Raw genomic sequence first — 52,132 nt, 5'->3', positions numbered from 1 at the left:
GAGAGACAGGTGAATAACAATTTGGGAAATAGACCCCATGCAGTGACTGTTCCAAAAAGGTCCTGAAAGTGGTTGGAAAAATGCAGTTTAAAGGGCAGTTAACACTTGACTTGCATGGTAACATTAAAAAACAAGACGACCGAATACTGACAAGTTTCTCCACAAACTTGATATCCGTCACAGAAAATTCAGTTCGTCAGCTAGAATGACTTTAGGGAGGGTTGAGCTTTCGGAATTAAACTCATTGCAGTAATAATACTTGACGGCAGCCGGTGGGTGACTCCATGCCAGTGGGGTGGCAAATCTATGCCAGGTTTTAGACCAAATGTAAAAGGAGCTATCCTAGGTGCTAAGCGCTATCTCTAAAACAGGTGCAGTCCCTTAGGCCCCATACAGACAGGCCAAAATGAAGCTGCTTGGGGTCACTTTGGAGGCATGCTGTTTAAATGATGCATGCGTCCTAAGAGGCCGGAAGCCACGCCAAAGCCATGCTCCAGTTCTAAGGACTAGATTGTGGCTTTGGTGCGGCTTCCGGCCTCTTAGGACGCATGCATCATTTAAATAGCATGCCTCCAAAGTGACCCCAAGCAGCTTCATTTTGGCCTGTCTGTACAGACCTCTAGATACACCTTTTATGTTTGGGCTAAAAATGGGATTGGATTCACTACCTCACTGGCATGGAAGCTTCCAGCCTGCACTGTTAACACTTAGTTTTTATACAGCTTTTGTCAGTGCCCAAACCACTTCATGTCATCATGGTGGTCCTTACAACGTCCCGTAAGGTAGGGCCAATGTGATCATTCCTTCATTGTGAGAGGGCAGGCAACCAAAGCTGAGAGAATGGTAGACCTGGATGGCATGTGTCTGGTTCACATCTCCTTCTAAACCACTGTGATGCACCGGCCTGCAAAAATTAAGTGGATCTTCTTCTTTTTTTAAAGTTAAATTAGAAATATTACTCCATCAAGCTGATTACTTTCTACTGAGACAGCAGAGGGTTATCTATGACCCCAATGAAAAATATACTATCCCCCCCTTGCCCCTCCCTCACTGCCCTTTACTTCAGTGTTAAAATTAAATATTCTTCAGAGGTAGCAAAGTCGCTTGTTTCTCTGTTTGCTGTCCATTGCATAAAACATGTTTGTTGTTTTAATCCGCGCAAAACAAATCAGCACAACTGTTCCACAGATAAAAACACCCATCATATTTATATTGAGGCAAAATAGGAAACATTAAAAAAAAACACCTGTCTCAATGCCGTTTGTCCACATTATTGTATTTGTCCGCCACCTTTAGGTTCTTCTTCCAAGCTTTTAAACTGGTACTCAGACGTCCGCCTTTCAGATATTCTTCCCGTCTTGTTGCACAAACCACAAGACACCTCAGCTTGCTTTTTTGTTTTTAAAGGAACAACAATACTCCATGCACAGTCAGAAAAAAAATCAGGAAACCAAACCAAACCATGTCTTTCCAGGTTTCTTAAAACTTACTTATTCTTTCCCCCCTCCCTCTCCCGAACAGAGTGGGAACCCCTAAACGCTTCCTCAAGTGGAAATCTTCTCCCTCACATTGCAGCAGGTGGAGACAGATTAGAAAAAGCTAGAGAAAGAAAGAGAGAGGGAGAGAAAGAGAGAGGGAGGGAGGGAGAAAAAACACAGACTGTCAATTAGAAAGCAGGGCAAAGGGGTGCAACATTCATGGGGGGGGGGGGGGAAGCAGACATCAAGCTCCCAGAATGCAACCTTATCAAGAGAGAGGACAGGTGAGTCGATATGGGCTTGTTTGTTCCCACATTAGGAAACAACTGGCCAGCTAGGCTCTCAAAATGCTATAGGACTACAGTTGCTAGCATTATCATCCCTGCCTACTGGCCATGCTGACCGGGACTGATGGACATTGAAATCTGATAACATCTTGAGGGCAAGGGGTTCCCCACTCCTGCATAACATCCAAAATGGAGCAGCACTGATGCACTAGAGGAAATCAGACATGTTAAATATTTCAACACCATGCACACCATGGTACAATTAGAATGCAAAAACATATTGACAAAATATAGGCCTTTCTTCAGATTAGTGCAAATGCTCAGAATGTAGTAAGAAAAAAACACAAGCATGGCTTTGCTGGATTGGTTGTCACCAGCATCTGGAATCTTAAAAGAGGTGTACTGCCCCTAAATTGGGAACGTCCACAATAGTTCTATAGAGGAACTATTGCGCTGGCTTGGGTTGTTCCCTAAACTACTCACAGGATTGTTGTGAGGATGAAGTGTGGGTGGGTGGAAATGGGGAAATCATGATGTCTACATTCTTTATTATTATTATTTTGGAGGGAGGGATACAAACGTTGTAAGAAAAATGGACACCATTTTTATTTCAATGTTGTTTGCAGGGGGAAGCTTCCAAATGATTTGTCAGGAGACAAGATCTCCTGTAAAAGTAGCTGGCTCTCCTTCCCCACCCCTGGAGATCCATTTGGACCAGTTGATACCGCTAAAAGGGACCCTTTTCAGTCTTTTGGCCAGCCAGATGAACCACCAATAAGAAGCATCACACCCCCATCTTGTTTAGGGGCATCTCTTAGAATTAAATCCTTCTTGTGTTGTGTTTAAATCTCATTAACCTTTTGGTGAACCTGGACTATCTTTTCAAGGGATTTTGCATCCATCCCTGGCTTCACCTAAAGAGCCTTATGCAGCTTCAGCGGCTTCAGTTCAAACAGGAACCCCAACAGGTGTTGTTATTTTAAATGGGTATATATTGTAAACATAAAGCATCCTTTGGAAATCCATGGAGAAATGTGCTAGGGTTCTTATTATTCAAAATGGCTGGATTTTTAGGACTCTCACCACTTCAAAACCATAGAGTTTGCACATGAACAACACTCCTATTTCTAGGGCCCTGACTGCACTGGAGCTGGACAGCCCAAGATATCTTGCCTCCAACCTTCCTCCATTGCAAAGCCCTCCATACTGAAGCTAGGTGGCTGATCACAAGCACATGCCACTGAGCCACCCAATGCATCCACCACCACTGTGGATTGCTTTGCGCTAAGGTCAGAACAAAGTGCCCAGCAATGGTCATGTGGTGGGGTGTTTTGTTTTGGCCTCAGAGCAAGTGACTGATGGCAACAGTGGACACGCTGAGCAGATCAATGGGACACATTTCAAACAACTGCCCAGCTTCAGAATGGAGGGCTCTGGAAGTTTCTGAAGAGGGTAAAACCTCTCTTCTGATGCTGAGCAGGCCAGAGGTTGTCTGATCTCCTCACACCAGAACTGGACATTGGACTATGCATCATCTGGTCTCCCTGGCAAAAGAACAGGGAGAAGCCATAGTATTTGGGCAGTGCAGATAGGACCACAGAGTATTGAGGAACACAGTGTACTGAGTTGACCCAGAATGTGCCAAAGTTTCTGTATTTGTATTACAACTCCAAGAATGCACCCAGCAACAATGGCCAGCCTGACTGGGCTATTCTAGGGATTTTAAGTACAAAAAGTAACATTTTCAAGCTCTTCGCTAACCACATGAGGTTCTACTACAAAGTTTCATCAAAGGGGTATGACTAGTATAATACCAAGGGGGAAAGTAGCATATAACTATTAGTCATTACTGTATATTAAAATGGCACCCAGAATACAAGTAATATTTAGTTAATATATCTCGCAGTTCCAGATTTTAACCAAGGTACTGGTGTTGTCTTTTAAAACCAACCAACCTACCAACTCACCAGTTGGTCAACCAAAAAGAAAAGGGAACAAAGAACAGACATTTTATTCATTGGAGGCAGAAGCATTTTTTTAAATGACCCAAATATTAAATTAGAGCAAGTGTAGTCAGCTTGGGGCCCTCCATAAGTTGTTGGACTACAACTCCCATTGTCCCTAGCCAGCATAGCCAAGGAAGCCATTGCCAAACAGAGCCAGTAACGCTGGATTAGTATAAGGCAGCATTTTATATTCTGTGGGAGTTTAGTATACACTACACTGGAAAAGTCTACCCATTTGGAGCAGTATTCCTGTGCATCATTATAGTGCACCCTTTATTTATTTATTTAAAAATTATACTGCCCTTACATTAAAAAAATACTTGCTAAATACACCATTAAGGTGACTTACAATAATAAAAAAGAACAAATACATAAATATTACAATATGTTAAACTGCCAATGCTGTTGTGTTCCTTCTCGTCATTTCCAGCTTGGGGCAAACCTAAGGTGAACCTATCATGAGGTTTTCTAAGGCTGAGAATGTGCGACTTGCCAAAGATCACCCAGTGGTTTTGATGGCTGAGCAGGGATTCAAACTTTAGTCTCCAGTGTTGTAATCCAACACTCAAACCACTCCACCACAGTGATTTCCAATAGTGATTTAAAAAAGAAAGAAAGAAAGAAAGAAAAACTTCCAAGAGTGATAAAAATAAAAATAAAGATTAAAAGTTCCAACATGCCTGGTCAAACAAAAAGCTCTTAACCTGGAACTGAAAAGACGTGACAAGTTCTGCATCAAGCGAACAACCCTGTGGAGTGCATTCCACAAAAATGAGGGAGGTGGAAGATGAGGATAAATGCTACACGCAAAACAGTCCCTTTCACTTACTCTAATGGCGAGTTTGCCTCAGGGCAGGCCTTGGAAGACTATCTTATGCATTGGTCAGGTTCATGCGGACAAATGTATATATAAACTTTAGCATCGCTATGCAACAGAACCTAGGAGAGCCTTGTATTTTAAGTACTCCCCTTAGCAGGCATGCACAAGTAAGTCACCCATTATTCTCTGCACTCTGCACAGAGTCCAAGCACACTGTCAGTAGCGGAAGCCATCTCTGCTCTCCAATGCTTGAAAAAGTTACGTTTTGACTATGACTCTCAGGGAATGGTAATCCAAAAGGAACATTTCCAAACTCTCTTGTTCCCTGAGCTGAAACCAGCTTCGACCAGGCCAGGAGCAGGGTTTGCAGGCCAGCATCTGTTGCTGACCTATTTAACAAAGCTGTCTTAGGACAATGTCCTAAATATTCCATAATGTCAATACCACTGGGGTTTTTTTACATGATATACAAGCACACACACCACGATACAACCATTTGTTTAAAATCAGACACCAATTATGCAGAATATGAATTTAAATTATCGTTGGCAGAAGCATCATGAGAAGACCATGGCTGAACTGAAGGGTATTAAATAAGTGAAGGTCCAATTCCAGCCCAGTATACTCAAGTGAAATTACTCAGTACACAGCCATGGGTTACTGCAAAAGAAGGGCAAAAGAAAGAAAGAAAAACAGAAACAAAACAGAAACTAAGTGTTAACCAGAATTATTGTCTGAAAAAAAGTTTATTTTTTAAAAAAAAAAAGGTTTTCCCATCAAAAATTTAGACTATACAACAAGATAAACAACACAGAGGATATTCTTGTTAATACATTTCTGGGGAACCTTAGCTGATCAAAATTATTTCAGTGCAATAATTTCAGTTCTTAAAAAAGTATCTGTTATCCAAGTTCTAATATTCTGAAACTAAACGTACTTACAGTCGGCCCTTCTTATACATGGATTTTTTTAGGCACGGATTCAAGCAAACACGGTTCGAAAATGTTAAAAAAAAGTATAAATTTCAAATATCAAACCTTGATTTTCCATTTTTTATAAGGGACACCATTTTGCTATGTCATTATATTTAATGGGACTTGAGCATCCACGGATTTTGTTATCCACGGGGGATCTTGGAACCAAACCCCAGCGGATAACAAGAGTCCACTGTATTTGTCTAGCAAGCCTAAGAAAGACAGTAGGGTCCAGAGCTTGGAAATACTCCCCTTTTGGACTACTACTTTCAGAATCCATGCTGGCTGGGAGATTCTGTAAGTTTTAGTTAAGAAAGGGAAATTTTCCCAAGATTTGGTCATATATATGAGTTTGGAGCAGACCAGTGATACACCAAAATGCTAAACAAGTTATCATGGCTTTCAGTGTTTGCTTCTGGAATCACCAACTTCTGCATCACCATGAGAGGTAGGTATTTTCTTTTCTAGAGAGTAGACGAGAGGACAGATGTGCACCTTGGTGCACAGGAACCTCAGCCTATTTCAAGTGTGGACCAGTGTCACCTGTTCAACCTGACACCACTAAGCACAACTGACTTCACATTTGTGGAGATCTGATAAAGATGGGCTGGGAGAGGAGAGCTTGGAAATGTTACTTTTTTGGACTCAACGTCTAGAATCATCCAGCCAGCATGGACAATGGCCATCCTAGCTGAGGAATTCTTGGACTTGTAATCCAAAAAGATACGTCTCCAAACTCTGAATGCCTGTTACCAAATGCCTATCATAACATAGATAAAGTGCATCTATACTACAAAGATTTATCCATTACCTCCAAGTAAACATCCACAGGATTGTACTGCAACTGATCTGCTTGAGAATACTGGAAAATGTAGTTTCACAAAGATGCAGAAAACTCTCAAGTATCCTCCCTGTTAGTCCATATGAGCCAACAACTTCCCAGTGCTGATAGGAGGGAGAAATCAATCCAGGTAACCATGGCCAGGATTATTTCCAAGCTGGTTTTATTTTGCTGTATATACAGGATTTCTAATATTATCATTATTCCTACATTTTTATTTTATACTTCTATATAAAAAGTATTTAACAAATTGATATGGCTAATAAAAAAATGTACAAATTTTTAATTAAAAACAGATATTTTAAAAATTCAGCTATGCCATATGTTTCTACCTTTGGGCAAGAAAATAAAGTTGGCTCTCTATTCATAGATTTTGCATCCATAGTTAAATCCACAGCTTGAAAATATTTTTCAGAAATTCCAAAAAGCAAACCTTGATTTTTGCTATTTTATATAAAGGACAACATTTTACTACAATATTGTATATAATGAGATTTGAGCATCTAGAAATTTTGATATCCATGGGGATCCTGGAACCAAACCCCAGCAGATACCAATGGACAACTGTAAACACTACTTATCAAATAGGTAATACTTTATATTAAAAACTAAACTTTAACATGAGAACATATTTGGAAAATACAGGTTATGTTTAAAAAATACTCCAAGTTTAATCAAATCAGAGGAGCTGAGCCTGAAGTACAGTTGGCCCACTGGATCTGTACGGTTTGGTTTCAGGACCCTCCATGGATGTAAAAAACTATGAATCATCATGCTCCAAATTAAATGGCAGTTATGTAAACATGCACATTTCAGCATGTTCATATTCATGTTGCTGCCATTTAATAATATGGGATGTGACAATCCACAAATGATGAAATTTGCAAATCAGAAATCTGCAAATCTGAAGGTACTAGTTTGGAAGCAAGCTCCACTAAACTGAAAGGGGCATAACTGCCATTATTCAGGTTTAAGAGCTATCCCCCTAACTGTGGGTCTTAAGTACACAGTGACTGAGAACATATTTTACAGACAAAATCAATCCTAAATCAATCAAACAAAAGAAGGTATCACTAATGTTCAAGTAAAGGAATGGTGTGATCTCAAATATGCTGAATGTAAAGTTAAATTCCACTGAACCCAGTCAGGTGTACTTGTTAGTAAATGTGTTTTACTACCCAAGGTGTTGAACCTCTTGGCACTATGAGTAACCCTTTCAAAGTATGGAATGGATTCACCAGCCTCTACTGCATTAGGATTAAACTAATTACTGGCCTAGTTCCCACTGAAGTAAACCTGTGGCTATACCACACTGTAACCTCCATGTTGGCACTCAGATCACCAAATGGTTTTCTGCAGAAAAATCCCCATATGTGCTCCAACATGTACATGGAACTCCTCCTGCACAAGATTCACCTTTCATGTGGAGTAAAAGAGCTCCACACAGACAGGTGCACATATGGAACTGACTGGGGAAGTTCTTGTTAGTTGAGGGACATGCATGTTGAGGTCAGATGTGTGCAAACAATCATTAAATCAGAGCAAGCATTTTATGGGTATGGATGCACTACAATTTGTCCACTGTAGCAAAGGGAACCAAAAAGAGAGACAATGACCCAAAACATGCTGTAGAAATAACTCAGTTTGAGACCACTTTAACTGCCCTGGCTCAGTTCTAGGGAATCCTGGGAACTACAGTTTGTTTTGGTACCAGAGCTATTGGACAGAGAAGGCTAAATGTCTCACAAAACTACAGTTCCCAGAATTCCCTAGAACTGAGCCAGGGCAGTTAAAGCAGTCTCAAACTGGATTATTTCTGCAGTGTGTTTTGGACCAATAATTCAAAAAGTCATGAGTTGAAAGGCTCTTCTGAAGAGACCATAGCTCAGAGATAGAGCACACATTTTGCATGCAAAGGGACTTAGGCTCCATCCTTCATGTAATTCCTATTTTTTAAAGAGAAGCTAATGGAAAAATAATCTTACTGAGACCTGCAGAATGGCTCCTGATCATATAAAACAAGATGAACAATTCATCTGAACTATATCCCAGATTATAAATACAACTGTTTTGGAGTATAGCTCTCAGAAGCCCACCACCCATCATAGCCATTGGCCATGCTGGCTGGGACGTTCTGACAGCTACAGTCCCCCCCCCAAAAAAAAATTTCCCAAGCTCTGGGACTACTATTCCACCAACTGATCCTTTTCTAGTAAAACATCCTGTTTTTGCAATAAGTATTTATAGTGAGTTTCTTTTACCACTAATTGTCAAAATGCAGTGAGAAAACTGAGGCTGCATTTCCACTGCAGAAATAATCCAGTCTGACACTGCAGTGGCTCAGTAGTATGGAATTCTGGGTACTGTAGTTTTGGGAGACATTTAGCCTTCTTACAGAGCTCTGATGCCACAACAAACTACAATTTGCAGAATTCTTGTTAAAGTAAAGTCAAACGGGATTATTTCTGCAGCGTGAATGCACCCTAAAATGGGGAAATGACTTGCAGGGGAGAATCTTATAAACCTTGAAAGCTCTTCTACACAATGTTTTTGCCTTCGCTAGAGAATGCAACCGGCTCAGGTGCTGTGGTGCAGCCTGAAAGCAAACATGCTAATTTTTATGCATACCCCCCCAACAACACATTAATGAGATGCAAACCAAAAACATATTGGGGACATTAGTCCTGCAAGCTTGGGTTAAGGCAAAGAAGTACTCAGAGCTTCTCCCATCAGCTCCATAGAAATGTCTACTGAGTTCTCCAAAAGAATAATGAGTGAGTACACCTTCCTTTTACATTAGGACTTAAACAAACAAAAAAGAGCAAGAAAGTACAATGGGGGGTGAGTTGGACAAACAGCTACTGGAGTGGAGTACATATTAACTCAAAAGGTGGGATGGTCGTTTCTGGAGCAAAAAGATAAGATCTACAGGAAACCTGAACTGAAAATGGAAAAAAAAAGAATTAATGTTTCTCTGGATTAATAGTAAGTTAATAAGAATAAACAATGTGTTTCTGACAGGGGTGGGCAACATGTTCTTAATCAAAGGCTAATGCGGCAGCATATCATGAGGGACAAAGTAATTTGTTGGGATGTTACATACAATTAAAATATATGATTCCCATAAACAGGAAGCCACTGGTATCATTGCATCAACAGTGACAGTCCTTTTGAAAATGTATGGGGATAATTTAAAACCAGATTCTTTACATGTCCACTAATGCCCTTCAGGAGGAAAATAAACCAATTATTTATCTGCCTTCTGGGCTGCTGGGGCATTAAATTCACAAATATTAACACCATGTTGTTAAAGGGACTAGAAACTTCAGGAAACATTTACGCTGCAATTTATGAGCAGCACCAAAAAATTCTAGCATGCCCATGTAAGATGGGGACTATCTGTTGCCCACCCCTGGGTCGAATTTGGAGAAGGGAGGAAACAAACTGGCTTTTAACTTTACTCAAACATGCTTGAACATGGTATGAATGCAGCCTTTCAATTTTCAGCAGATTGCAGTAGGTTTGTATACATGGTTGATATTGTTAGTGCCCTGGCATAAATAGGCAAGCCACACATGGCTTTTCAGACCAAATCAATACTGGGACTGTTTGTGAATTGTTAAACAAGACATTTGGTTACCATGTTTGGCAAGGACAGGGACAGAAGGCCCATTCAGAAAGGCCATGTTTGCAAATTGTCTTAGGAACAACAACAACAAAATGAAAGCCTGTTTGAGCCACAGACCAGCATGCCACTGTGTAGCACAAGGCGGCCTGCCAAGAGTAGTCCAAAGCTCATAAGAAAGCACAATGTTTATTCCAGCTGCACTCCAGCCCCTGGATATGTTCTCAGGCCCAATATAAACACTACCTTTGTTTCAGCCTATGTTTCCCCCACATTTTTAGCCTTCTGAAGAGCAAACTGTTGGCTTTTCTTCTCCTCCCTCTTTTGCTCAACCCAGTTCTTGTCCTGCAAGGGTGCATTTAATGCAAAAGAATTCCCATTTAGGCTAAAGACTAGCTCTGAAAAGGGGAAATCCCAAAGGGAAAAGGGAAAGGGGGGTTGGCTATATTGGCTGGAAAAATCTGAGAGCAGTAGTCTAAAAAAGAAACATTTCCAAACACTGGGGAAACCATAAGTGCCAATGCAGCTTTCAAACAGAATGCCATCCTGAACACCACTGGAATGCACTTTCTTGGGCAGGGAAGGGCTGTGGCCTGGCAGGTGGAAGGTTATGTTATTGTGGGAAACTAGTCTGAAGACTTTTTCCCCAAGAGGATTTAAAATAGCTTGAAGTTGAGCTAAGGTGAAGGGTCATCCAAAGTGCTCTGCCTGACGGCATGGGGGAAGAGCCACTGCCTGGAGTTAAAGCACATACTTTACATTCAGAGGGTGCCCAGTTTAATTCTGACACATCCAAGTGAGGACAGGAAAGAATTCTATTTGAATCTTAGGAGAGTTACTCCCAGTTAATACAGGGAGTCATTAGAAGAGAGACTCCTGTATTCTTATCTTCTCTTTTAACCTTCCTCCTCCTGATTGTGAAAAGAGGGCTTATCAAAATGCTGCTTCCCCTCTCGCACAACACTGATTTTGAGGTGAGCAAGTCCCCAAAAGAGGAATGAGCATCTGAGGTACAGATGAGAGTAAGGGCGGGAAACCTCTATCACCCGCACAAATTCACATCTATTCAGCCTCCCTCTGCAGCCATCGTAATCCATGCCAAGCAGATGGGCAGCCACAAGTGCGATAATGCACATTTTTGTGCATTTCCACAGATACTCTTGTAAAAAAACTGTGAAGCCTTTTTTCCACTGAGTTTAAGGAGTTTGTCAGAGGGTACACAAAAAGCCCAAATTCCTGCAAATCATATGTGACTGGATCACATTCTATTTTACTGGAATGAAGAATACTTTAATCATGTAGACTAGCCCAGAAAAATTCCCAGAGGTCACATTCCAGTGGTGAGGAAGGCCAGAGGTAAAGAGGCTGGACCAAAAGACCAGCTTATTTCAGTTTAAAGCTCTTGGTTTCTCTAACAGTTAAAGGGTGAAAGTACCATATGTGAGAGAAAGCTATAGAGGTGCATAACTGGGGGATGTGTGAGAATACGTATATGTGTACACAGATGGATAGCCTACAGGCCAAACTGCAGATTCAGAGTGGCTATGGTCATGACACTGCAAACTTTTGGATCCCACTGCAATGGCTATTTCATTTAGTCAAAGCTTACCAGCACATTGTGCCTCATGCACCATGCAGCAAACAGCAGGGTTAACTGTAAAAACAGCATACAAATGACAACTAAGGAAGATGAAGACAATTTATTGTATCAAAAGGTAAAGCAAAAAGGGAAAACAAAGGGGGGGGGGGGGAAGCCAAATCCTGGACTTTGGGTTGAATCCCCCCCCCCAATTGAACTAAAAATAGGAAACCACTTCACAACTGAAGAGGATATTAATAGTCAATTAATACTTGGTTAGTTTTTGTGGGGTTGCTTTAATTATATATTTCCAACACTACAGAGGATGACTGCAATAAAATTGGAGGGAGAGGGAAGAAGTGGCTGGTGAATTTCAACCTTGGTTCCCATAATTCAGACCCTCGACTAGAGCTGAAATATTAATCCTAAAGTTCCAGTTGTGAGTTAAAGTCACAACTCTTTAGAAAGTTAGTTGGAGTATTTTCTATCTGTGCATTTCTATGGGTGGCTCTGTAGTGAATTGCTGAAGGTTTGGCCAATTGACAGAAACCAATTTAAAGCACCCTGTTCACAAGAGCTGCCATGTACAGACCAACTTTTTCTCAGGAGACTTCCACACAGCAGGTTTTAACACAGAACTAAGCTCTATGTCAGCGAGAGCCTTCTGGACAAGGCCCTCCTAAGATAAGGATTTGGTGAGGACAGTTCCCATTTTGTCCAGCTTCCACCAGCATATGATCTTTCTGGTGAGGCCAGACAGTGCTGACATGGAGAAATGGTGAGAGGAATCAGGGGATTTCTGAGGTAGAACACAGCAACCTCTTGCTCAGCTGTTCCAAGCAACTGCCTGTACCAAAACCACAGCAGAGAACTACAAAGGGCAAGGCAGGCTCTGTTTTAGCATCTAGAGGGTAATAAAAGTAACAGAGGGATGTGTGTGTGTGGATCAGGATGTAAAATGCCACCCAGAGAAGCCAACTTACTTTTTTCTCTCCTTCTCCCTTTTCAGTGTTTGCGAACCGCCTGCCTGTTGAGCCTGAGACTGGAGCAATTCAGCTGCTGTCTTCCTCTGCTTAAATGCGTTGACTTCATCATCCAGGGATTTCTTCTTGTCCTCCAGCTTCTTCTTTTCATCCTGATGCAGCTTCTTCAGCCTATCAAATTTCTCATGTAACTGAAACAGGAATGCAGAATAAAAGGTATGCACACGTAGTATGAAATGCTGGGAACTTATGCTTCACATAAGGGAGGTTCTTTCAAGCTGGTATTTTAGGGTAGGATGGGGCTCTTCAAAAAACTATCATGAGTGCCTTAAACTATATGGACAACTGTAAGGAACATTGCAGTTGTATCCTGCACTGCCCAACAAACTGCTGACTACATCAGAAGTGAGAAACAGGCCATCAAGATGTTCTTGACTGCTACTCCTATCAGCTCCAAACAGCAATCCCAGTTGTGAAGGATTATGGGAGCTGCAATCCAGCTATATTTGGAAGGTCACACCTGCCTGCCCTGGGGCTAGATGCTCTCCAAGATCTCTTCCAACTCTAATGAAGTGACAGTGGATAAATCTCCCAAGGAAACATTTTACAGACCACTTCCAGCCTTCTTGTGGAATGTACATCCTCTGGAGAGTGTTGCAAGTATTCTAGTGTGTATGATTATGTTTGCAAACAGTGTGCCCCAATGTTCCGGTATCCAGCTTTCTTTGTAAGGGACTACACACCAAAAAATGTGCCCTGAAACCCTTTGCAATATGTGCAAGCATTCTGAGAAGCAAGACTCTGTGAAAAGGGTTTTCTTTAAGTTTGAAAACCACTAGCATAAAGTTAAGAGAAAAAAGATAATCCTGCCTATGATTCTGAGAATGCAAGAACAGACAATTATCCCATTTCTAAATCTGGGTAACATTCTGTATATGGGAGACTGAGTTCCCACAAATTCTTTTGTTTCCTCTAATGCTTATATTTCCGAGTTCTGCTACCAATATAATGTCTATATTCTTCTTCTGCTTAATTTTTTGATGTGTGAAGCACATCAGACATAAGTAAAACACTATCTAAAATGAGGGCAAGTCTTCTAAGGCAATGGTTCTTAATTTCTGGCCTTCCAAGATCCTTCAGACTTCAACATGAAAACAAACAAACAAACAAGCTTCATTTATCAACCGCTTCATACCGCCTAAGCAGTGTCTGAGCAGTTTACAACTGTAAGCTAATTTGCCCCCAACAGTCTGGGTACTCATTTTAGCAACCTCCTTGGAAGCACGCAAGCCTGAGTCGAGCTTGAGCCCTTTGGCTGGTCTTGAACTCACAACCTTATGGTTTTGAGTGAGTGGCTGCAGTTCAAGCATTTAACCACTGCACCACCAGGCTCCTCGATATAAAGGCATCCTGTAACACCTTTGAGACTGAGGAAAACTTTCCAGCATAACCTTTTGCAGACCCAAGTTTACTTCATTAGATCCAGAAATTCACCTGGTGAAGTGGACTGGAATCCACAAAATGTTTTGCAAGAAACATCTTTTTCTCAGTCTCAAAGGTGCTATAAGATTCCTTTATATCATATATATACAAACTTGCACAGCTACATCTTTAAATAGTTAACATATGAGCAAAAATCTGAAAACACAAATAGTCATCATGTTTCACCTCTTTTTCAGCTTCTTTTAGCTCTGCTTCTTTTTCCTTGACTCTCTGAACAAACATTTGCCGCATCTCCTCTTCCTTTTTCTGTAGTTCTCCCAGGAATTCATTCCTTTTGGCTTCGTAGGTTTCTTGTAAACTAAGGAGACAAGGGGTGGTGTGGGGAGAAAGGCAACAAAGCAACATTTCAAACTGGACATGGCTCAAATTTGGCTCACAGGTCAGTTCAGGTAATTAAAAGCCAACTGGTTTAAGAGTAGATAAAATTGCCTTGTCACAGTTATGCTGATTTGTGCAAAACAAGACCTCTAAAGTCTAGCTGCTATGGAACTTGAGGCTTTATTTTAAAAACAGCTATAAATTTCTAGACCTCAAGGTTCAAGAAATCAAGCTAAAGCTTGAGTAAAGTGAGGGAATGCTATTTATATATAATAGAGTTAGGGTTCTTTATTTGCATAAGCTTTATGCCTTTGCAAATAGTATAGGATGCTAAATTATAAATCATAATTGTAAGTTATGAATTATAAAAAAAACTATCAGTACAAACCAGGAAAGAAAATACAAATTCTGCATAATATCGGATAAAACACATCCTGATTTTGCCACACACACACACACACACACACACACACACACACACACAAATACAGAAACATAGAGAAATATATCTATATAAAATATAGATACAGAAAAGTTCTATTGAGCTTCCTTCATTATATGTTTGCTTACACTTCAATGAAGCCAAGGAATTACAAGCTGAGATGCCAGAAGAAAATGCATGTAATGAGACAGAGTATGGCAGTTTTCTCTGGAAGTCCAATTCTGCATAGGACATTTATCCAGACACACCATTTGTGCAAGCTCAAAATTCAGTGAATTGCACTGGACACATTTCATGGCCATTTAACTAAGTGTTGATGGTCCTTTATTATTTTCTAAAGTAGATAAACATTCCTTTACAACACCTTTCTGATCTATACTTGTAGTGCTCTGCTGAATGATACCTGAATGGCTTGCTGTCTGGGTCAGTGTCCTTAAATCCCATTTCCTCCAGTTTACATCGCCGGTATAATTCATAATGACGTGTGTGTGTCTGTTCACGAAGATCCTCCATATTGACACGGATCAACATTTCTCTAAGCTTCACAAAGTCACAGTGTGCTTCATTTTCCACTGCAAGGTGTCATGGCAAAAAGGGGGGAAAACAAAGCATTCAGTTGAATGCAGGTTGCTCTAAACACTGTAATATGTAGTTCCCCTCAATACAGGGCTGTGTATCCATTTGTTAATTTGAAAAACACAGATAAGGAAAAGTCTACATATTGTTAAAAAGCAAATGACCAACAAGAACACAAAGGAAGCTGACACCACTAGAAATATAAGGGGAATGAGGTGGAAATAGTATATAATGACCATAACATTCCAGGATAATGCTGGCCATTTCCATGATTGCTCTTGAAAAGGTTACTCATTTCCCAAGAGTCCCAGAAAAAGACTTTCATGGTTCATCTCCAGCATTTATTTTCAGCAGTATTTGTTAATGTGTTTCTCACTGTTATTTTCTTTAAAAGCTTGTGCATTATAACAGTTATCTTATGAATTCCTACATAAACTTGACCCCAGGACAATATAATTTAAATTCTAGCAGTGGCTCCCAAATATTTTCTATCCTAGCACCATCAACTTCTTATTTTATTTTATTTTTGAATGGTAACGATTATCGAACTCAGGCGACCATTAGGCAGGATGGTTTTAACCTGAACCAGGTCTGAAGCAGATGCCCTTTGGGGCTACAGATTACTGTAGCAAACATGCACAGAGATTCATGGCCACTTGTAGATTTTAATTTTTCTAGGATATTCTGGCTGTGAGTTAGTTGATCCATTTTCTATGTCTGTGCGGAGAAGTCTAGCTATTATGGCAGGGAGCAAAAACTTCCATATTGTCACTCTGCTCTCAGCAGGAGTTCGGTTAACCTCTGGGCAAAAACACTCACTCCATCAATGCCATCACTTACCCTGCACTGTCCCCCAGGGATACTGGCGCGCCTTCATCATTTTATTTCCTATCTTGATTTCTTCTGTGCTCCCAATCACAGCAAAAGGTAAATGGGCCTAGAACACAGCAAGAGAAAGGGATCCATTTAAATAATAATCAAAAGTAGCATTTGTACAGCAAGTTCCTTAATGGCCAAAGCATTTTGCAATAAGCTATAAGACCTCAACTACAGGCACTCCCTCTCTGATCATCCTTCCCAGCACCTACCACTAGCTTTCCTCCCATGAGAGTCTGTGGAGGTAGATAATAAAGTAAATTGCAAATACACATCCAAAAAATGTTTTACAAACTATGTATACAGTGCCATCTACAAGCATAAAGTTACAAGGGAGAAAATAGCACATTGCTGTTCTTACTGGGGTATTCTGGAGTAAAATATGGCACAAAGAAAGCGGAGGAAAGGGAAATAAAAGCAAACGGGAGACGAATTTGTAATGTTTCTGTTATGCATGCTTCAGTTTAGTCACAGCAGTATTTCACATGCAATAGGTTGTTCTATCAAAGGCTTTTTAAAATAAAAGATGGAATTATCATATTTTGCTCCAAGTATACAATGAGTAGCCACTGTGGCATAGTAGTTTGAGTGTTAGGAGTTTATCACACTGAGATTTATGCAGCTTAGATCCAGGGTGACTCCTGGTTCAACAATGCGAATTCATGTCGTAACATGAATGTTTTATCATACCTCGTCACCCTTCCGAATCAAGGGGGAATCAAATCCAAAGCAAGTCACGTGATGTGGATTCAAGCAAAGCGGAGTGAGTGCACATTGTATTACCACACCGGTGCATAACATGCGGATTCGACTCGATTCGAATTGGGACCCTTGCGCATGCTCAGTGGGGCTCTGAAGGCATCCTGAACCTTTGCACTTCCGGGGTGAAGAAGGGAGCCTGGTTCCACTTTCACATGAATGACAGCCTGACGCGAATGACTGATTCACGTTTCTTCCTCCCTTCTATTTTCCCATCCCTGGCAGCCAAATTCAAACAGGGTCCTCCATGTCAGAGCCCCCATCTATTTCAGCTATATCTACATCTAACCTCCTGTCATTCTCCTCATCTATTTCAGCCGCATCTATATCTGTCCTCCGTGTCAGAGCCCCCATCCATTTATTATTATTATTAAGGAGTTGTTATTATTATTATTATTATTATTATTACTATTCACTACAAAATAATCAGGGTGTAGAGGCTGCAGGTTTACTTGGAAGTAAATCCTTTGGATCTGAAGGAGACCCATTTTGGAGGACTGCAGAAATGATCCCGTTTCCCTTATTCTCCATGCTCCCTAAAATACCACCTCCCTAAATCCAATCCACTCTCCTTCCTTTTGTAACAGTTGCCTACTCTTAGGTTGCATCCGCACTGGGGAGATAATTCAGTTTAACTCCACTTTAACTGTCCTGGCTCAGTGCTATGGAATTCTGGGAACTGTAGTGTCCTGAGACATTGAGCCTTTTCTGCCAGAGAGCTCTGGTGCCTCAGCAAACTACTTATTATTATTATTATTATTATTATTATTATTATAAAAATAAATTATTATTATTATTATTATTATTATTATTATTATTATAAAAATAAATTATTATTATTATTATTATTATTATTATTATTATTAAAACAATTTGTTTCTTTTAATTATAATTATTATAATTATTCTCCATGCTCCCTAAAATATCACCTCCTTGAATCCAATCCACTCTCCTTCCCTTTGTAACAGTTGCCTCCGGTTTAACTCCACTTTCACTGTCCTGGCTCAGTGCTATGGAATTCTGGGAGCTGGAGTTTGTTGCTCCCCCCAGCCTCCGATGGCCCCCTCCGTTGCTCCCATCTGTCCCCCCAGCCTCCTGTTTCATTCCCTCCATCCCTCTTCCGAGCAACAGAAGCAATTGGGGCAAAATTGCAGCGCAGCCTCATGGGAGGTTTGGGGGGTGTACCGGGAGGGAAGCAAAGTTTCATTCCACACCAGACCAATTTGGAGTGAAATCGAAGTGAGCTTGAATGCGAATTCTGTGAATTCACTTTTGTACCGAATTCACCAAAATGAGGGGTCACTTTGGAATCACTGCAGATGCGCTACGGAAGGAGCTCCCATAGAAATGAATCTCGTCTGATAACACATTCACGTTATGACATGAATCCGCATCATTGGACCCTCACTCATGTCGGATCTGAGCCGAAAAATCTCCAAAAATCTCCGTGCGATATACTACTTAGACTACAACTCTGGAGACCAGGGTTCAATTCTCAGCTCAGCCATGAATCCCGCTGGCTGACATGCTCTCAGCCTCAGGGGAAGACAAAGGCAATTCTCCTCTGAACAAGCCTTGCCTAGAAAACCCCATGATAGATTCGCCTTAGGGTTGCCATAAGCCGGAAACAACTTGAAGGCACACAACAACAAGAAGTGGCAGGAGTTACAAAATGTCACTGTGGGGGCTGGTTACAGGCCATGTGCCAGTTGGTAATTTACAATTTTGGCAATTGGCAATTTTAAGAGTACTTCACATATGTCATTGTGTTTCAATTCTCACATGAACTCTGCAAGGAAGGGTTAATATACTGAATGTTATTACTATACAGTGGTACCCCGGGATACGAATGCGCCGCCTTACGAAATTTCCGGGTTACGAAAGAAATTCACTTAATTAATTGTTTCCGGGTTACGAAGGTTATTCCGGGTTGCGAAAGAAATTTTGGTGCTTTTCGGCGCGATTTCACACGGAATCGCGGCTTTCGCTATTAAAGCCTATGGGCTTTTTCGGCTAGCGAAAGTTTCCGGGTTACGAAAGCGGCGGCGGAACGAATTACTTTCGTAACCCGGGGTACCACTGTATATGAATAATATTACTATTGTTAATATACTGAAGATGGTGTGGGAGGGATTATGGCAGAGGCAAGATCTGAATTGGCACCTTCCAATTTATAACACACTTCCTTAGCTATTAGGTCATACTGTTTCTTTATAAAGAGGCACAGTGTTGCTTCCTAGGTTGCATCTGCACTGCAGAAATAATGCAGTTTGGGGGCAATGGTTTGTGGCCCTTACTTAACTGAATTTGCAATCTATATATGCTCTTGGTGTCCAGTTGCTGCAATTAGAAGCTCTGGCAGGAACAAGAACAGGGAGACGTTATTTGCACCAGTTCCATTTGATGTGGAGACACTGCTTGAACTGCCATGGTTTAGTGCTATGGAATTACAAGATTCCTAGCTTTGTGAGATATTTAGCCTTCTCTGCCAAAGTGCTCTGGTGCCACAACAAACTACAAATTCCAGGATCCCTTAACATGAAGCCATGACAGTTAAACTGGTGTTTAACTGCTTTATTTCTGCAGTGCAGATGCAGCCTTAGTTGTCCAGGTGCTTTTGTGCCCACAACTTTTGCATTTATGTCCCTAAATAGTACATACAAGAAATCCTTTGATGTCTTCTGGCTGGCTGAAGGTTTTGACCTAACATTGCTAGGGACAATGTCAGCCCAGCCCATTGCAAAGGAACAATGAGTCTTTCCCAATCATGGCAGAAATGTGTTAAATAAACAACTGCGCTGAAAATTTATGTTAACTTTTGTTCTTTCACTTTAAAACGCATGTTTAAAAATGCAAAAAAATAATAATCAAACACAAAAAACAAAACCCAAAGCAACCAAGAGAACTCATTGCTAGGTTTGGGAAAACAAAAGCACCAGGCACAGAAATAGCATGCATCCCCAGCCATGAGAAATGGCACATGAAGACAAGCCTCCACCCAACAGGAAATGAATGGGAAATTTATTTCTTACAGCCCTCGACAGCAAGAGCCAAAGACGGCTGCCAGAAAACAGTGTGGAGAGAAGGGTAGATGTAAAAGAGTAACCTTTGAGGGAGGGGGAAATCTACAAGGCTACACAATTGCCTCAGAAAGCCTTATAACAATAATATTACCGCTATATACCATTGCTGTAATTAAATCATTTCTATGCCATTGCAGTGCGACACAATGTGTGGGCAAGGCGGTACAGCACTTTACCATTCTTTTTTTGTTCTCTGTCTCAGCCTCCCTTTTGAATATCAGTTTTATAAAGTAAAGTAGGAGGTCTGTATACAGAGAGGAGGGTGGCAAATTTAGAGGGGAGGATAAAGGCAGGGGTAAGAAGGGAAGGAACCTCCCCTTACAATTAGAGAAAAATAGCAAGAGGTGAGAACGAATCCTCCTACTTCCTCTCCACAAATCTCTGTGGGTGAGGGTTGTGTTCCCAATCCATAGTAGCCCAGAGTGGCATGCGGTTCTTGCCCACAGGGAATCAGACGGGGAAAAAGGAGAGGGAGGCCAATGCCACCTGAGCCGTATAATTACTCCAGCAACCTAGCAGAGCTGCCACTCTGCCAGCTGAAAGGAGACGCAACTGGACTAATCGCAAGAGCAAAAGGAGGGAAGAAAGGTTTCCGCGTTTAACTGGCATGCTAATCTCAACCCCCACAGGTCCCTTATTATTTCTTCTTCTTCTTCTATTTATTGGGGAAAACCCCTGCTTCTTGTTTATACATCCTAAGAATGAGTTGTGAAATGTGAATTCAGGTCTCAAGCCACATACTGTTCACTAGATTATGCCGATGAAGGCACTCTATAGTATTCTACATAATCTCTACAGATGGGTTGTAGAGACCTTTGGGGGTTTTCTCTTAAGGCAAGCTTCTGAGTCTCACGGCTGAAAGTTGCTGCAATGGTTTTCAATAGGGGCAATGGACAAAGGCAGGTCATGCAATGACCAAGGGGCAGTCCACAGGCAGTAATTTTCAGGTATAACTATAGGGTCAGGTTTAAGTTTTCTGAAAAATATATAAATTACTAAACAATGTGAGACCTAGCTATGTGAAATGCTTCTCCTTTGAATGTGTATGTGTTGCATGCCTTCAAGTCATTTCCGACTTATCATGACCCTTTTCTTGGCAGGTTTCTTCAGAGTGGGGTTGCCATTGCTCTTCTTTGAGGCTGAGAGAGTGAGACTTGCCCAAGGTCAGCCAGTGGGTTTTCATAGCTTAATGGGGATTCAAATCCAGGTCTCCAGAGTCACAGTCCAATGCTCAAACCACTAAACAATGCTGGTTCACTTCTCTCTTCAGAGCAGTGGCACCCACTATGCAGGATACTCTTCCTTCTAACATTTTATATGCTCCAACCATTTTTATTTTTAGAGCTTTATCAAAAGCTTACCTGTTTGCGAAAGCCTTCTAGGTGTAGAACAATTTACTACCTATTTTATGGACAACGTAAATGTTGTATTTTAACAATGTGTATGATAATAGTGCATGTTTTATCATTGCACATATTTAAGTAGTTTAGAAATATGTGTACATAAATAAGGAAATAAATAATGAACTATCATGAGTCTCAACTCTGATTTTTCCTTAGGAATAGATAGTTAAGCTGTTTCAGAAAATGCCTGTGAAAGTAAAGCCAACTGCTGGATCAAGAATAATATCATACCAACCAGGTTAGATTATCTCAGTGCTTCTCAATTATTTTCTGTCATGCCCCCCCTAGGAAGAAGAAAACATTTCGCGCCCCCCGCGCGACCGTAAATAGCATCATTTGTCTATAAAATTGTTATAAGTACACCTCTGCATAACAGAGCCTCGCGCCCCCCCCCCCCCCGGGGGGCCTGCCCCACTATTTGAGAAAGGCTGGATTATCTAGTGAAAGGTTTTTAGTTCACTATGGAGAATCCATTTTTGCTGAACCAATCTGAATGGACTTTTAATAAAAGATACCTCTCGTTCTATGCTTTAAAATAGCAACAATAGCATTTATATCTTGTTTTAACATCCAAAGTGCTTCATCTGTAATATTATCAAGTTAATTCCTATAACAAAGGTAAGCTAATGTAATTATTCTCATTTTGCAAATAAAAGACATTGAAAACCACTGATTTGGAAAAACCATAGCAGCTTTTCATTTTTAGCTTACATTCATAGTTCCATTGATTTCTGCTACGGACTCATCATCTGTAGGAAACTGGTAGATTTGAACCCCGTTGCTGACAAGTTCACTTGTGATCTTTATTTTGAATTTCGTCAGTTCGCTCTTGGAAATGGCATCTGATTTGGCAATAATAGGGATGATATTTACCTGTAGGAAAACCAAGGAAGAAGAAACAGAGGAGGGGCAGGATGTACAAAGTTGAGCTGATTTTTCCACAGCACATGAAACGACCTTATACTGAGTAACAACGGCCCGGAACAGACAGGCCTTTGAGGTGCCCTAGTCATGTGTGAGGGCTGCCTGGTGGGCGGAGCACCCACATGCCCGGCAGCCCTCGCACGTGAGGAGGGCGCCGCAGCTGCAGTGCACCCACCAGACGCGGTGCGTACTGGTGACATCGCAGCTGCACCGCCTCCAAATGGGGTGGCGCAGTTGCGATGTCACCGTGGCATCGCTGGCGCTTTAGGGCGCGGAAGTGCACCGCAAAAAAGGAGCTGCTTCCCGGTGTTCCTTTTTTGCTCCGCAGGAACGCCGTTCAATTTGGTTGCTGCGGCGCTCCTGCAGAGCAAAGAGAGGCACCAGGGACACACCTCTTTCTGGTGGTTTGTGCCCCGCCAACAATGCTCTGTTTAGTCCAATGTTGACTACTTTGACTGGAAGTTACTCTCCAAGGGATAAATAAAAATCTCTATAGGCACCACATGCTGTCTGATCTTGGAAGAGAAGCAGAGTCATCTCTAGTTAGAACTTGGATGGGAGGCTGCCAATGAATACCAGATGCTGTGGGCTATATTTCAGAGCAAGGAACTGGCCAAATCACCTCTGAGTATTCCTTGCCTAAGAAAACTATGAAATTCAGGGAGGCGGCCTAAGTCAATAGGTGACTTGAAGGCATGCACATATACACACATGTGTGTGCACATGTGCACCCACACACATCCCTCTTCAAGGTTTCCAGCACAAAAAGGATTCTGTAGACCCGCTACTCCTGGATTCTTTTCTTTTAAACTGGAGATTCCATTTATACTGTACTGACCTTATACTTTATGCTAACAGTGGGCCTGTACAGACAGGCCAAAATAAAGCTGCTTCGAGTCACTTTGGAAGTATGCTGTTTAAATGACACACGCATCTTAAGAGGCCAGAAGTTGCGCCAAAGTTGCACTCCAGTGCTTAAGGACTGTAGCATAGTTTTGGCGCAGCTTCTGGACTCTTAGGATGCATGCATTGCTAAAACAGCATACCTCCAAAGTGACCCGAAGCAGCTTTATTTTAGCCTGTCTGTATGGGCTCAATGTTGCTCTGTTTAGTCCAGTGTTGACTACTCTGACTGGCAGTAGCCCTGGTACAGAAAGGACTTTCTAGGCCTAGTATTCTTTCATCCTTTTAAAACTAGAGATGCTAGAGACTGAATCCAGAACCTTCCGCTTTTACAGCATGTTTTCTGTCACAAAGCTTTGACCCATCTCCAAGGTAAAGGAGACATCACGGTTGAAGAGAGGGGGTGGGGAACATGCCGTCACTTACGTTTTCACACATGAAATGGCAAAACCCAAGAATAGTAACCAAGCAACACTTCCTCACTGGATGATAACACAACTCCTACCTTACTGTCAAGTTTCTTCATTGTTACCAAATCCAGGGATTTCAAAGAGTGGCCCGTGGGGGCGATGAAATACACGCAGGCGTGGATCCGGGAATCATGGTAGTTATGCAACACCCGCTTGATTTTCAGTTCCTCTTGCAGATAAGCTTCAAACTGGGTATCAATGAACTCCACAATGGGTTTATAGCTTTATAGGAAGTAATGGGGTGGGATAGGGGACACCAAAGAACATGAAACACGTTACAAAACATGGGACATTTTGTAAGCAGAAAAGAAGCAAAGTTTTAAAATCATTTGTTCTACACAAAAACCTTTCATGAAAAGGTAACAGTACTTCCCCTCAAGCCCACGAGGTTTGGTTTTGTTTTTTTCATATTTGCATCAGAGGAACAACAGCTGACAACCAAAGCCATGTAAAGAGCAAATATTTCCAGTCCTAGAAATGGAGAGGTGTTTCTGGCTATGTGTGCATCCAACTTGAGTAAAAATACTCAATGCTCAGCAGGAATGGCACAAGACATTTTATTGCCTGAAGCAAACAAGATGGCATTCCCCTCCTTGCCATTCCATCTACAGAAGATGACTAGATCCACAACTGAATCTTAATTCAACACTGATGATAGGATAGCATCCTCTGCCCCAGGCTACCTCAAGGAGTGCAGGGCAGGCTGCCAGACGCATACAGCTCTGCCCCCTTCTATACCATTTATCACCTGCCACCTGAAGCAACTGCCTCATTCTTACTAATGGTAGACCCACTTCTAGGGCTCGGGTAAGCAACCTGTGAAAGGTTTCTTAAAAAAAAGGGGGGGGGGGCACCATACTTTTTTGGATTACAAATTGCCAAATACTCCAGAAAGTTGTGACCAAAATGGACTCCATTTCACTTTAGCAGTTCTAGTTTAAAAAGGGAAAAAAAGTAACTCTGAAGATGCCAGCCACAGATGCTAGAGAAACATCAGGAATAAACTCTTCTAGGGGGGAAAAGCCCATAAAAACTATAAAAAGGGTAATTGTTCCAACCTCTGGCCCTGTTCAAGTGAGTAATTTATCACCAGAGGACAATTTAGGCAAAATCACAAACTAGAAAGAGCTGGCAAATACGAAGCTCCCAGAGAAGGAGCGCTGTGGTCCTGTTCAGGTTCACCAGCTCCAGTGTTGAATTATTCACAGAAGCAAATCATCTGCATGAGAGCAGTTGAACTTATGAAGCCAATTTATACAGCAACATGTGGTTGGGTTATCTAGTCAGTGTTGTCTTGGGTCTAATCTGCACTGCAGAAATAATGCAGTTTCACACTGTTTTAATTGCCATGGCTCAATGTTATGCAATTCTGGTATTTGTAATTTTGTGAAAAACTTAGATTCTCTGTCAGGGAGGTCTGGTGCCACAACAAAATACAAACCTCAGGATTCCATAAAATGGAATCAAGGCATTTAAAGTAATGTCAAACTGCATTATTTCTGCAGTCCAGATGAGAACTTGGAGAATCTTTTCTGGGTCCCAGGTTTTCCATCCCTTTATCCCAAGATTCCTTTAATTGCATGTGTCAGGGATTAAACAAGAGACCTTCGCTATACCAAGTTGGTGCTCTGACCCCAACGTTTAGCCAAAGTTTGGAAAAACTGGGCTCCTTGGACTGCAACTCCTTTTGAAGTTCTGTTTTAGCCACGCCTCAAAATGATCTTGGGCTAGCCAGATAATATGCAGGGTTGAGACTATTGGGCTGTCCAGTCTGTACTTGCCATCATATAAAGGCAGCTTTTTATGTCTTCCTCGAGTTGACCACTAAGGTATTGTACTGTTACAACCAATTCTGAAAGACTGAAAGCACCTAAAACTAGGGAAATCCTGATTTGCATTTGATGAAGAACACAACCACTTGTTTACCTGTCCTCTTTGTTAATCTGATCCCCGAAGCCCACTGTGCTAACAATGGTCAATTTCAGATGGACATTGCTTTCCTGGAGATCATAAGTGCTGGATTTCAGCTGAACTCCTGGCTGTGAGTGAGAAGCTGGCTCGCCTTCAAATCTGGTGTTGAAAAGGGTATCCATCAGCGTTGATTTTCCAAGCCCGGTCTCTCCTTTTGCACGGAGAAAAATAAGGAAATACAGAAAATATTTTGTGTCTGTTGTTCAGCCTTAAGAACACTAGGAAAGCTGTGCTAGATCAGAGCAAAAAAGTATGTAGGTCAGCATTTGGGATGGGCAGTTTTACAGAGTCCATGGTCTTATTTTGATGTTTATTTATGTTTTTCTAAAGATTTATTTTTCAAAACTGGAATTGACAGCGGGAACTAGAAAAGTTACTCTTAAATAGAGTCCTATGTCTTGGTTTAGAATCGTTACTCCTCAAAGTTTCCACAAATGGTAATTCAGTTTGTTTTGAAGCCATTTAAGATATACCAAATACACAACAGAAGTTGTTTTTCCCTCTTACAGAAAAGGTAAAAGGAACGTAAAAGATATAAGATGAGGACAGGGGACAAACCAAAATACTTAGGAAAGGAATTCCAAACCATGGGTGTCATCTCCAAGCCAGTAATACTTGCCCCAAAGACAATAGAGCATAGACTCTCACTGCTAGAGCATTAGGGAAAAAATGCAGAAAATAGATGTACACAGAGGCAAAATGGCATATGAAAGTGGACTAGTGGTTTCTGAATTTGTCCATAAAAATGGCCTTAACTGTGATGATGAATGGAATAGGAGAGTAAACCAGGTTTCAGGTCAGCTAGATACCTAGAAATCTCTTTCTGAGTCTTAGGAATAAGAATACAAGCATATGTCTAGCCTCACTTCCATGTTCAGAAACTTTTTAAAATAAAACATTTGGATGCAGGAGAGCATTCTGAGCATCCCTTGTAGAAGTACTGTACCCTCATGATCCACTTTAACAGCCCCACTGCTGTGGCCTGCGGCTTCATCAGAAGAGAGCAGCAGTAGCTAAATGCAAGCTGATTTGTTCCTAGCCTGTTGGGTTGTTTTGGAGCACATTAAAGCACTGACACACATTTCCTGCATCACAGATCACAAAGGCAGTTGCCCTCAAGGTATGGGGGAAGGTGGGGAAGCCCAAGCCATTACAACAAGGTCTTCTAGTTTGTGACCACACACAGAAACACACATCAACCTAAGCAATAGCACAAAGCAGCAAATGGAATAAGGAAGACTTTTAAGACTGCTAGAAAAAAAATCTTTTTGCACTAGTAGGAAACTGTTTGCATATTCTGAAAATAAAAAAGCAGTATGTTTTCCAAAAAATTATATTCATTTATATCATCCCCTTACAAGACAATGACATTCAGTTACATTACTGGTCTAAGAGGCAACAGCAACAGCTGCAAAAGATTCTGAAGATCATTTCAAGAGAACTGGGGGGGGGGGGGGATAAAGTGGCACTGAACACATCATCTAACCCAGTAGTTCCATTTGGTCTTCCGTTTGTTTTGGACTTCAAATTCCAAAAGTCCCAGTCAACTTGGTCACTCATCAGGAATTGTGGGAGCTGAAGTCCAAAACGATGGGAATCCCTGATAAATGATAATGATAATGATAATGCCATAGGGGCCAAGCAGACATCAGTGGGAGGATGCCCCAAAGAGAGTCCATGACTAACCTAAGAGATGACAGTCCTGATTTTTAAAGAGGGTTTAGAAGCACAGGTATCCACCTCATCAGAATCACATCTGCCCCAAACCCAAGAGTGAGCTACAGCAGGGGACATTTGGGGGATGTTTGGTCTGACAACCACCACCACTCCCCAAAAAAATATCCACAAGTGGCCAAAACTTCATTTCTGGCTTTAAAAATAAACAGTATAAGGGGACCCTGCACCCCTCAAGGAGAAGCAAATCATTTGTTTTCAGTCAGAAAGAAGGTGAATCTGCGAGGGTTGCACAACCAACCTTATGGGGCTGCATTCTGTATAGCCCTAATCTAGCCTTCTACTGCTGCTGGCACCAGCTCTCCAAGGTTTCATTCCCTCCCACTGTTTGACTAAAAACCCATTAAATGAAAGATCCTAATTACAACCTTCCGCAAGCAAAGCAATAGCATGATCCTGCCACTGTGTTATAGTTTCTCCCCATTTCAGCGTAGGGATTATGAAATCAAATGTGGTGCAGGTGTAGTGAACTGATGAGCACCTGCCTAGACACAAGAGCTATTTTGTACTACTTTCCCCAAAATTCCTTAGAGTTTCTGGTTAAAAAAAAAAGGAACTCTTCCAAGCTCTGCTTTACAACAATGAATGCAAACAGACACAGTATAAAAAGGCTCCCATAGGGCCTGAACAGACAGGCCAAAATAAAGCTGCTTTGGGTCACTTTGGAGGTATGCTGTTTAAATGACAGACACATCTTAAGAGGCTAGAAGCTGAGCCAAAGCTGTGTTCCAGTCCTTAGGACTGGAGCATGGCTTTGACATGACTTCCAGCCTCTTAGGACGCATGCAGCATTTAAATAGCATACTTCCAAAGTGACCCGAAGCAGCTTTATTTTGGCCTGCCTGTTTAGGCTCATAGTTTGTTTTTCACCCGTAACATTGGTCCAACTTTACATTCTTAAAGACATTCCCAACAAAAAATTCAGTGCTGGATTTGTGAGTCGCTTTCAAGTGGAAATGTTGTACCAGACCTCATTGTTGTTACACCAAGCAAGCTGTTCCCACGTTTGCTTATAACAACATTACGCCCAATCTTCACCTTAGAAAATAATTAGTTCAGATGTCTTCAAATTTGCACTACTGCTGCAAGGAAGGGCTACATATGTTGCTGCTGTAATGACCACTAGCCAATAGCTACAACCACCACAGTTCAATCTAGGACTGTGGAGTCGGATAGAAATGTACTGACTCTTTCTCTGACTTTAAAATAAATCCTTACGGCCTGTTACAGACAGCCAAAATAAAGCTGCTTCAAGTCACAGTGGAGGTATGGTGTTTCAATTATGCATGCGTCCTAAAAGTCCAGAAGTTGCACCAAAGCCATGCTCCAGCCCTAAGGACTGGAGTGTGGCTTTGGTGTGGCTTCTGGACTCTTAGGACGCATGCATCATTGAAACACCATACCTCCACTGTGACTCGAAGCAGCTTTATTTTGGCTGTCTGTAACAGGCCTACAATACTAAATGCCTGGCTTGTTACATATTTACTTTTACAGGAATTTAAGAAAGTTTCCTTGTTCAGAAATTTTAATCAAATAAAGGTATTTTATATGCTATCAATCTAAGTAGCCTGATTATTCACTTGGTAGTGATGAAATGCTTTCTGCTACCATTTTACTACAGTAAATTTATTATTACTAATTAATATACAGTACATTTGTCATTATGAAGGAGCTGGAACCAGACAGTAGACTAACAAAGGAGTTGGACTCAAAGGTTTGGGCTACTGACTCCATAGGCCTGATTCTGGACCAGAGCTTTGGGAGTGGCCATGTTAGCTGGGGGATTCTGGGAGTTGTAGCTCAAGAAAAATAAGTTCTTAAAAGATTGATCTGGACAGTTGTGAAAATACATTTTCCCATAACTCACTCCACAAACCCTGCCCTGCAAAAACTCATGCCACCCAAACATCCCCTAAGAGTCCCTGAATCTAAACTTAACACTTAGACAGGTACAATTGTCCTTTGACAGAGAGGCGGGTAAAAATAAATAAATTATTATTATTATTATTATTATTATTATTATTATTATTATTATTACACAGCAAAGAACAAACGTACTGTTTTTATAAGGCCATCGCTATTTTCTCTGGTGATTTTAGCATTCTTTCTGATCATTAGAAAACAATAATCCAACTTTGATAATTGGATTATTATTGGTGCTCCAGACACTGTTGCCAAATACTGCTGCATCCTGAGTGGATTACAAAAGATGAAGAGGCAGCAGCAACATTTGTATGGATGCCAGTGAACAGCCAAGAAGCAGGCACAGATTTACATGTAAGAGTTGTAATGCCGCTTGCCCTTGTGTACAGGGAGGGTGGTGCAAACATACAGAGAGAGACCAACAGAATAATCAGGGTAAAAGGAGCCAAGATCAAGAGACTAAAAACAGGCAGGCATGCTGTGCATCAAAGCTTGCTTGAGAGAAAGCAAAACAAAACACCATCGCATCATGCACACCTGCAGGGAATCTCCTTAATCAAATGCTTCATCACATGAATGCTTGCATGGCGGGCCTAAATAAACCATCATACTTTGGTCATTAGTGCAGGATAGAACGATTCACACAAAGAAAAAAAGGGGGAAAAAGAGTCACCCTGCTGGATTAGAACAAGTGTTGGCTACTAATCCAGCATCCTTCCCTTCCAGCATAAGTAGTCAGTGAGGGATCACCAGCAGACGCACAAAGACAATGGACCTGCTACAGCTTTCCTAGATTCCTATGAAAGGTTCTAGTCTCCAGAATCTAGTATCCACGAGTGCATTGCTTGGCACCGCTTTTTGTCATTAAAGCTATGAGGACCATAGCTTGGAAAAATTACTTTTTAAGAATACAACTACATGGCCACTGGCTCCACAGGCTCAAAGGTTTTAGATGTGGTTCAAAGTAAGTTACTTTTCCCAAGATGTGGAATACAGAATTTAAGGCAGGTCAAATCTTAGGCTGCATCCACACTGGAGAAATAACCCGGTTTGGCAGCACTTTAACTCTTTCTAGCTGAAAGCTATGGAGTTCTGGGAGTTGGAGCTTATTGTGGGACCCTGGCTTGGGCCCAGGATACCTGGAGGACCGCCTCTCCCCATACATTCCGCCCCGCACCCTCAGAACTTCTGGGCAGCAATTACTTAAGGTTCCGGGGGCCAGACTAGCCTCCACAGGGAGGAGGTCATATTCCATTGTCGCCCTGGCCCTTTGGAACACGCTGCCCATAGAGCTCCGCTCGGCCACCTCCCTGGCTCAGTTTAGAAGGGATTTAAAGACCTTATTTCGAGCTGCATTCCCCGAATGAAGCCTTGGTTGGCCTTCCTCCCTCTTTTATCGGCCGCAAGAGGGTTGGCTGTTTAGGTTTTAAATTTGGTTTTAATATGTGTATATGTATATGTGTTTTAGTATGTATTTGTATTATTATGTTATTATGTTGTTCACCGCCCTGATCGTTGGAAGGGCGGTATATAAATAAAATTTTTATTTATTATTATTATTAACTCTTTTCTTGCTCAAGGCTATGGAATTCTGGGAGTTGGGAGTTTGTTATGGGGCCCTGGCTTTAAGTGTCTTGGCTGAAGGCTATGGAATTCTGGGAGTTGGAGTTTGTTATGGGGCCCTGGCTTTAAGTGTCTTGGCTGAAAGCTATGGAATTCCGTGAGTTGGAGTTTGTTATGGGGCCCTGGCTTTAAGTGTCTTGGCTGAAAGCTATGGAATTCTGGGAGTTGGAGTTTGTTATGGGGCCCTGGCTTTAAGTGTCTTGGCTGAAAGCTATGGAATTCTGGGAGTTGGAGTTTGTTATGGGGCCCTGGCTTTAAGTGTCTTGGCTGAAGGCTATGGAATTCTGGGAGTTGGAGTTTGTTATGGGGCCCTGGCTTTAAGTGTCTTGGCTGAAGGCTATGGAATTCCGTGAGTTGGAGTTTGTTATGGGGCCCTGGCTTTAAGTGTCTTGGCTGAAGGCTATGGAATTCTGGGAGTTGGAGTTTGTTGTGGGGCCCAGAGGGGAGCACAAACTCCAACTCTCAGAATTCCATAGCCTTCAGCCAGACAAGAGTTAAAGTGGTGCCAACCGGGTTATTCCTCCAGTGTGGACACAGCCTTAGTTTCTGTCACTAAGTGGCAAGGTGCTTGCTTTCATTCTCAGGCCTCCTATATGCAATATGAGGTTATTCTGCCCTACCTTTTAAGGTTGTAGCAAAGATTTCTGAAGTAACATACACAAATAATTCCCTAACATATACAATTAAGCATATTTAAATATTAGTACAGTAATATTACCTCAGATGTTACAGTGGCAAACCCCCTCTGAAGAGACTTGCTGACAAAATTCTATTATAGGTTTGCCTTAGGGTTGCCATAAGTAAGAAATGACTTAAAGGCATACAACAACAACAAATATTATCATCACCTATTGAGATAAGAGAGGACTATGGATGGTGATGAAGTATTGACTTTTGCTGCATTTACAAATGTAGCTTAATTGTGTAATGACTTGCACATAAGGTGTCATGAATGGTCCAACACAAGTCTAACATCACTTTTATCTGTCCTGCTCACAAGTGCTCCGGTGTTGACTAATCAAGTCCAACTGAGATCAGGCTTTTGATATGGACATTCATTAATCTGTGAAATATCACATCATAGATATTATTTCCCAAAGAAAACTTTTAACCTTGATTTGCATTGCCTCAGACATAATGCAAGTTGTGCATTGCTTTTACAACAGAGTCACTTCACCCCTTCAACTGCAACTCAACTAAATATACATTGAGGGTTGCGCATACACCTGCAAAGTAGCCTTTCCTTGAACTGGAAATATTTGTGCTCTGATATATGAAAATGCCATTCCCATTTTCTCAACAAAACCACTCTACACATCAGACCCATTCTCCCCTTAATGACTGAGATGCTCCAAGGGTTAAACCCAGGCTTAGCATTAACTTATACCAAAAATCTATCTTGGGTCTCTACAGCACTGGGAACCCACCACTTGGCAAGAGAGAATGCCTATCAACTCAAGCCCCAGGGGAGAAGCACTTTTTAAGCAACTTGTTTCAGTATGCTAATCTTAAAGCCTTTCTGCTTTTTATGGAAACATCAGATGGTTTAGAAACATATTCCCACCAATTGCAGTGATTTGCATTTTTCAAAGAAACAGATTTAATTATTTTAGTTTTTTTAATGGGGTTCTTTTTAAACTCTACATTACGTTAATTTATCACTATCAGGTAAAGGTAAGGATTTCCCCTTAACATGAATATCTAGTTGTGTCCGATGGTGGTGATGCTCATGTCCATTACCAAGCCAAGGTAACCAGTGTTGTCTGAAGACAACTCCATTGTCATGTGCCCAGCCTGGTTGCATAGAATGCAGTTCTCTTCCCACCAAAGTGGTATCTATTTATCTACAGTACTTGCATTTGCATGCTTTCGAACTGCTAGGCTGGCAGAAGCTGGGACTAGTGAGGACAGCTCGCTTTGTCACATGGGGCTTGGGTTTTGTATTGCTGACTTTCTGACCTTGCGAGCATCAGAATTGGCATCTTAACCACTAAGCCACCGCATTCCTGTAAAAATGATATTTTGCCTAAATCTGGCCTGAAATATTCAAAGACATAGCCATGTTACTCTGTATCAGCACACAGAGGAATCAACATACAAAAGAATCTTGTAGCACAACGGTTCTCTCTTTGGTCCTCCAGATGTGTTGGACTTCAGCTCCCATCATTCCAAATTGGCTGGGACTTCTGTGATCTGAAGCCAAAAACAAGGGAACCACTACTTTGAGAATAAACAGGAGGGGAAAAAACTTGCAGCATAAGCTTTCATAGGCTTAGTCTATTACACCAGATGCCCGCAACTAGTTTGCAAAAAGAACACCAAACCACAAACTTTTAAAAATGAAAGAACTGTACTGTTCAAACCAAATGCATATCTAGTACAGCTTTATGTTCTCATGGTGGCTGACCATAGATGCTTAGGGAAAGACCATAAGGTGAGTTATGAGTGTAATGCCATCATCTTGGACATGTTCTCCAACAACTGCTGTTTGGAGAGATACTGTGATACTGGAAGTATAAGGCAGCTATTACAACTCGCACCTATTATAACCTTATTCCCCATGCATCTGTCTAAACCTCTTTTAAAGCCATCCAAACTGGTGATGAACTTGAACTTTACAACTTGAATGAATGGTTACCTTCAAGAGCATAAAAATCAGAAGTACCATTCACCATATTTCTTATAACTGCATTAGAAAAGGGTGGAAAATTTGACAGGAAGATTAAGGTATATTCTCTGGCCACCCTAATTTAATGCACTAGGCAAATTCTAAACCCACTATCCCCAACATGGTAACTGCCAGGTGTCTTGGATGACAACCACCATCAGCCCCAGCCAATATGGCCAGTGGTCAGGCAGATGAGAGTTACAGTCTAGTGTTGAATCTGTACTGCAGATAATGCAGCTTGACACCACTTTAACTGATATGGCTCATTGCTATGGAATTCTGGGACTTGTCGTTTTGTGAGATTTAGCTTTCTCTGTTAGAGAGCTCTGGTGCCACAACCAACTAGACATCCTAAGATTTCATAGCACTGAGCCATGGCAGTTAAAATGGTCTCAAACTGCATTATTTCTGCAGTGCTGATGCAGCCTAAAACACAAGTTGTAAACCAATTAGTTTGCAAAGAGTATCGGCAAATGCCATATTGCAGACCTCTGTCACCCCACATCAAGACTGTTCTCTCCCATCCTCTCCCTGACTTTGTCCTTCAAGACTGAACCTGAAGAAAAAATTCTGTAAGACTCAAAAGCTTGTTCAGCACTCTACCATTTTCATGAAACTCTAATAAAGATATCTGGTGTCACTGCTCAATATGATATATTGCCAAGAAACATTAGCAGCTATTTAATGAGCTGTGGATTTCCTCTAAGAAAAACCAGAAGGTGGAACATCATCGGGAGGAGATGCAAACTACATCAGTTGTCTAGGAGGGAAGTATGTTAATGTATGGCTTTCAGTTATAAGAGTGTTTCCTGGAATTGAATATTTCAGACCAGTCCCAGCTCTCAGTGGTGCTCCATCCTGGATCTTTGCCCAGACAGTGCTTCCTGTCAAAGAGGTCACCAAGTTTTGAAAAACGCAATCTTTCACAGTGTGCCAAAACTAGGAACTCCTTGCCTTTCTTTCTTTTCGAATAAGAGCAAGGGGGGAGAAGTGCAAGGACTTTTTGTGTATCAGAATGAACTTCAGTCAGTTAGTAAAATGCACCTAAATATAATAATATTATATTATTATATCCCTCCCTCTTGGCCTCTGCGGAGGCTTCGGCCTCCGCAGAGGATGGGAAGGGGCCCGTGGGGCCGCCGCCAGCGGCCTCCCCCCTCCATCTCGGCCTCTGCGGAGGCCGAAGCCTCCACAGAGGCTGGGAAGGGGTGCGTGGGGCCACCACCGGCGGCCTCCTCCCTCCGTCTCGGCCTCTGCGGAGGCTGAAGCCTCTGCAAAGGCTGAGAAGGAGCGCACGGGGCCACCGCCAGTGGCCTCCTCCCTCCGTCTGGGCCTCTGCGGAGGTTGAAGCCGCTGAGAAGGAGCGCACAGGGCCGCCGGCGATCACGGTGATCGCCGGTGGCCTCCTCCCTCCTTATTTATTTATTCATTTATTGACTTTGGCCCACCAGTTGTCTGAGGGACAGCAACTCGGCCCCCGGCTCAAAAAGGTTGCCTACCCCTGGTATAGAGAGATGGAGAGGGACCGGACTCACCTCGAGACCGGCAGGAATGTCAGGCATGGGTGCCCTTTGTTTCATGACCCAATCCTATGTTTCCCTTAGTAGTCAATTTAGGGCAGTGATGGCGAACCTTTTCATGGTTCACATGCCAGGGGCGGGACTTCTACCCCCAGGATGGGGGCTGGGTGCCAAGGGCGGGGCTACCACCCCCAGGGGTGGAGCTTCTGTCCCCCTTTTCAGAGGGAGGGAGCATCTGGCTCCTCCCCCGGGCATTAGCCGGCCTCTGAGGATCCCTTTGGGACTCTCGGAGACCAGCAAATGAGCCTTGGGTTTGTCGGCCTCTGAGAGTCCCTTTGGGGCCGTCAGAGGCCGGCAAACAGTCCTCGGAGGACAGTGCTCCGTCCTCCAGGGTTTGCCGGAGACCATCCCCCCATCTGCCTTCCTGGCAGAGTCCCAAACCTTGTTAGGCACAGTGCCTGCAGCAGCAATAGCAGAAGCCTCTTGGCAATGCCTGCCCTGAGCGAGGAGGGCATTAGATCTGGCAAAGGTTCCTTGGTGGCTGCAGAGAGAGGGCCCCTGGTCCTGTGTCTTCTGGCTGGCTTGACTCTCTGACCTTGGCCCTGCTTCAGACTGGGCAGAGGTGATGCAGAAAAACTCTTTGCCATGGCTTTTGGCTGGCCTGTCCTCTGAACCCTGGCCCTAAACAGGCTGGGCAGAGATGCTGAGAAGGGAAGTTTCCATAACTTCTGGCCAGTTTCCTCACTGATCCCTGGCCCTAAACGGGCTGGGCAGAGGTGATGTGCAGAAACAGAGACATGGAGGGGACACCCCTCACCATCTCTTCCCACGGCTCCCATGTGCTGCAAAGGTGTTTTCATAAATCTCCTGTGCTTCCACCATGGAAGGGGGAAGCTTTGGAGGAGAGGGAGAGTCATTGGCAAAGCCAAGACCTTTCCCCAATCCTGGGAGCCCTTGCCATATTAAGTCTTTCTTCATGCTTCCAAGGCAGCAAGAGAAACAAAGAGAAGGAAAGGGACTGGAGTGGCTGCAGTGAAGAAGTTGCAGAGCAACAGCAAACACATCCGACTGGAGTGATAGGCAGGACAAGACTGGCCTCCTAGGGTTAGCTCCAACCATGTGGGGTCACCAGACAGTCTCTCTCTTTACTTCTTGCCTACTGGAGTGAGTGGGTGAAGCATAACCCAAACTACAGCATGTGAGGCTCTTATCTACTGGGAAATCAAGGTTTGCCTTTTGGATTAAACATTTTTTTCAAGACACGTCTGGTTGGATCCATAGATCCAGAATCCGTGGATACAGAGGGCTGACTGTATTTTACTTCTTCACATGTTTTCCACCCTGCTGTCTGCCTAATTTAGTATATTTTGAAAGAAAACAAACGCTGAATAGAGTTGACACCTGAGCTTAGATACTGGGGGAAAACACCCTTGGGCTAGCCTGGAGTTTTTCTATAAGGTTAGCAGTTATCACTCCCCTCAGCAGGGGTTAATAAATATGAGGTTGTCCGTTTGGATATTGCTGTATTTGTACCAAGGAGGGAACCTGTCATGGTTCTCAAAACACACACTTGATCATATCCGTCATTTATTAAGGGGAAGGGACTGTACATCTCAGCACTATAATGTGAAGGATTAGCATTTCACAGCGTGCTCAGGTGTGTCACATCTGTGGCTCAGGTAGTTTTCATCTGTGACCAGTATTTATTATACCCATATTCAGACCCTGGAAACCTGACCATAGGAATCAGGAGATTCTGTGAGCTTTAGTTCCCTTCCCCCAAAAAGCAATGTTCGCCATGTTGCAGATGGGAGGCTTGGATTGAAGCAAGGACAGGAGAGGGATTCATGTTCAGATCCCTGCTCAGCCATGAAATTTAATAGGTGATCTTAGGTACAAAACATACTGCAGAAATAATCTATTTTGAGATTGTTTAACTGCCCTAGGAACTGTAGTTTATTGTGGCGCCATTGCTCCCTGACAGAGAAGACTAAATGTCACACAAAACTACAGTTCCCCAATTTCCCTAGCATTGAGCAGGGCAGTTAAAGCGGTCTCAAACTGGATTATTTCTACAGTGTGGTTTGGATTTTAGGCCCAAATCTGGATTATGACAATTGGAGCCTTGGAACAGTTCCCAAAATAGGGGCTTTGTACACCCATGATCTATTCTAGGAGTCATGGCACAACCCTGCAACTTGACAGATGGACAGACAAACCCCAGTGGATACCAAGGACCCCCTGTATGTACTTGAACTAGAAGGCAGCTAACTAGTCGTTGCTAGGACTGCATTCAAGGAACCTGTCTAACTGGCACAAATAGATTGCTAAGCCTTGATTAATAAATAAATAATAATAAATAAAACTTTAATTTATATCCCACTTTTTGTTACCACAATCAAAGCGGCATACAACCTTTTTTTTAAAAATACAATATACACAATTCCCCCACCCCTTAAAAAGGATTAAACAATTCTATGCATTAAAATTACAAATGATAAAATCTAAAAACAGTACGATAATAAAATACCGGTGGGTTGAGTCTTTGCTTACATATGTCTGTGGGGGGAGCGTTACATGGCCGGGTTCTATTCCGGGAAGGCCTGCCGGAAGAGATCTGTCTTGACAGCTTTCTTGAAGCTCTCTAGGTTGGCAATTTGATGGATCTTACCTGGCAGGCCATTCCATAAAGTGGGATTAACATAAACCATGGTTTGTTGCCTTAAAACTAATGAAGATCCCAAACAAACAGTGAAAACATGGTTCAGGTTACAAAACAGAGCCCTGTCCTGCAGGAGCACATGAACAAGACTGAGAATCTGGGTGTACTAAATGCAGAGGGCATATGTAGCATAAACCATGACATGCAAGCTCACCATAAAGCATGCATTCACACCCCAATTTATAGTCAATATTTAAGTGCAGCTACAGGTATAAGAGACAATGCTTAATCTCGGTTTGCTTCTTAACCACAGTCATAGAATCATAGAGTTGGAAGAGACCACAAGAGCCATCCAGTCCAACCCCTTGCCATGCAGGAACTCTCAGTCAGGTTTTATGTCTGTACCAGGCCTCAGAGAACATTTTCACTTCCACCAAGCTAGCCAGCTCCACATTTTTGCTTTCAGTATCAAATGCAGAAACTTTTTTTCCATCATGAAATTTTAAAGGATGCTCTTTCAAACTCTCATGGTATTATTTCCAAGTATTTTTGGCACAGTGCAATTAAAACTCACTCAGAACTGGATTGCACCAATAAGATATTGATGGGTAGGGAGATGCAGAAGGTTTTTTTTTCTTATTTACATCAAAGGTGTTCTGCATCTTTTTTTAAAAAGCTGTTTAAATGCTTTTTGTACTGCAGTCACCAAATAATTTTTGTTTTAATAATGGTCATTAGCAATAAACTAAAACAAATCATTCTAACAATACCTTGAAGTGAACAAAATAATAGATGCTATGTGGGTAAGGCGAGTTCTCAGAAGATGGTGAGAACTGAAAGAAATCAGTTCTGATCAAAAAGGGAACTACAGAGAAGTCAGACAGACCAATAAGGGATGCATCTACACTGTAGAAATAATTTTCTTTGACACCACTTTAAGTGCTATAGCTCCATCCTATGGAATGCTGGGATTTGTAGTTTCATGAAGTCTTTAGTCATCTCTGCCAAAGAGTACTGGTGTCTCATAAAACAGCAAATCCCAGAATTCTGTAAGATGGAGCCATGACAGTTGAAGTGGTGTCAGACCGCATTATTTCTATAGTGTACATGCACCCAAAGAAACTTCAACAACAACTAACCACAGGGATACTGCCAAAGCCCTTTAAAAGCCTCTACAGTCTGCTTGCTTGCTGCCCAGAACAATAAGGGACTTTTTTTTGTTCCAAGGCTCTGTTTTGTCTGCCTCTTTTTGGTAACAGGATGCATGCTTTGCAGGTAGAAGGTCTCATGTTCAATTCATTACATCTTTACATAGAACTCAGAAAGACATCTGCCTGGATCCTTGCTGTGCTGCTGCCAGACAATGTCTATCACTCTTCCCCAGCCTAAGTGTCTCAACAGTATTTCAGTTTCAATCAACTTGCAAGCCAGAGTGGATAGGAGTTATTGTGTTTGGGATTGGTGGTATATAGGTTGGAAGATCTGAATCAGTCACCAGTGTGTTCTTACATTCTCTGTTCTCAGTTTAACAAGCACTGAATCAAACAGTTGTCCAACAAGCAGAGACAAAGTTAACACCTTTGGGGCAATGGCTTGTGGCCCTTACTTAACTGAATTTGCAATCTATATATGCTCTTGGTGTCCAGTTGCTGCAATTAGAAGCTCTGGCAGGAACAAGAACAGGGAGACGTTATTTGCACCACTTCCATTTGATGTGGAGACAGCAGCCTCTGACAGATCAAAGGGTTCCATGCTTGCAAGCACCACCTGGGCCTCTGTAACCTCAAGGAACTGCAATGTGCTCTGTGTGGTTCAGAAGGTAGACTTAGTGCAGAAGTAGCACGCAACCCATTTCCTGTGAAAGGAAAGTTTGCATGCAGCTATGCATGTATTTATTTATTTCAGGGCTGTACCACCTCACTCAGCTGTATGGGAAAGCTCAGTCTGCAATTTCTCTGACCAAAGGACTTTTTTAAAAAAGCAACAACCTTAAAATAAGGCAATGCTTTTAACTGATGCACCAACAGTAGATCTATACATAGGTCTAACCTGCACCTTAGAATTAATGCATACTGACACTGTTTTAAATGCCATGGCTCAATACTATGGAATTTTAGGATTTGTAGTTTTGTGAGATATTTAACCTCCTCTGATGCCACAACAAACTACAAATCCTATAATTCCATATTATTGAGCAATGGTAGTTAAAGTGGTGTCAAACTGCACTGTTTGAGCCCTGCTGGCGCAGTGGTTAAATGCCTGTACTGCAGCCACTCACTCAAAACCATAAGGTTGCGAGTTCAAGACCAGCAAAAGGGCTCAAGCTCGACTCAGGCTTGCATCCTTCTGAGGTCGCTAAAATGAGTACCCAGACTGTTGGGGGCAAATTAGCTTACAGTTGTAAACCCCTTAGACACTGCTTAGGCGTTATGAAGCAGTATATAAATGAAACTTGTTTGTTTGTTTGTTTCTGCAATGCAGATTAGGAGAAAAGGGGAGGGAAAGCAACTAAGCCAAGGCATTTTTGTACATTTTTCTCTTCCTAAACTACAGTTTTCCTTCCAGTATATGATCTGCCATTGCCTGTTACTGTTACTTTGTACCAGCAAAAATTGGAAGTTATTGCATTCAGTATTGCCAATTTTGCTTGGTTCATTGCTTTGAGTTTCCTTTCAGGAAAAGAGGCATAGTGTTTTGAGTGATGGACTATGATTCTGGAGACCAAGGTTTGAGTCTCAGCTCAACCATGAAACCCACTGGTGATCTTAGGCAAGTCATATGCACTCAACCTAAGGGGAAGGCAATAGCAAACCTCTGAACAAATCTTGCCCAGAAAAAAAAACATGATAGGTTTGCCTTAGGGTCACCATAAGTCGGAAATGTCTTGAAGGCATATAGCACATAAATAAATTTCAGAAACAGAAAAAGAGGAGTTAAATCTGTCTTTGGTATGTACCAGCAAATATAAAAAATTGACATATTAGAAGAATGGAGTAGACAAATTGGCCACATGAGCAAACTGAACTTCAAACTCAAAAAATGACAAAGTGAGAGGAAGCAGACTATACAGATTCTTCCATCTAACACAAGTAGGTCTTAAATGAATATATCCAATTCACTGAAATGCAGAGCCTGGGTATATCTTCTGCCCAGCCAATGCAAGTTTAATGCAAACTATCTCACTTATTTTCCATCAAAAAGACTTGGCATGGACATCTCAGCCCAAGCCAGAGAATCCCAGAGGCAGCCAGTCTCAACCTTTTTGTTTCTACTGTTCATTTGACTTAGCGTTACAGTACATAGCTCATCGCATCGCATCCCGTTCCAGCTCATCATCCCTGGACCACCCAAAGAGGCTGCGAATCTTATTTATCTACTGCAAAGTTGGATCAAATAACAGCACAGAATATGTCTCCAAGAAAACTCAAAGGAGTACTTTGTTAGAGAGCCCCCGTTTCTCTAACAGAATTTTCCCAACATGGAAAGGAAAAAAGGAAAAAGAAAGACAGAACTCACCCACACACAGGATGTTGAAACAGAAACCATGGCTAACTGATTTATTAACCAGCTGGTCAGGCAGGCTGTCAAATCCAACGTGGCCAGAAAGAGGAACAGTACGACATCCTTCCCCCTAAAATGGTTTAAAAATAAATACATGTTAACATTACATCTGAAGAAGACAAAATTATATCCAGGGAGCTCTCTGAGAACTCTTTCTAAAGCAAACACGTCATTGATTTATTTTGCTGTTTGAAACTACCAAATAGGTCTTGGGATACATTCCTACATCTCCTTCCTTGACAGACAACTTTTCCAATACCAAACGAATTCAATTGTGTGACATTCATGCCCAACAGGGCTCTTCTGCACTCTCAAAAGTCTGTTTATGTAGCAGTAGCACTTTTGAGACAAAGGTTTTTTTGTCTCGATAATGGGAAAAACGTGGAGCTGAAAATATTTTTAAGTTCCATTAGCAGAAATGGTTGTGTCATGACACAATTTAAAAACCAATTAAGATGGAGCAATATCTGGAAGTGCTGCCCGTTTGGCTGTCCTATCAGTCCATAAAGCAATTGCTCTCCACTTGCACCTCAGTCATGGAAAGCCATTGGGTAAACTTGGGCAGGTTAGAACAGGTCAGCTAAATCAGATCAAGAAGCCATCTACCAGAGCATAGCAAATCACTTTTAAAAGTTATTTGTTCCTGTTACTCATAGAAAATTAATTAATTGCAAATACTTATAGCTGCATTCCTCATTATAGTCTGATCATTTTTGCAGGACAAGGTTCCTTAGATTTTATAAAATAATGGTATAAATCTTAAACGCCATAAAAAGTCACTTTTAAAAGTACCGTAACTAGAAAATGTTACAAATCGCACCAGATGCCAACCACAGATGCTGGCGAAAGGTCAGGAATAAACTTTTCTAGAACATGGCCACATAGCCCAAAACCCCCACAAAAAACTAGGAATAGAATCTCTTCATATGTCAGTCTGCCCACAATTTAAAATCATTACTGGAGACTCCTTTCCACTACAAGCACCTTATGGATCAAGAAGGGAGAAAGGGACTTCCCAGCTGTGGCACCCAACTATAAAATAACCTCCCTGAAAAGGCCATGATCCTAGTGCCAGCTCAAACCCATTTGGTTTGCCAAGGCATTTTAAAATTAGCTAACTTGGTCTATTCTTTGCTGTGTCCCACTGTCTTGATAGCACAGTTCATTGTCTTCATCAATTTATTGACTAGGATATATTTGTGCAACACCCTGGTATCTATATGGATGAAGGACACTTTTTAAATGTTTTTTGCTAAATGAAAATAACTTTGTAAGAACTATAAACCAAATCGGTTTGTTCTCTCATCTGCCATGCTGTATCTGTTTCACTTTCTTCTCTCCTGTCAGCATCTTCATCAAGTATGGTATCTTTACAAATGCCAAATGCCTGTGCCATGCAGCCATTTATCTGGCATAGGAATGTAATTTTACACACCCAAGAAACCCAACTTCCTTCCAAAGCCTTACAAGCTGCAAAACTCCAGCCTGCGGTACATAAAACAAACATCTAAAGAATGGACGAGGGCCACGTAGCTTTCGTTACTGTTTTGTTTTTGACAAACATAAACTGAATCAGGCAATTGAGAGAGAAAACAATGTTTGCCGAATAAGGAAAATCATATAAAAACAACACAAACGGAGCTAGATCAATTACATTTAAAAGTAACAGGTCAAAGCAGCATTTCAGAAATGCTTACACAGTCAAATAGGCAACAATTCTCTTGTTGGTCTCCTTGCAGTCATAAAACACAAGGCAGGTACAACACAGTTTCCAAAAATCTGCCCAAAGACATAAAGAGGCTGTGCTAATTCATTTTTATTGTAGAAGTTTCGTCTGCACTGAAATGAATTGCCTGTTTTCAAAATCACCAGTGACTTCAGAGGTGTTGAATGGCACCATATATCTGTGGAAAGAACTACCACTAACCTGCTGCATCTTAGGACTGGTGGAGAAGTATCTACAAAACTGTGGAGGTGGAGACACTCTTTGAAGGGTGAGCATTCTTGTTTTTGAATCCCTCCTATCCTTTTCTTGAGGAATAATGTTGTTATGAACCCTCGGGGGGGGGGGGGGGGAGATGCTTAGCGTCTTAAGTGACTGAAAATAATAAGCAAAATGAGCCCATGCCGCTTCCTTTCCTTACTATGGGGTGCATTGCAAGGTGCACTTACTGGAAAATACATCCAATTACAGCAGGCCAATTATAGACGTTCCCACTGAGGAAGTTAATACTGTGCTGCGTTTTCAATCTTTGCAGCACCAACAACAATCAAGTGTTTGCCCTTGCCCCCTTGTATAAAGATGCAGCAAAGTCACTCCCGCAAAACAGAAGAAATGTGCCACTTGTGATTTAGGGCAGTGCTACTGAAAGTAGTGGTCTCTGGACTGATGTCAATCCCTGAGCAAATAGCTGTCAGTTCCTGCCAAGTTTCCAGAAAAGAAATAAATAATTGTACCCAATGAGGCACACGTTTAATGCTTGTTTGGGGCACACTGGGGGAAAATAGCTTCCTCCCAACATCAGATAGCATGGGAAGCAGATTTAGAGAGTACAGCGCCAGCCCTTGTGACCCTTACTTTATGTCTTACAAGGCAGCCGTTTTGAAATCATGATACAGTGAACAGTCAGATCCTTTGGAAAATCATGCTCAAGGCATACCAGAGGTGGGGAAATTTATTTATTTAGACTACAGTTCCCATAATCTCACAGCCACCATGGCCAATGAGGGAAGGAAAACGATAATGGAAAGGCAAGAAAGCACTAAATGCTGCAGGGAGGAATTAACAGGTATACAGAAGTATGTTTATTAAACCCAACATGCACCTCCGGTGTGAGTCCCTTTTCTTCACATGCCTTATCAGGGTCAACACAGACATTCATATCATATTCAACATAGATATTTGATAGGGACACCATTCACACAACTCAAAGTAATGTAAATAGTTTTCAGAAAGTAAACCACAACCACAGCAAGACAAGTCCAGATGAAACATGGGCCCAATCTAATGGTACCCCTATGCCTCTAATTCACTTTTTGAAAAGCCATTCATACAGCTTGTAATTGCATGAAGGGTTGAGTTTGGCCCTTAGAAACAACCACAAACTGTAAGTCACCAATGCCAAGCAGGTAGGGAACCACAGAGATATCAGGGTAAAGATGTGGTAAAACAGTTCCCAATTTAGCACTGTATTCTTTTGCATTTAACACTATTAAATGGAGGAAGTGGATTTTTCAACTTGCATGGTCACCATACAGCATGGATTGACTTAAATCAAGACAATTTACATCACCAAGAGAAAAGCTCAATATACCGTACTGATATAAAATTCTCTTTTAAATCGAGTTTCTCCTGATACTTTTTTCACATTTTTCTGAGCAATGATAGAAACCCAATCCCTAAAATATGACAATTTACAATTGAACAGAGCACTTTGCATTATCTAGGAGGATACGCTTTGGGCAATTTTTAAAGATAATGTTCCTTTTTATTAATTTAGGAAATAATAGTTCATATTATACTCATTACCGGTGGCAAGCTGCAGTTGCTGCATCAATACATTAGGAACATTAAGAAGTTAATGATGAACAAATAGAACATTATTTAGTCCTAAATCCAATTGTTAGTCCTAACTATAGCAGAGCTATTAAATCAACAGGAAGCTGGTAAACCAACACTTCCGCACACTCCAATGATTCAGTGACTCTTACTGGAACTAACAACTAGTTTTAAACTATAGCTTGCTAAACAATATTACATTAGTATTTCACATTTGCTAGTGTAGTATGCATGTAAATGTTTTTGCTGAATAAAAATAATTTTGCAAGAACTACTCGTCAGCTAGGTTTGTTCTCTCATCTGGCTCTGATTCTAAGGCTAAGGAAGAACATAGGAAAAGATGGGTTGTCTCAGATCGAGGGTCTGCCAGGTCCTTCCTAGGAGCACTTAAGTAGGGCTCAAACAAAGGCAATTCTGAACCCCTCTGACTGATTCCCAGCAAATGGGAAAAGGCTTTCAGAGCTATGGCTTTCTGGTGGGGATGAGCTGCTGTTAACAACATCAACAGCATTTATTACGGCACACAGCCAGCACAAAGCAGTCAAAGGTAAAAGCAGTAAAGTAAAAGGTTAACTATTTTTCTTTCAAAAGCTGGGGACTCGTACAAAAACACGGGAAGTTTCTGATTCCAGAAAAGAGACATAGTATGAGCTAGCGGTGCTCTGTTTAGGAAGCATGAAACCCACTTCCTTTGAGAGATAGGCTCCTTGGTTCTTCTGTCAGCTTAAATTGCAACCCGCTTTCACCAGAAGGAAGGAATAAATTTCCTGACTTTATACAAAAGGGGAAATGCTCTTGGTGTAATGACACTTCTCGCTGGTAGAATACATTGTTCTTGTCTGCTCTCAAGACATTTCTGATTTACAGCAACCTTAAAATGAAGCTATCATGGGGTTTTCTTGGCAACATTTGTTCAGAGGGGGTTTGCTTTGGCCTTCCTCTGAGGCTGAGAGAATGTGACTTGCCTAAGCACACTCAGTGGGCTTCCATGGCTGAGCAGGGAACTGAATCCTGATCTCTAGAGTCAAAGCTCAACATTCAAACCATTACACCACACTGGCTCTCAGTGGAATATGTACATCTTTGCTTTGCTGTTGCATACTCCCTATGAAAGGCAAAAACCTTCAGATTTTATTCTGTTTTCTTACAGTCTTAGCAGAGAAAGTAAAACTGAATTTAGGAGCAGGAAGACTTGACATATCATCTCTACAACTCTAGCAGTGAAATGCATACCCTGGCACTCTAGCTATTATATAGTTTCCACAACTCCTGCATTTGGCATCCAAGAACCATCAACGCCATCTGGATTCACAGTTTCTGACAGCTCTGAGCTAACTCGCTTTGAAGCCTTTCATAAAGGGCACAGAAATGACAAGGTGGATGGCTATTCCCCCACCCCCTGTTAACATTTTCCCATTAAGCCAATCCAGAGGACAGCAATTAAAGGATGCCAGTTACTGTCCTGGCATTACAAGGAGTATTCTACAGAAATGCACAAGCATTCTGTGGCTGGAGAAAAGCTGGAGTTCATAAGTGTAGAAAGCACACAGAGGTTAGTACAGTTTGAGTATCCATTATCGAAAATGCTTGGGACCAAAAGTGCTTTGAATTTTGGATTTTTTTCCAGATTTTGGAATATTTGCATATATAATATATATATATATATATAATGAGATACCTTGGAAATGGCACCCAGGTCCAAATATGTAATTCATTTACGTATCATATACGCCTTATTCACATAACCTGAAGGAAATCGTATACAATTATTTTTAATAATTCTGTGCATGAAACAATGCTTCTGCCTCGCAAACGAATGATCAAGAGTGCTGCAGCTACTACACTGAAGCATCATCTTGGCACTCAGACATTTTGGATTCTGGAGCATTTCCGATCTCAGACTTTTGGATAAGGGATACTCAACCTGGAGTTATAAGGACTGTCCAGAGACAGTAACATAAGGGACTTGTAAATCACTCTACAATTGGGCAGAAGAATCTTATAATTACTGCTAGCCTAGTAACACTGTATAGCACAACTCTATGACTCAAAACAACATGCAACTTGGGTCAAAAATAAGAACTCAGCAGCTTGAAACATGACCTTTTGTGGCCTAGAACTGACAAATCTTCTGGTGGAAGGATTTTGGAAGTTGTATTACCCTCAAAAAAATCTCACACTTTTCTAAAATTTGGAAAAATGAACTTGGTACTATGGCTTCCCATGAGACAGAGTTACACTTGACTCACTATGACCCTCTGTTCATCTGTTCTCAACTGCCAGTCTGGTGAAGAAGGGCATAATGCAGAGTCTCAGGTTTTAATCCCCAGCAACTCCAACCAGGGTTGACAAATATTCCTGTCAAAGAGCAGCTGCAAATTAGCAAAATGAGCTAAATGGACCCACGGGCTCATTTGGTACAATGTAGTTTCTTATGGCCCTCTTTCTGTTTTGCCAACTACACAAAGGCCCACAAAAATAAAGTAGCTATCTTAAGAAGAGTCATGTCTGATCAAACAGAAGGTCTATCCACTCCACCATCATGTTCCCAGAGAGTGGCCAACCAGTTGCCTATCAAAGCCCATCAATTAGGATGATTCATTTCCTTATCTAAGGATCATAACCTGTAAAATCCTTTCCTACAGTAGTTCTCAAACCTTGACCCATGTAACCCCGTTTTCATCTACATGCGGATATCACCCCCCTCAATGAAGTACATTAATAAAAAATATTTTGTTTGATTAGTGTACATATTTTGCTTTGCAGAGTCATGTGTATTTATAAATTGTTGTTGTGTGCCTCCATGTCGTGGTGGTGTTGTTGTTTTTTTACTTTTGGTGACCCTAAGGTCATAGGGTTTTCTTGGCAAGTTTCTTCATAGGGCATTTGCCATTGACATCCTCTGAGGCTGAAAGGGTGTCACTTGGCCAAGATCACCCAGGGGGGTTTACGCTCATGTGAGGAATCAAACCCTGGTCTCCAAAGTTGTACTCCAACACTCAAACCACCACACCATGCTTGCTCTCATATTTCTTAATACACATTAATGTATTCATGCAGAAGTGTCTTGTCTTGAGAACAGGGACAGGGATGGGATGGGATGAGTTGAGTGAGGAAGACGAAATGGTGGCTTGCAAAGGGCCCTGCCAGAGACCATGATCCATTGAGCTTCCATGCTGTCCTCCAAGGCCCTCCTTGCCTTTCCCTTCCTCTCCAGGACAGAAAATGTTTAGGAAGAGGAGAAGGGATCCAAGTCTTCTGCCTCCCCCTTGAGAGCTCTCTCTTGCACACCCTGCAATGTCTCACCCCACAGTTCGAGAACCACTGCCTTACAGTATGTAAACGCACCAGGTCCCATCCGACCTGGAAGCTAAGCAGGGTCAGCCCTGGTTAGCACTTAGATGGGAGACCACCAAGCAATACCAGGTGCTGTAGGCTATATTTCAGAGGAAGGAACTTGCAAAACCACCTCTAACTATTCCTTGCCTAATAAAACGCTATTAAATTCACAGAGCTGCCATACATCAACAGGCGAGTTGAAAGCACACACACATCCATCTAAACCATTCATACATGCTATATTTTATGTGTCCTGCTTTAATGTTCAGCCCAGGAGTTCCTGCAATCACATTCAATGTAGGCTTTCAGCTCATTTGGAACACAAAGAAAAAGCACCATCTCTTGTTTTAGGAGAACAGCTGTAATTCTCATTCATTGTAGCAGAAAATCCACTCCTGACAAAGCGCAGGTGAGCTCTGGACCCCCCCCCCCCCCAATTCCTCCTATTCTCTCTGTCAGGTTGAGGGTGCCACTGTGTTGTGATGACATACTGGAGGGGAAGAAGGCAATAAATGAAAGCATATTTTAGACAGTAAAAAAAGGAACAGGGAGTGAGACTCGGAGGGAGAAAGACCGTTGTCACATTTAACACAATGGAGATCATTGTGTTGCCTAGCTATGCCTCCATTTACAATCAAACCCAAAAACACTTCGCTGGGGTGCTCATTATGGCCACATTCTGCCAATATTAATTCCCTCTGGAAAATACAAAGGTATTCTAAAATCCCAATTTATTCCAGACTGCAAAATTTGATCGGAGAGCTTGATAGACCCCTCCATCCTAAAATTCGTCCTCATCCGCTTTCTCCCCTACACCTCTGCAAAGAGAAAACAAAACCCCATCCCCAAGCTTAGGCTGGGCCTTGTGCTTTCTCTTTTTAAGACTGTCACCTGCAAAGCGCCTCCTTCCTTCCTTCAATGCCACATCCTTCCTGAGCATCAGCCCCGGCCAAACAAGGCACCTTCAGTTCTTCAGAAACACTGCAATCGCTCCTTTGTTAAGCCAAATCAAGCCTGCTCTTCCCATTCAGTAAAATAAAATAACAGCCAAGGAAAAGGCACCCCCGCCATTCTCCTTTCCCCCAAACCAGGCTGCCTAAGGAGGCACTGTCCCCTCCTGGAAGAGAAAAAAGTCACCTCCAAGGCATCTTCATCCCAAGCAGACTCTCTCATCTCCTCCCAACCTTTTTCACTCTCTGGATCTTAATGCTAATGCTATGGATCATTTGAAAATCCATACATTTTCTCCTCAGCTTCGATGGTCACCAACTGAAATCAGCCACTAAGAAAACAAAAAAGACCACCTGACCACCGAGTGAGGCCTCTGGGAGTAGATGGATGGATGAATGGATGCTGGAAGGGAAAGCTGGCTGGTATAACCAAGGCTGCATTCACACTGGAGAGATCATCCAACTTGACACCGCTTTAACTGCCATGGCGCCATATTATGGAATCCTAGGATGTCATTTTGTGAGATATGAAGGGGCATGTCCTGGAAAAGCAGGATGTGTCTGGTTACTCTGGTCCTATATCCTTCCCTCCTTCCTCCGGGTGATCAGATGTCCTACCCACAAAGGAGGAAAGGGCAACACAAAATGGAGGACCCTGAAGAAAAATGGAGAGCATGATCAAAGAAAAGCTCAAAACACTCCTAGAAATATGAATCCATGCTTCCTGGGCATGCTTGAATTGGAGGACCTTTTGGGAAATTCTTCCTGGAGAGAAGGCTGGAATGGAGAGACATGTCCTGGAAAAGGAGGAAGGGCCTGGTCACCCTGGTCCTCCATCCACCCATCCCTCCTTCCTCAGGGTGACCAGATGTCTGAACCACCAAGGAGGACCAGGCACTGCAAATTGGAGGACCTTCCAGAAAAAACATGGGGCATGGCCAAAGAAAAGCTCCAGACCCTGATATAAATATACAGTAAACCCATGCTCCTTAGTCCTGCTCAGAATGGAGGATGTTTTGGACATTCCTCCTGGAGAGAAGGCTGGGATGGGGAGACATGTCCTGGAAAAGGACAAAGGGTCTGGTCACCCTGATCCTCCATCCATCCGTTCTTCCATCCATCCATCCTTCCTTCCTTCCTCCCTTCCTCAGGGTGACCAGATGTCCTGGAAAAGAAGGAAAGGTCTGGTCACCCTGGTTCTCCATCCATCCTTCTTTCCTTCCTTCCCTCTCCGTTTTCCTTTTCTTTCCTTCCTTCTTTCCTTCCATCCGTTCTTCCACCCTTCCTTCCTTGCTCAGGGTGACCAGATGCCTTAACCCCAAAGGAGGACATGTCCTGGAAAAGGAGGAAGGCTCTGGTCACCCTGGTCCTCCATCCCTCCTTCCTTCCTTGGAGTGACCAGCTGCCCGAACCACCCAGGAGGACCAGGCACTGCAAAATGGAGGACATGGCCAAAGAAAGTCAAAGCTCCAAACCGTGATACAAATCCGATCCTTCTTAAATCCAAGGGGCATTTGGGGGAGCAGGGGAGACTGGGGGGGAAAAGGGGGAGGGGTCTGAGCAAGGCATGAAGGAGGGCAGGCATGGCCGGGAAGGAGAGGGACCCAGGGGGCCAGCAGAGGTGGGGCTCTGGCCGGGGGTCTCCTCTCCTCCCAGGCCAGGGCTGCCACCTCTCCCTTCTTGCTCTCTGGAGGGGACCCCTTGGGTCTCCCTCCCTCCCTCCCTCCCGCCATTCATCCTCTGGAAGAGAAAGAGAAAGCCCTGCCTCGCCCTTGGGCTGCAGCAGCAGCAGCAGCAGCAGACCCGGGACTGGTCCTTCCTTCCAAGGCACAGCAAGGCCTGGCTGCCTGACTCTGGCTCTGAAGGCCAAGCAGCCCCCTCCCCAGAGACTCACCACTTGGCGCGCTATCTCTGTGGCCGCCATGGCCTCCTCCTCTTCCTCTTCCAAGGCCCCTCTCAGCCCCAGAGAGAGCCACTGAGGGGGAAGTGGAGCCCACCACTGCTGCACCTGAATGGGGGGAAAGGGAGGGAAGCTGGGCGTAGGGGAGGCTCCTCACAGTCCTCCTCCTCCTCCCCAGAGAGAGAGAGAGAGAGAGAGAGAGTCCCTCCCTTCCTCCCTCCCTCCCTCCCTTCTCTTTCTTCCTTCCTTCCTTCCTTCCTTCCTTCCTTCCTCCCTTCTCTTTCTTTCCTTCTTTCTTTCAGCTTCTCTTCTTCCCTGCCAGGCCTGTGCTTGAGTCTTCCCCTTCCTCTTCTGCCTCTTCCCAGCCAAGCCAGGGGCTGCAGGGCTTCCCCAGACCCCCCCCCCCGAAAGGCCTAGAATGGTACAGGCCGAAAGGCAAGGCTGAGGGGAAGAGAGCAAGAGACAGTGGCGGGGGGGGGGGGCACACTGCCCAAATAAAGCCCTTCTCTTCCCTGGCAAGGCTCCAGGCCAAAGCAAGGGAAGGGAATTCATGGGGAGGGTTTGAACAGCATGCTGCATTTTATATTGTGCCTTTTTATTTGATGCTGTAAGTGTAAGCCGCCTCAGCCCTGCGGAAGAGGCGGTATAGAAATAAGAGTCATTGTTATTATTATGATGATTATTAGTGTTATTATTATAGTGCCACTCTTATTCTGCTTTGATCAAGTCGCACCTGGGATACTGTGTCCAGTTCTGGGCACCACAGTTCCGAAGATGGAGGGTGTCCAGAGAATGGGGAGCAAAATGGTGAAAGGTCTGGAAACCATGTCCTATGAGGAAAGGCTTAGGGAGTTGGGGGTGTTTAGTCTGGA

At 42.4% G+C, this 52,132-nt stretch overlaps 1 protein-coding gene across 5 annotated transcripts; it reads right to left on the bottom strand.

Moving 5' to 3' along the window:
• Positions 1–534: 534 nt before the first annotated feature.
• Positions 535–51,425, bottom strand: LOC149308946 (septin-6). Of its 5 annotated transcripts, none has more exons than XM_089536753.1 (10): positions 43,440–43,565; positions 41,468–41,582; positions 25,777–25,972; positions 23,886–24,072; positions 22,265–22,426; positions 16,273–16,369; positions 15,260–15,428; positions 14,262–14,394; positions 12,594–12,784; positions 535–1,599 (listed from the first exon to the last, which is right to left on the bottom strand). In XM_089536753.1, exons 1-10 carry the CDS (start codon positions 43,512–43,514, stop codon positions 1,590–1,592), a joined length of 1,335 nt encoding a protein of 444 aa, XP_089392879.1. In that variant the 5' UTR covers positions 43,515–43,565; the 3' UTR covers positions 535–1,589. The 5 variants fall into 5 exon arrangements, with proteins under 5 accessions (XP_089392879.1, XP_089392880.1, XP_089392881.1 ...); XM_089536754.1 differs by lacking the exons at positions 535–1,599; positions 43,440–43,565 and adding exons at positions 5,181–5,251; positions 51,255–51,425; XM_089536751.1 differs by lacking the exon at positions 535–1,599 and adding an exon at positions 5,184–5,251 and having other exon boundaries at positions 43,440–43,566.
• Between the last annotated feature and the right edge of the window lie 707 nt (positions 51,426–52,132).

The sequence above is a fragment of the Sceloporus occidentalis genome, unplaced genomic scaffold (assembly GCF_023333645.1).
Source record: "Sceloporus occidentalis isolate IW3139 unplaced genomic scaffold, rSceOcc1.0.p SCAF_8, whole genome shotgun sequence".
Classification (NCBI taxonomy): Eukaryota; Metazoa; Chordata; class Lepidosauria; order Squamata; family Phrynosomatidae; genus Sceloporus; species Sceloporus occidentalis.
This window is presented reverse-complemented; position numbering and strand designations above follow the sequence as displayed.

What these genes read in the sequence shown, in the direction of transcription:
- LOC149308946 (XM_089536751.1), bottom strand. Translation starts at nt 43,514, where the DNA reads ATGCTCACCCTTCAAAGAGTGTCTCCACCTCCACAGTTTTGTAGATAC. An exon ending in AAATCAATGGAACTATGAAT is followed by an intron (nt 16,370 to 22,264) that starts GTAAGCTAAAAA and finishes GCTGTGTTCTAG; the next exon opens with GCCCATTTACCTTTTGCTGT. An exon ending in TCCCTGGGGGACAGTGCAGG is followed by an intron (nt 15,429 to 16,272) that starts GTAAGTGATGGC and finishes GACACCTTGCAG; the next exon opens with TGGAAAATGAAGCACACTGT.